The sequence below is a fragment of the Hyla sarda genome, chromosome 3 (assembly GCF_029499605.1).
Source record: "Hyla sarda isolate aHylSar1 chromosome 3, aHylSar1.hap1, whole genome shotgun sequence".
NCBI lineage: Eukaryota > Metazoa > Chordata > Amphibia > Anura > Hylidae > Hyla > Hyla sarda.
Genome location: NC_079191.1, coordinates 114,154,715 through 114,226,803, shown reverse-complemented (window position 1 = coordinate 114,226,803; position 72,089 = coordinate 114,154,715). Strand labels below are relative to the sequence as shown.

General features: G+C 42.7%; 1 long non-coding RNA gene across 1 annotated transcript; it reads left to right on the top strand.

The window, feature by feature from the left end:
* Window positions 1–29,658: 29,658 nt before the first annotated feature.
* Window positions 29,659–61,273, top strand: LOC130361640 (uncharacterized). The gene is made up of 3 exons (XR_008891094.1): window positions 29,659–29,687; window positions 49,320–49,468; window positions 61,171–61,273. It is a non-coding gene; the product is annotated as an uncharacterized LOC130361640 (long non-coding RNA).
* Window positions 61,274–72,089: the final 10,816 nt, after the last annotated feature.

The following is a 72,089-nucleotide window of genomic DNA, read 5'->3' as shown; positions in this document are numbered from 1 at the left end:
CCTTGCTGCCTGCCCCGACCTTCTGCTACGTCCGACCTTGCTTCTGCCTACTCCCTTGTACCGCGCCTATCTTCAGCAGCCAGAGAGGTGAGCCGTTGCTAGTGGATACGACCTGGTCACTACCGCCGCAGCAAGACCATCCCGCTTTGCGGCGGGCTCTGGTGAAAACCAGTAGTGGCTTAGAACCGGTCCACTAGCACGGTCCACGCCAATCCCTCTCTGGCACAGAGGATCCACTACCTGCCAGCCGGCATCGTGACAACATGTGTTGTGCACTTCTGTGTCTATGAGCAGTGATGCTTACTGCACTGCAAGCATCTCAACTTGCTTTACATCTGTAGAGGAGGCCTATGTACTCAGAAGAGGAAATCAACTGCGAAAATCTTATCTTCTCCATCCTTACCTCTGTCTTGTACCCACTTTCTCTTCCTTTCTCCTCCACTTTCCTTTCTAAGATGGCCTACATTAACCGGAATCCGTTTTTCCATGTTATGTAAATCTTGACCCCCTTTCATATACCCCTTTGTTCATATTGACTCTGTTATGTTTTAGGCTATTAATGGGGTACGTGCTAGTCATTGCATACCAGACTCCTGTGGGCCATCATCACCATGTACTCTGGGTATCCTTTTATGCCACCTTTAATTAAAGGAGTTTTCATGCACTTGTTTTCTATCTGATGACCTGTGTTATGTTGGTTATTATTCAAGTGTTTTCTCTGTATTGAAAACCTTAATAAATCTACATTATAAAAAAAAAAAAAAAAAAAAAAAATCTTCCAGTACAATTTTCATAAACAGAAAAACAGCCTACAAAATTGTTATATCTCCAATCTTATATCTTTAATAAAATGTATAGGTTGTGGAGCTCACAATAAAAGACACGAGGTTCACTGCAACTTCTCTCACTCAAAGAGAAAAAAAGTTTAAGACAATATATATATATATATATATATATATATATATATATATATACAATAGGATAGGGAAGCAGCACTCCGTTTGAAGAAATTTGGAAGAAGTGGGTGCACACAGCCAGAGTCCCAGGTCACAGGAATCACAACTTGAATACAGAAGAACAGAAGACTGTAGCACTCCAGAAACGGTGGAAAAAGCAGTGGCGTTTATTCCAGCTCAAACATCAAGGCAACGTTTCGGCTGCATGCAAGCAGCCTTTCTCAAGCTTGCGGCATAATACGATCTTTCACTGCTTCTCACTATGCTTTTATTCATAAGAAGCGGATTGTACGTGATTTTCCCCTTACAAATTACATGAATACTATCTAGTAAAAATAAGTGTATATTCCCATATATATATTTTTTGGTGTTGGATACATGTTATACATTTGTGGCACAAATTGATTTTACATACAATGTTATGTGTCGATTTTAAGAAATGCATACTATATAACAAGCTAGATATAATGACTATGTTTTTTTTTGTTTTTTTTCTTTCTTTCTGGAACCTTTGGGGTTAAATTGTTTCACTTGCAGCCCCACAGGTGTCTACCTAATGAAGGGGGCAGATCTTTATAAGATTTACTATTTATTCGTGTCTTAAGGCTAAAGAGTTCATACCTTGACAAAGGCTAACGAAACGAGTCGGTTTTTATCGTATTTTCCTGCCTTCTATGCATGTTTTTTTTTTTACCTCCACAGAGATTGAATAAATTCTATACTTTTTTATCCACTGTGGAAGTGCTGGAGTTTTTCACTATGGATTTTTTCAAGTGATCTCTTCCTGTATTTTTTGCCTCGTGGAGCGGCCACGTTTCCCGTGCACCCAGACTGGATGAGCAGCAGAGACCGAACACTACGAGGGTGAGCTGTATATATTTTCCAGTTTCTCTTTATCTATTTTTATGATCATCTATCTGCCACACACTCAGCCCTTAGATTTAGTGCATCACTGAGGACTGCTTTTTGTTATATATATTATTTCCTAAAAGAAGACACACTTTAGGATCAGGGGTGCTTTTAAGCAATTTAACATTTAAAAAAAACTGCATAAAAATGTATGTATATGGCAAAAACTCTGATAAAGTAGAACAAGGGACACACACAAAATCTCTTAAAAAATAAAAAAAAAAGATTTAAAGCATTTAAATGGGGCACTTGGGCTGATATCTCAATCCACACGCAGACATAGCATGTGCCAAACTGTGTGTGGCAGCACTATATTACGTTATCGCAGCCATGGCTCTTATACCCACACATGCGTTGTGCACTACTGTGTCTATGAGCAGTGATGCTTATTGTACTGCAAGCATCTCCACTCGCTTTACATCTGTAGAGGAGGCCTGTGTACTCAGAAGAGGAAATCAACTGCGAAAATCTGGATATATACAGCAAATCTGAGCAACTCCTTCGGAGTTGTTCAAATGCAATGGCCACTATACTCAGGAGCTATAAGTAGACCATAGTGTGTGGCAGGAGGGTCCACGTGCTGGTGTATGCTAGTAATTGAGAGTGAAAGTTATGTTAGGTGTAGGAGTTATGTTAGAAGGAGAGAGGTTGTAAATTGTTTACAAATCTTTGAGTTTTTTAGTCATGTTTTCCCGTTGCATCTATTTAATGGATAAGTGCAGAAAAATGCTTATAACCGGAATTGGAGCTGGCTATATGTGGAGCAGGAGAATCATACTCTTGGTATGATCAGGGCCGGATTAAGAGCATCATGGGCCTGGTGTTGAAGTTTGTGATGGGCCTTTTTATCAAAGTATACAGTATATATGTTCCCCTCACATATAATATCCCATGTCCTGCCCCCTCAGGGGGCATTATATGTGAGGGGCACAGGACAGGGGGTATTATATGTGATGGGCACAGGACAGGGGGGCATTATAAGTAAGGGGCAAATGTCAGGGGGGCATTGTAGGTGCATCATATGGTCACATCATGTTCTGAGCCCCTCACAAATAATACCCCCCTGTCCTGTGCCCCTCACAAATAATACCCCCCTGTCCTGTGCCCTTCACATATAATGCCCCATGTCCTGTGCCCCTCATATATAATGCCCCCTGTCCTGTGCCCCTCACATATGATGCCCCCCTGTCCTGTGCCCCTCACATATAATGCCCCCTGTCCTGTGCCCCTCACATATAATGCCCCCCTGTTATGTGCGCCTCACTTATAATTTGCAGTTTTCTGTGCATGCACACTGCCCCCCTCCCCCCAAGTTTCAATAATTCTCCTGTACCATACGACGCCCGAACACCTCTCTCCAGTTGTCACATTTCTCACACGCTGCTCCGCTCTTGCAGTGTGAGAGCTGCGGGGAGGTGATCTTCGCATCAGACTCGGCGGGCCGGTGTGAGGTGAGAGACTGGGGAGGAGCGCGGGGTAAGTGAAGCAGGGTTAAATGCCTGAAGAATTACCTGTCCGGAGCCCGGAACTGCATGTCCCGGGCGGCGGGCAATATAAATTTCACATACCGCAGGCCACCGGGCCTATTTTAACGCAGGGGCCTGGCACTGCCGCTCCATCCGCCCCTACGTTAATCCGTCCCTAGGTATGATTTAGTACTGGAAGGGACAGGTGATGATATTCCTGGCTTGAAGGCAGCCGCAGGGTGCTGGGAAAAACCATGTTGTATTCTTATTGTATGAGCATTGGTTGTTGTAATACATATAACATTTGTCAAGTAAACTGTGTACCATATTTTCAGACAAAAAAATTACTACGGAAATGTTTTCTAGAAGTTGTATTTGGATTCTAAGAATGTTCTGTTACCTCATTATACCACCTATTTTATCTGACCTTTCTTCATAATCCCTCACACAGTCATAATTCAGTTATACTGATAAAAAGCATGCTGCCAGGTATTCAAGAATTAATCTTCCAGTAAATTATCATGCATTGGCCAGACATTATTTTTTTAGAAAATCTTGAGGATTGCTTTTTATTAAACCCAGCTAGAAATGCCCTGTTTTCGCTTAAACCCAGAAAATACAGGTATTGAGGCATAAAAGGCCTAGTAAAATTTCTCAGCACTAGAAATGCAGTTTTTCTTAAAACCAGCTAGAAATTATCTTTTTTTGCTTAAGCAAAAATAAAAAAAAATACGGTAAAATGCAGGTAAGTACACTGGGCATTGCGTGGCTTAAAATGCATGGTGTTGCAGTGTGATAGCTTTCTATAGGCCCCTTTAGTGCAGTCACAGTGCTGGGATTTGTAGGGCATCAGAATCACTGGACCCACAAATGCAGGTCAGCCCAGCCATTAGCTGACTTTTTTTAAGTTAAAGGAGAAATGTGGCTCAAAACTTTTACCTTTCCTTGTGCCTGGGCTGCAAAATCTAAAAAAATAAATAAAATAACTCACCTTCCTACATTCCCCGTTGCGCCGATATCGGCGTCCCAGTCCCTCCGGTGCTGCTCGGCTCCCTGCTTCTTATGCTCGGAACGTCACACTGCAGTCAGCGTATCACCAGCCGCAGTGATGTCCCGCCTCTACCCACCTGTACGAATCTCGGGCCCTGCCTTCTTCCTGCTGCCCGGGCTTCAGGGAGAAGGCCCCAGGCTTCCCTAGCAAACCATCCTCACCTTGTGATTACATCACCAAAAAATGCCTACTTAAAATATGTAAACTAGCAGATGGGAATATACTGTATATTTAATTCATGTGGTTTGACTATAATTCTTAAAAAAATTTAATTTTTTGGAAAAATGCTGATTTTTTTCAAATTTTTTCACAAAAGATGATGAATATGTCAACCAAAATTTACCAATAATAATATAAAGTAAATGTGTCATAAAAAACTGTATCAAATCGAACACTTATTCAGACCTTAGGTGTGCACATATAGGGTGGCTTGCCAATGTCTTCACCCCCTCAGAATCAGCGTCCATGCGGCCAGGAACATACCATCCTACAGACAGCAAGCTCCGGATGGATAGTTCTGAAGACACCATATGGAAGGATCTCTGAGCAGTTTACATGCACTGCGTGAATATGTTCTGAATTCTCACTGCATTTTTTGTAATGAATGAAAATTGAGATAAGAGGAACTTTTAAGTGCAATTCCTGGTTAAAGACTCATAAAATACTGTGCCAGAATCACTTGGATAAGTTAAACCATTCCAAAGTCAAACCACATTAAGAGACATGTCAGAATTGATGTAACGCTAGCCGTTGGTAGCCACCTGCATGTACTGCATTCCGTTGCCTACCTCAGCCGAACTGCATACATGGCTCCTCCTCCTCACTGCAGGCTACCTCAACCGAACTGTATACATGGCTCCTCCTCCTCACTGCAGGCTCCTGACTGTCCCCTCTGCACTGTCCTAGGCGGTGACAGTGTCTGGTGCATCCAGTAGGGGTAGCACAAGGTCTGTCTCTAAGGGTTTGTGGGCACCTCTGATTCTGCTCCCCCTCCAATCTCTGACTGGCATCACCTATTTGAGGGGGCTCCTAGCTCCTTTTCTTGCTTGAGCAATATTGTAATTTCCTCTAGTTAAACCCTTGAGGACTCAGCGTTTTTCAGTTTTTGCATTTTCGTTTTTTCCTCCTTACCTTTTAAAAATCAGAACCTTTCAATTTTCCACCCAAAAATCCACATTATGGTAATTTTTTTGCGCCACCAATTCTACTTTGCAGTGACATTAGTTATTTTACCCAAAAATCCATGTCAAAACATAAAAAAAAATCATTGTGCGACAAAACTGAAGAAAAAAACGCCATTTTATAAATTTTGGGGGCTTTCGTTTCAACGCAGTGTATTATTCAGTAAAAATGACACCTTATCATTATTCTGTAGGTCCATACGGTTAAAGTGATAAACACTATTTTGGACTTTGGAATTTTTTTACGTGTATGCCATTGACTGTATGGGTTAATTAACTATATATTTTTATAGTTTGGACATTTATGCATGCGGCGATACCACATATGTTTATATTAATTTTTATTTACATCATTATTTTTAGTAATGGGAAAAGGGGGGTGATTCTGACTTTTATTAGGGAAGGGGTTAAATCATATTTATTAACACTTTTTTTTTCTCTTTTATTTTGCATTGTTATAGCCCCCATAGGGGGCTATAACATTGCACACACTGATCTCTTACACTGTTCACTGCCATGCAATAGCATTGCATTGATCAGTGTGATCGGCACTTGACTGCTCCTTCCTGAATCTCAGGCACGGAGCAGTCATTCAGCAATCGGACACGCAGGAGGCAAGTAAGGACCCTCCTGGTGTCCTGCAAGCTTTTCGGGATGCTGCGATTTCACTGTGGCAGTCCTGAACAGCCCGACTGAGCTGCCGGGATGCTTTCAGTTTCACTTTACACGCGGCAGTCAACTTTGATCGCCACGTCTAAAGGGTTAATACCGGACATTACCGTGATCAGTGATGTCCGGTATTAGCTGCGGACCCCGGACGTTGATGGCCGCCGAGACTGACCCGATATGACTGCGGGAGCTGGCTCAGGACGTGTGTTTAAGGTGTTATCTGCTGTGTTCCCACATTCTAGTTTCCTGACCTCTGCCTGTTCCTGCCTTTGTCCTTGCCTGAACCCTCTGCACCAGTTTAGCCTCTCCAGTGTATTATCTTGGACTGTTTGACTATGCCTCTGCCAGCAAGCTTGTTCCATCTAGCTGCACCTGATTTATTCAGCTCTATTGTTTTAACAACACCAGCTCTGCAAAATCATCTGGCCTGCCCGGCTGCAACTGACTCTGTCTGCTGTGTTCTTACCTCACCAGGGTCAGCTCGCACTCACCTACCTGGGGTGCTTGGCTCTGTGGTGTTCTGGCATGCTCGGCAGCTGTCACTTACTGGGACCACTTTTGTGGCAGCGACCTGGTGTTCCCCTGCAGCTAAGACCAGCTTCCGCATCCTGGAGCTGTATGAAGGGTGAACACGAGGGGAACACTTGTACTCTGCTCCCAAGTTTGACGCTACGCCAAACCAGTAAGTGGCACATCGGGTCCACACCCATTGGGGTATAACAATTGAAAAATGGAGCTTGGTCATTGAGGCCAAAATTATCTGCAAAGTTAATTTCCAGAAGTGCAGGATAGGAATAAAATGTGGACTTGTAGGATTATTGATATGAAAACATGATCATGTGATGTTGCCTATTTTTGAATTTGCAAGGTACTAGTGATAGGCGGTATGACCAAAAATGTGTATCGGGGTATTTTTGTAAGTTAGGGCGGTTTGACAGTATTTAACGGTATTTTTAACCCCCCCAATCATGTGACAATGGGTGCTGCTTCCCCCCTTGATTTATCAGCCCAGTGCTGCGCTGTCCCCCATATCGGGGAACTAATCATATGTGACCCGTGAGCGCTGCTTCTCTCCCCCCCCCCAAATAATTATCAGGCACTGTGCTGTACTGCACTATTCTTGTGCCTGGGCTGCAAAAATAAACAAAATAAACTTTCACTCCCTTTCCTACGCTCCCCCGTTGCTCCGGTACCGGCCTCACGGTCCTCTTGCTGCTTCCTGGGGATGGGAATGTCACATCAGCGTATCACCGGCAGCAGAAATGTTCTGCCTCGGCCGGTGATATGCTGACCGCTCTGTGACGTTCCCATCCCCAGCGTGAGGCCGTTACCGGAACAAAGGGGGAACGTAGGAAGATGAGATAAAGTTTATTTTGTTTATTTTTGCAGCCCGGGCACAAGGATAGTACAGTACAGCGTATCGGCTGGGGGGAAGAGAAGCAGAACAGCACCCGCGGGTCACTTATGATTAATTCTACTATGTGGGGACAGCGCGCTGCGGCTGATAATTCATTCATTCAAGGGGGGGGGAGTAACCCAACCGGTATTGCGGTATGGGAAAAATTCATATCGTGCAGGGAAAAAAAATCGCTATTCGGTATGAACCGGTATACCGCTCAGCACTACAAGGTACCCTATTACTTCTATGTTGAGAGTAAAAAGATTTCTCCTAGAGTAATCCTTGTGATCTCTGAGCGGAGTTGGTAAATCAGCCTTATTTTATTTTTTTTTATCACAGAGGCCATACTTGTGAGTAGTTAGGGGTGTGAATAGTGTGAATAGTTGTTCATCATGCAGCTGATCATCATAGTGGGTGTCTAACCTGCCCTTGTACCAGTAACCAGTAAGTGTGGCCTCTTTTTCGTGATTTTAAGTGATTTTTGTCCAACATGCAATTTGTGTTCCTTAAAAAATAGGTATTGAACACCATATGATCTGTCTGATCACATTTTTAAAACTTCTATATTGTTGGTGATAACAACATTTCAGAGCAGTAAAGAATGTTCCTGTCTCTGTATCTTCATGAACTTTATGGGAAAACATCTTGCACATTATGGAAACAGGCACAGACAAACAGTTCTGATGTTCATGTTTAATGAGGCTTTATATTGGCTAAGCCTCATTCTGCTATCTTGTTTGACCAGGAGATTAAGTTTTCAGTTTGAATAACTTCTGTGTTTTGTTGTAATGTTTGTGTTTGTTTTAATTTGCTTATTTGTCATATTTTACTATATTGAGGATGAGCTTTATCATATGACTTTTTGTTTTGCATTCAGTTGTAAGGACTTGACAACAAACATTAAAGGGGTATTCCAGGAATTTTTTTTATTTGACTATGCTACAGGGGCTGTAAAGTTAGTGTAGTTAATAATATAGTGTCTGTACCTGTGTGTGATGGTTTTCTCACAATTCCTCTATGATTTTCACCCTACTATTTATTTTTTACCAGCATACAAAATGACTGTTGTCTCGGATTTTTCCCAGCTTGTAATGCGGCCGAGACCTGACTCACTAGTCAGCTGATGACAGGGAGCCTGTCTTCTTCAATGGGTGGAGGGATCAATCTGCAACTAATACAACAGCTGAAGGCACCCTGATTGAAAACCACAGGTCTTTTGTTTCAATGGGTGGGGTGGCTGATATGTGGGAAGGAGGAAAATGGCATTGTGGGATTTGTAGTAAAAAAAAAACATAAGTCAAACAAGAAATATAAGTTCACAAAAAGCTGGCCACAGTGTTATGGTAATCTCATGGCATAGCCATTTAGCCCCAAAACAAGCACAGATCCTTCCTAAGCATGTCCATTACTGTCTGCCAGGTATGTACTAAAATCACCTTATGGTGGATAACCCCCTTTAACCCCTTGAGGGCACAGTTTGTTTAGGAAAATTTCCCATCTACAGAGGGCTTTTTTTTTTTTTTTTTGAACAACAAATTGTATTTTGTAATTACTTCTCTCATTATATTATAAAATGTATGGTGTAATAAAAAATATATTATTTGTGGAGAAAAATTGGAAAAAATACCCAAAATATACTTTTGGAGGCTTTCATTTTAACATAGTGCCCTTTACAGTAAAACTGACAAGTCACTTTATACTGTGGGTCAAAATTAGAGATGAGCGAATTGAATCGGACAAATTCGAATTCCTTATGAATTTCCTGAAAAATTCAATTTGTAACGAATCTGAATATAGCCGCGATTCGATAAAACAAATTGCTTCATTAAAGCGCAACTGTCATGAAGTTTGGGGCATATAAACTAACTATAGTCTGTGTATTGTGTGTAGATTATTAATCCAGCATTACTTTTACTTTCTTTATTACAGTTGTAATTACCACAAAAAACATTTTTCTTTGCAGTCGGATAGGCATGGCCAGGGGTTTGCTATTCCCTCCTGCCGCCACGCCTATCCCCTATACCTCAGCACTGGGACTGCTGTGTGATTGACACAGGTCCCAGCGCATGCACCCCCTTTGATTTTTATGTGTGCACTGACCGACAGGAATTTACACGGCAAGCGCTGGCTGCCCGGCTAGCCCTCGCTCCTGCTGTCTTACATCGCTGCCGGTACAATGCTTGAGGCGAGCGAGTGAGCTCTCTGCCTCTAGTGAATGCAGGACCACACAAAGAAGAGGAGAATGGGCACTGTTATTGCTTCCCCTCCAAGCGCCCGCTCCCGCTGTTTCACATCTCCATGCGCCTGTGCAATGCAAGAGAGCTCACTCGCTTCCTGCCTCTAGCATTAAACAGCAGTGATGTCAGACAGCATGAGTGAGTGCTGGCCGGGGGAGCCAGCGCTTGCTGTGTAAATTCCTGTTGGTCGTCGCACAGATAAAAATCAAAGGGGAGCATGTGCTGGGACCTGGGTCAATCACACAGCAGTCCCAGCGCTGAGGTATAGGGGATAGGCATGGCGGCAGGAGGGATTAGCGAACCCCTGGCCACGCCCATCCGACTGTCAGTGACTGCAAAGAAAAGTGTTTTTTTGTGGTAATTGCAATTGGAATAAAAAAGGTAAAAGTAATGCTGGATTAATAGGCTACACACACAATACACAGACTATGGTTAGTTTATATGCTCCAAACTTCATGGCAGTTGCGCTTTAAACTCCATTTAGTAAAACGACAGCTGTGAGGACATGGGGCAAGAAACTCTGGGAAGGCGGGTAGGCGGGATCACCCTGAATCACATGGAGCATACAGCCTATCAGCAGCCAGCCAGTCCTGTGATGTTACAGTCCTACATATTTGGCAGCCATCGCTGCAGACAGGCTTTGCTGGGATTTTTTCTTGAGCGAGCAGACAGTGTATGTCTGTGTTACTGAGAAAAAAGATCTTCATAGTGGCAAATCAATTTGCCTGAAGCCCACATCACTCCAGGCAGGCAGATATACAGGTACATGAGAGAGAGAGAGAGTACACTTTATGTTGCAACTGTACTGGTATGAGTATTTCTCTAAAGCTAATAGGGGCCAGTTAGTGTGAGCACTAAAAGACCTAGTCACCTGCTTTCAACGCCTAATTCAGGTGTAGCCATACTGGGGCGTATTTTGCTATCCTTAGTGTAATATATACGCACTCAACACTTTTACGTTTTTTCCTGTTAAACTCATGGGGGCCAGTTATTGTTAAAGGCCAGAAATGCCTAGTCACCTGCTTTTAATGCCTAATTCAGGTGTAACCGTACTGGGGCATATTTTCCTATCATAAGTGTAATATATACGCACTCAGAGCTTTTACACTTTTTCCTGTTAAACTCATAGGGGCCAGTTATTGTTAAAGGCCATAAATACCTACACACCTGTTTTTAACGCCTACTTCAGGTGTCACTGTACTGGGGCATATTTTCCTATAATAACTGTAATATATATGCACTCAGCTGATTTACAAGTATGTCAGGGACAAAGGAGTGGCAGAGGCCTAAATTTATCAGGCGCAGGCAGAGGTCACAGCAGAGTAGGGGCACGTGGCATCAGGAGTTGCAGCGAGAGGTCTGAGCTCCCGGTGTCAGATAGCGGTCGTGTCTCGACCAACAACCCAGCAGCTATGATTGATTGGTTCACTCGGTTATCCACTTCATTCCAATTGACATCCAACACTTGAGCAATTGAAATCCTCAGTTGGCATGACCCTCATGCTGCTGCTGTCACCTCCAGGATTTGTCATTGTGCCGCTATATGGTCTTCTCATGTTGATGCGGCCACCTCCAGGCTCTGTCATTGTGCCGTTCTGCGGACTAGATAGGCTGCCGCCACCTCCAGGCTGTGTCATTCTGCTGCCCTGTGATCTCCTTTAATGCTGCTGGCACATTAAACTTGATAATGGTGGAAAACATTTTTCTTTAGGTCTTTTTAAGTGAACTGGTGCCAGAAAGTTAAACAGATTTGTAAATTACTTTGATTAAAAAATCTTCCAGTACTTATCAGCTGCTGTATACTACAGAGGAAATTCTTTTCTTTTTGGGTTTATTTGCTGTCTGTCCACAGTGATCTCTGCTGACACCCCTGTCCATGTCAGGGACTGTCCAGAGCAGGAGAAAATCCCCATAGACAGATGTGTCAGCAGCACTGTTTTAAGACAGAAAAAAAATTCAAAAAGAAAATAATTTCCTTTGTAGTATACAGCTGCTAATAAGTACTGGAAGGATTGAAGGGGTACTTCCCTAGAAAACATTTTCTTTTGAATCAACTGGTGCCAGAAAGTTAAACAGATTTGTAAATGACCTCTATTAAATAATCCCAATCCATCCAGCACTTATCAGCTACTGTATGCTTTATGTAAGTTCTTTTCTTTTTGAATTTCCTTTCTATCTGACTACACGTGCTCTCTGCTGACACCTCCTCTGTCTATGTCAGGAACTATCCAGAGCAAGAGAGGTTTGCTATGGGGATTTTCTCCTAATCTGGACAGTTCCTAAAATTGACAGAGGTGTTAGCAGGAAGCACTTGTGGTCAGGCAGGAAATTCAAAAAGAAAATAACTTCCTGTATATTATACACTGGAGTACTGGAGTACTTCCTGTGTATTATAAGTAATGGAAGGATTGGGATTTTGTTTTTCCAGTGGATTACCCCTTTAAGATTTTTTAATTGAAGTAATTTACAAATCTGGCACCAGTTCATTTAAAAAAAAATATTTCCACCAGAATACCCCTTTAATTTCTTCAAAATCTAAACATTACATCTCAAAAATCTCTTTAATTTCTTCATTTGTGATGCCATATGGTCTCCGCCCTTTGGTCTCGTCATGCTGCTGGCACCTCAAATTAAACGTGTTAATCTATTCAAAATATTCAATTTAAAAAAAAAAATCTTTAACATTTTTGATTGTGAGGCCCTATGGTCTCTGTCATTGTGCCACCATGTGATTTAATTGTTATATTGATCTTGTAGTTTGACAGTATTTTTTCAAAGTAAATATTTTGGGCACCCAGGACACAGTCATGAGCATGGGGAGGGCTAAGAGGCAGGGCCAAGGACAGGCAATAGCTGGGCTCGCGGCGGACTGCCTGTTCAATTTTAAGATACAAGTACAAGCTTTTTACCTGCAGCAACTTATACACTGCAGCAATTATACACTATTGGAGATGGAATTACCGCGGCTGCTGGAACCAGACTTGCCCTCCAATGGGTCCTCAAAAAAGGATTTAAAGTTTGCTCATTCCAATTTCCAGGCTCTGTCATTGTGTCGCCATGTGATCTCCTCATGCTGCTGGTAGCACATTAAACTCGTTAATTTCTTTTAAGCAAATCTGTTACCAAGCAAAGCTAGAAGAGTATGCCTGAAAGCAGCATCAGTTTCAGCCTCATGAGGCTGAAACTGATGCTGCTTTCCAGTGCATTCTGGGAGCTGCGCATGCACTGTGGCGAAAACCGTCCGCGAGAGCAGGGAGGGAGGCCATGCATATTGATGAGCCAGGCGGAGCACCCACTCAGCAGAAGATCACGGAACTCATTTACATAAAAAGAAAGGCGCAACAGCTGAGCCATTCAGGAAATTATGTATCATTTTGATCAGGAGCAACCACACTACAAGCCTGTATGACAGACTAGTGTGGGTGATACTCATGACAGATTTCCTTTAAACTCTTCAATTGACATCTGAAAAATCTCATTAATCTCTTCAATTGTGACACCATATGGTCTCCCGACCCTGCCGCCACATTCAGACTCTGTTATTGTGCTGCTCTGTGTCAGTTATTCTAATAGTGACGCCTGCAATCTGCATGTTATGTTGAATAACTGTATTTGATCACTACCCCAGCACACTCCCTATGCGTGTTACAGAAAGGCAAAGTGTTCTACACTTTGTAGCCCGGAAATAGCCATTTTTTATAAATTTAAATTTTTTTAAAAATTTGGCAAATTGGAGGAATCAATTTTTTTAAAAAATTCACTCATCCCTAGCTCTGTGAGGCCCTATGGTCATCATCATATATTAGCTCTAGAATTACCACAAGAATCAAAGGAAACAGGTTGGAGTGATAAAGAAGAAAACATAACTTAACCCGTACAGGACCCAGGGATACGCCTTCTGTACCTGGGTCGGACCCAGGGCGTACCTGTATGCCCGTGGGAATTTCGGTCCCTGCCGCACGCCGGGCGGGTACAGGACAGGGGTGGTTGCTGATATCGATCAGCAGGCACCCCGCGCAAATGCCCAGGGGGGTCATCAGACCCCCCCCATGTCGGCGATCAGTGCAAATCTCAAGTGAATTCACACTTGCGATTTGCGCCAATTCCGGGTCATACGGGTCTATGGTGACCCGGTATATAAGGGGGATGGCGGTTGTCCATGACAACTACCATCCCCCTGACGGGATAGAAGTGAGGTGGCAAGGGTGCCACCCCTCCTATCCCTGCTATTGGTCGTCAAAAGCTACGACCAATAGCAGATCGGGGCGGTGGGTAAACTTTCGTTTTCCCCGTTCTGCCCACCCACAATAGGCCGGGCAGAATGGGGAACCGAAGGGGACCAGGCGCCTAAGATCCACTTAGCCGTCAGTGGAGGCTGAGGGATGCGATCGGCTGCGGTGATCGGCGAGGGCGGCATGTCGTGCGGCAGAAGAGGACGGCTCCCTGTATCTGACGGAAGTTGGTAAGTGGCCTAGCAATATCTAGAGGGCTATGGTCTGAGACCACTATACAGTGGTCTCTACACTGTAGCCCTCCAGATGTTGCAAAACTACAATCCCAGCATGCCCAGACAGCTGTTTTGGCATGCTGGGATTTGCAGTTTTGCAACAGCTGGAGGTCTACAGTTTAGAGACCATTGCACAGTGATCTCTATACTGCCCTCTAGATCTTGCAAAACTACAACTCCTAGCATGCCCACACAGCAGTTTGCTGTCTGTGCATGCTGGGATTTGTAGTTTTGCAACATCTGGAGGCCCAAAGTTTGGAGATCACTGTGCAGTGGTCTCTAACTGTAGCCCTCCAGATGTTGCAAAACTGTGAATCCCAGCATGCCCAAATATCAGTCTCGGCATGTTGGGAGTTGTAGTTGCGTACCTCCAGCTGCTGCATAACTACATCTCCCAGCATCAGTACATGCTGGGAGTTGTAGTTTTGCAACAGCTATAGGCACACTGGTTGGAAAATACTGAGTTAGGTAACATAACCTAACTGAAGGTTTTCCAACCAGTGTGCCTACAGCTGTTGCAAAACTACAACTCCCAGAATGCATGGTCTGTCAGTACATGCTGGGAGTTGTAGTTTTGAAACAGCTGGAGGTTTCCCCCCCCCCTGTGAATGTACAGGGTACATTCACACGGGCAGGTTTACAGTAAGTTTCCTGCTTAGAGTATGAGCTGCGGCAAATTTTTTGCCACGGCGCAAATTTCTAGTGGGAAGCTCACTGTAAACCTCCACCAATGCGAATGTACCCTAAAAACACTACACGACACTAACACATAATAAAGGGTAAAACACTACATGTACACCCACTTACACTGTACCCCCCCCAATAAAAATGAAAAACGTATTGTACGGCAGTGTTTCCAAAATGGAGCCTCCAGCTGTTGCAAAACAAAAACTCCCAGCATTTCCGGACAGCCACTGACTGTCCAGGCATGCTGGGAGTCTAGCAACAGCTGGAGGCACCCTGTTTGGGAATCACTGGCATAGATGTCCACCCCTATGCAATCCCTAATTTAGTCCTCAAATGTGAATGGCGCTCTCTCACTTCGGAGCCCTGTCGTATTTCAAGGAAACAGTTTAGGGCCACATATGGGGTATTTCCGTACTCGGGAGAAATTGCACTATAAATTTTGGGGGGCTTTTTCTCCTTTTACCCATTATGAAAAGGAAAAGTTGGGGGCTACACCAGCCTGTTAGTGTAAAAAAATAAAAAAAAAATACACTGGCATGCTGGTGTTGCCCCATACTTTTTATTTTCACAAGTGTTAAAAGGAAAAAAAGACCACCAAGATTTGTAACACAATTTCTCCTGAGTACGGAAATACCCCATATGTGGGCGTAAAATGCTATTCGGGCGCACAACAAGGCTCAGGAGTGAGAGCGCACTATGTACATTTGAAGCCTAAATTGGTTATTTGCACAGGGGTGGCTGATTTTACAGCGGTTCTGACATAAACGCAAAAAAATAAATACCCACATGTGACCCCATTTTGGAAACTACACCCCTCACGGAACGTAACAAGGGGTATAGTGTGCCTGAACACCCCACAGGTGTTTAATGAAAATTCTTCAAAGTTGGATGGAAAATTCCCAAAAAAATGTTTCACTAAATTGCTGGTGTTACCCAAAATTTTTCATTTTCACAAGAAAAAATAAGAAAAAAGCCCCCCAAAGTTTGTAACCCAATTTTTTCTGAGTAGGAACATACCCCATTTGTGGATGTAAAGCGCACTACAATGCTCAGAAGAGAAGGAGCACCATTGGGATTTTGAAGAGAAAATTTGTCCGGAATTGAAGGCCATGTGTGTTTACAAAGCCCCCATAGAGCAAGAACGATGGACCCCCCCCCCCCCCCACATGTGACCCCATTTTGGAATCTACACCCATTAAATTCTGTGAGGGGTGTAGTTTCCAAAATGGGGTCACATGTGGGGGGTTCCACTGTTCTGGCACCGCGGGGGGCTTTGTAAATGCACATGGCCCCCGACTTCTATTCCAACCAAATTCTGTCTCCAAAAGCTCAATGGCGCTCCTCCTCTTCTGAGCATTGTAGTGCGCCAGCAGAGCACTTGACATCCACACATATGGTATTTCCATATTCAGACGGAATGGGGTTTCAAATTTTGCGGGTCATATTCTCCCATTACCCCTTGTAAAAATGTAAAATTTGGGGAAAAACAGCATTTTAGTGAAATTAATTTACACATCCGACTTTAACAAAAAGTCGTCAAACACCTGTGAGGTGTTAAGGCTCACTGTACCCCTTGTTGTGTGTCTTGAGGGGTGCAGTTTCCAAAATAGTATGCCATGTGGGCTTTTTTTTGCTGTTCCTGCAGCATTGAGACTTCCTAAATGCGACTTGCCCTCCAAAAACCATTTCAGCAAAATTCGCTTTTCAAAAGCCAAATGTGACTCCTTCTCTTCTGAGCATTGTAGTGCGCCAACAGAGCACTTGACGTCCACACATGGGGTATTTCCATAGTCAGAAGAGATGGGGTTACAAATTTTGGTTGGCATTTTGGCCTATTATCCCTTGTAAAAATAAAAACATTTGGGGGAAACTAGCATTTTAGTGAAAAAAAAAATAATTTCCACATCCAACTTTAACAAAAAGTCGTGAAACACCTGTGGGGTGTTAAGGCTCACTGGACCCCCTGTTACGTGCCTTGAGGGGTATAGTTTACCCCTTGGAAAAATTCAAAAACTGGGTCTACAAGAACATGTCAGTGTAAAAAATTAAGATTTTGAATTTTCTCCTTCAATTTGCTGCTATTCCTGTGAAACACCTAAAAGGTTAACAAACCTTTTGAATGTAATTTTGAATACTTTGAGGGGTGAAGTTTGTATAATGGGGTCATTTGTGGAGTATTTCTAATAAGAAGGCCCTTCAAATCCACTTCAAAACAGAACTGGTCCCTGAAAAATTTCGATTTTTGTGAAAAACTGGAAAATTGCTGCTATACTTTGAAGCCCTCTGATGTCTTCCAAAAGCAAAAACATGTCAACTTTATGATGCGTTGGTGTGCGGGCTCTGGTATGTCCTTCATACAAGGATATACTGGTGAATGTCTCAATTTTAACATCAGTGTTGAAGGATAGCCAATGTCATTGTACACATCTACCACAGTAGTGCACCCATATTCCTGTATTGTAATCATAAAGTAGACATGTTGTATATGTGAATCAATATATAATTTATTTGGAATATTCATTTTCCTTAAAAGCATAGAGCTTCAAAGTAAAAAAAAAAAAAGCTAAATTTACAGTTTTTTCATCAAATTTTGGAATTTTTCTCCAAGAAACGATGTGAGTATCAACAACATTTTACCACTAACATAAAGTAGAATGTGTCACGAAAAAACAATCTCGGAATCAGAATGAAAGGTAAAAGCATCTTAGAGTTATTAATGCTTAAATTGAAAGTGGTCAGATGTTCATAAAATGGCTGGGTCCTACAGTGAAAATTGGCTTGGTCCTTAAGGGGTTAAAAAGGATAAAAAAATCTTTAATAAATAAAAATTAAATAAAAATGTAATAATCTTTATAATTGTTATGCCATATGGTCTCCCGACCCTGCTGCCACATCCAGATGCTCTGCGGCAGTGATTCTAATGGTGATGCCTCAAATCTGCATTTCATACTGAATAACAGTATTATTTAGTACAGGCTTTCTGTAAATTCGTATCGAATTCGGCGAGTCGGACGAATCGAAATTTCAAAAAAATTAGCTCATCTCTAGTCAATATGATTAAAACAATACATATAAATCTTTTATTTTCTACGTATGGAGTTTTATGAGGGCTCATTTTTGTGCTGTTATCTGTAGTTTTTATTGTTACTATTTTGGTTTAGATGGGTCTTTTTGATAACTCTTTCTATAAAATGTTATTCTGATATGATGTGATTGAAATTAGCAATTCAGGCGTTTGGCATTGTTTTACATTCACACCTTTCACCATGCGGGTGAAATTATATTTTAATAGAGTAGAATGTATTGGGAAGGCTTACTTGTACACTTAAATGTGAACCGACCAGGCACCTTCACCTTTGGTGTCGGAAAGATAAATACATTTTTAAATCAATTATCAATTTATCTTTTTCAATTCCCTTTTTATTATATTTTAATAGTTGAAACATTTCCCAACACAACAACATAAAATATGTTAATAAATTTATTGTTTCCACATTTTTCTTTTGTAAAATGGGAAGAGGATGGGCTTTTAAATTTGAGTATGGCGTATGTCCCCTAGAGGTTAAGACCAAGTCTACAATTTCAAACACTACTATTGAAATACTGTATGCTTAAACCATGGAGCCAAGTATGGACAGAAAATATGGATTGTTTAATTAGAATTTAGCCCCTTGTTTTAATCAATTCTGGTTTTCTCAGTGTATTTTTTTTTTTTTGCAGAGTTTCACCCAGACAACTGTTATGAACAGAGATATTTAGCATTTTACTGACCCCATTATTTCCTTTAGTTAAATATTTGTATTATAGGGCCTCAAGAACCTGTTAACTAGAGATGAGTAAACAAACCCAGTAGAAGACGAGTTTGGGCAGAACTTTGCTAACAGTTTGATTCTGGTAGGACACAAACTTTGGGTGGTTTGGTCCTGAAGAATCTGCTAAAATAATGTTAGCCACATACCAAAAAAGGAAAAAAGGTGACAGAGCAAGGATCACATGACCTCAGGGAATCCCAAAATTCCTTTCAAGCAGCTCTCCCAGCCAATCAAGAAGCAGGATAGGGGTGATGTCAAAACCACTATAAAAGCCTATGCACATTCTTAAGCATCCATTTTAGAGATAGCAGGTGTTAGGTGAAGATCTCTGTGAGGGACACTAAGCAGTAAACAACACTTATAGGAGTAGGAAAACACAAATATAATAACTGTAGTAAGGCAGACAGCATTCTGTATATGTTCACTGAGTGTGACCGATTTTTTTAAATTTGCTTTACATTAATTGTGCAAAAGCTGCATAGAGGCTTGTGTGTCATTTTGACCAATCCTGTTGCTATACCCCAAAAATAATAATTTTTCACAGCTTGTAAAAGGCAATAGCTTCTTCACTTTCCAGGCAAGAATCCTGCTGCTACTTCCAAAAATAGATCATTTTTAGACCACTTGTTGATTTTTGATACCTCATTGTACAGAGAAACACCAACATGCATCTGCCTGCAAAAAGGGATAATTTTTGGACAAAAGAATCTGCTAGCGCAGTGTATTTGTATTCAACCTGTTAGTTGCCATACTTTAACTATATTTAAATTCGAAATATTTTGCAAATATATTGACGATTACTCGTCCTATGTTTGCAAAATTCGCATATTTGCTATGTTCATTAACTTTTTTTCCCATGCGAATATCCGCATGGAAAATTCGCATCAAATTTGCATAAAAATTTGCATCTGGGAAAAATGAAAATTAGCAAGAAAAATTTGCATGAAGATTTGCATGTGAAAAAAAATACAAAAAAACGAATATTCTTCATTAAGAATATGTAGCACTCTATTCTAAATATTTGTGAAATCGCGAAGTGCCGATATTTGCGATAAAATTTGCATTACAAATATCCGTGCTCAACACTAGAGATGAGCGAATCAAAGTTGACGAACCCGAATTCGTTACGAATTTCATGAAAACGAATACGAATATCGCCGCGATTCTATCGCGTGAATCGCTTCATTAAACTCCATTTTACAGCGTTCCAGGCTATTGGGGACCTAAGATGGCGGATCCACATGTGAGTACATGGGGCAGGGGATTATGGGAGGGCGGGAAACAGCAGCGGGAATGAAGGTAGGCGGGTTGACCCTGAATCACATGTGAGATGCAGCCTATCAGTAGTGTTGCTCGCGAATATTCGCAATTCGAATATTATTCGCGAATATCACATATTCGCGAATTCGCGAATTTCGCGAATATAGCGCTATATATTTGCAATTACGAATATTCGTTTTTATTTTTTATTTTTTTCTTCACAGTACACATCACAGTGATCACCCCTCTCTGCTTCCAGCTTGTGTGGTGTAAAGAAGGCTGTAATACTACTGTGTGAGACTGGCGTGCGAAAATTTGCATATGCGAACATTAGCATATGCTAATTTTCGCATATGCGAATTTTCGCATATGCTAATTTTGTATATGATAATATTCACATATGTTAAGTTTCGCATACGCGAATATTCGCATATGCGAAAATAAAACGAGAATATAACGAATATGCGAATATTCGCGAATATATGACGAATATTCGTCCATATATTCGCGAATATTTGCGAATTCGAATATGGCCTATGCCGCTCAACACTACCTATCAGTGTTCACTGACCCCTGTGATGTCACAGCCCCTATATAATCGGCGGCCATCTTGCCTCTCTTCATTTAATCTATGCACTCCGATGGAGAGGACGGGACTGTGTGTGTGTGTGTGAATAGCTCATACCACAGCGTTACACTGCAACTGCTAGTCACATCAGCATTAGGGAAAGGCAGGAGTGCAGAGTGCTGTGCTGTTACACTGAGAAGGATCATTGATTGCTAAACCTCCTATTCACGTTATTGAGCATTGCAGCAGAGAGGGGCAGATAGCTGTCAGCTGCCTCATACAGATCTCCAAGCTGCCTGAACTCTCTGAAGCATCTTATCTCCTCATTGTTCAGCCCAATTGAGTTTATTTTTGTTTGCTCCACAAAACTTCTGCTGCTCAGAATTGTGTGACAGAGTGCAATTTAGGGTTTAATCCCTGGATTTTTTTTTTTTTTTTGTGGTGCTACACTGTTGGGTCCTGCTGCTGTTCAGAAATATGTGATTGTTCAGTGGACTGTAGTGCATTTGCACCATTTTGTGCCTGTTAATCTGTCAAGGGGCTGGCTACATACTGTGCAAGTCCTAACAATACTATTCAGCGGCTGTTTTTTTTTTTTAACAGTTTTTTTCTGCGTATAGTTACGCATATATAACTGCCCTCATCAGTGCATAGCGCATAGGTACATGCAAGTATTGTACCATTTAGTACCTATTAAGCTGTTAAGGTGCTCCACACCGTCAAAGTCCAAACAATAGTATCCACCGGCTGGTGTATTACAAAAATACAGAGTTTTGCTTCTGGGCTTGGGCCTTTAATTTGAGGATTTTTGAAATACATACATACATACATGCTTAATTAAAATTTCAACATTTATGGTGCAATGTATGGGGTTATTAACCCCTTAAGGACCGGGGGTTTTTCCGTTTTTGCATTTTCGTTTTTTGCTCCTTGCCTTTAAAAAATCATAACTCTTTCAAATTTGCACCTAAAAATCCATATCATGGCTTATTTTTTGCGCCACCAATTCTACTTTGTAATGACATCAATCATTTTGCCCAAAAATCTACAATGAAGCAGGAAAAAAATCAGTGTGCGACAAAATTGAAAAAAAAAATGCTGTTTTGTAACTCTTGGGGGCTTCCGTTTCTACGTAGTACATTTTTCGGTAAAAATGACACCTGATATGTATTCTGTAGGTCCATACGATTAAAATGATACCCTACTTATATAGGTTTGATTTTGTCGGACTTCTGGAAAAAATCATAACTACATGCAGGAAAATTAATACGTTTAAAATTGTCATCTTCTGACCCCTATAACTTTTTTATTTTTCCGTGTATGGGGCAGTATGAGGGCTAATTTTTTGCGCTGTGATCTGAAGTTTTTAACGGTACCATTTTTTCATTGATAGGACTTATTGATTGCTTTTTATTCATTTTTAAATTATATAAAAAGTGACCAAAAATGCACTATTTTGGACTTTGGAATTTTTTTGCGCACACGCCATTGACCGAGCGGTTTAATTAATGATATATTTGTAAAATTCGGACATTTCCGCATGCGGTGATACCATAAATGTTTATTTTTATTTTATTTACACTATTTTTTTTTTATTATTGGAAAAGGGAGGTGATTCAAACTTTTAATAGGGGAGGAGTTAAATGATCTTTATTCACTTTTTTTTTTCACTTTTTTTTGCAGTGTTATAGGTCCCATAGGGACCTATAACACTGCACACACTGATCTTCTATGTTGATCACTGGTTTCTCATAAGAAACCAGTGATCAACGATTCTGCCGCATGACTGCTCATGCCTGGATCTCAGGCACTGAGCAGTCATTCGGCGATCGGACAGCGAGGAGGCAGGAAGGGACCCTCCCGCTGTCCTGTCAGCTGTTCAGCATTCCGCGATTAGCCGCGGCTATCCCGAACAGCCCCGACTGAGCTAGCCGGGAACTTTCACTTTCACTTTTAGCCGCGCGGCTCACCTCTGAGCACGCGGCTAAAGGGTTAATAGCGCGCGGCGCTGCGCGCTATTAGAGGCGGGTCCCAGCTTCACTATGACGCTGGGCCCGCCGTGATATGACATGGGGTTACTGTGTAACCCCGCGTTATATCAGAAGAGCAGGACCAAGGACGTACCGGTACGTTCTTGGTCCTTAAGGGGTTAAACACTCTTGGGTAGTGTTTTTTTCACATTTTCTGATAATTATCACAGTAATAAACTTGAATTTTCCACAATAATAACCATTACACCATTGAACGATTGTTGCGTGTGACTTTTTTAAGTAACTTTTTCAAAAAAAATACGCAGAGGGATTTCATAAAAAAATTATTTTATAGAAGAATGTCTTTTGGTGGTCCACCATCCTGCATTATAGAGTCTCCTGGACTCTTGGATATGCGCTTATTCTTAAACAAAGGTACAAAAACCAAAAAAGGCCGGTCAGGGCTATGGAGACGTTGCGCCTACATCTTACAGCCACATGAGCCCTGTCGGTGCTTGTGAGATTAGGTCCTTTGTACCCACACGGCTGGGTCCGGGACACAAATTTTGATTTAAATTTAAAATAAAAAATCACACATTTCAATGGTCTCCTCATGCTGCAGCCAACTCCAGGCTGCGTCCTTCTGGTAATATATAGAGAGCACTTGCTGTCCTAAATTTTCGCCAAAATTTTTTCGGCAAAAATGTTTGTCTTTTTATTAGATATTGTGAAGCTTTGGTGCGTACTCATGCATCAGCCAACTCCAGCCTGTGTCATTCAGGCAATATATGGTTTACTGATGGCTCTGCTGGGCCTGGGTCTGGGAATTTCAAATTTTCACCCGCTATCCATAAGTCTTCTTCATAAATTTCTACAATTGTTGTTTTTTTTTTTTTTGAGGGATTGTGAAGCCCTAGTGTGTACTCATGCATCAGCCAACTCCAGGGCGTGTCATTCATGCAACATATAGGTAGCACCCGCTATCTTAAATATTCTTAAAATTATTTTAAAAATGGTTGTTTTTACTTTGGAATTCTAAAGCATTGGTGTGTACTCAATACTGCTTCCTGCTACACTCTGTCAGCCCGTTGGTCCTGCGACAGTGTGCTACTCCGCCTCCACATCCCCCTCTGTGTCTTAAGCCTCCACTGCCCGGACAAGTGTAAGTGGCCCTTCCATGTGTGCAGGTCACGGCGGTGTCACGCTGTTCTTCACATGGTTTGCCTTGGTGAGAAGTCTTGGAAACAATGGCCGGTCAGGGCAATGGAGACGTTTTGCCTAAATCTCACGGCCACATGAGCCCTGTGGGGGCTTGTTGGATTTGGTCCTTCGTACCCACACGCTGGGGTCCGGGACACGCAAAGGTTGTTTTAAATTTAAAATAAAAAAATGATGGCGCTGCTGGGCCTGGGTCTGTTCATTTCAAATTTTCTAATTGGTAGCATCCGCTATCCAAAATCTTTTTCAAAAATTTCTAAAATTGTGGTGTTTTTTTTTTTTTTGGGGGGGGGGGGGGTATTGTGAAGCCCTGGTGTGAACTTGTGCATCAGTCAACTCCAGGCTGTGTCATTCAGGCAATATATGGGTTACTAATGCCGCTGTGGGGCCTGGGTCTGTAAATTTTAAATTTCCTCATAGGTAGCACCCACTGTCCACAAAATCTTTTTCAAAAATTTCTAAAATTGTGGTGTTTTTTTGGAGGGATTGTGAAGCCCTGGTGTGTACTCGTGCATCAGCCAACTCCAGGCTGTGTCATTCAGGCAATATATGGGTTGATGATGCCGCTGTGGGGCCTGGGTTTGGTAATTTTAAATCTTCTCATAGGTAGCATCCACTATCCAAAATCTTTTTCAAACATTTCTAAAATTGTGGTGTTTTTTTTTTTTTGGGGGGGGGGGGGGGGGGATTGTGAAGCCCTGGTGTGAACTTGTGCATCAGTCAACTCCAAGCTGTGTCATTCAGGCAATATATGGGTTGACGATGCCGCTGTGGGGCCTGGGTCTGGTAATTTTAAATTTTCTCATAGGTAGCACCCGCTATCCAAAATCTTTGGTTTAAATTTCTTAATTCATCTTTTGATCTTAGGCATTGTGAAGGCCTCGTGCCTACTCATGCTGCTGGCAACTCCGGGCTCTGCCATTCATCCACTATATGGTCTCCTCATGCTGCCAACACCTCCATGCTGTGTCATTCAACCACTATATGGTGTCCTCATGCTTTAGCCTCATCCAAGCTGTGTCATTCAGCCACTATATGGTGTCCTCATGCTGACAACATGTCCATGCTGTGTCATTCAGCCACTATATGGTCTCCTTATGCTGACAACACCTCCATGCTGTGTCATTCTGCCACTATATGGTGTCCTCATGCTGCCAACACCTCCATGCTGTGTCATTCAGCCACTATTTTGTGTCCTCATGCTTCAGCTTCATCCAAGCTGTGTCATTCAGCCACTATATGGTATCCTCATGCTGCCAACATGTCCATGCTGTGTCATTCAGCCACTCTATGGCGTCCTCATGCTGCCAACATGTCCATGCTGTGTTATTAAGCCACTATATGGTCTCCTCATGCTGACAACACCTCCATGCTGTGTCATTATGCCACTATATGGTGTCCTCATGCTTCAGCTTAATCCAAGCTGTGTCATTCAGCCACTATATGGTGTCCTCATGCTGCCAACACCTCCACACTGTGCCATTCAGCCACTATATGGTGTCGTCATGCTGCCAACACCTCCATGCTGTGTCATTCAGCCACTATATGGTGTCCTCATGCTTCAGCCTCATCCAAGCTGTGTCATTCAGCCACTATATGGTGTCCTCATGCTGCTAACACCTCCACACTGTGCCATTCAGCCACTATATGGTGTCCTCATGCTGCGAACACCTCCATTCTGTGTCATTGAGCCACTATATGGTATCCTCATGCTTCAGCCTCATCCAAGCTGTGTCATTCAGCCACTATATGGTGTCCTCATGCTGCCAACACCTCCATTCTGTGTCATTGAGCCACTATATGGTATCCTCATGTTTCAGCCTCATCCAAGCTGTGTCATTCAGCCACTATATGGTGTCCTCATGCTGCCAACACCTCAACGCTGTCATTGAGTCACTATATGGTCTCCTGACACTGATGCCACCACCAGGCTCTGTCATTGTGATGCTGTGCGGCAGTGATTCTAAAAGCGATGCCGGTAATCTGCATGTTATTCTGAATAACAGTATTATTTCACTAACCCAGCACACTCCATATGCGTTTTAGAACACAGCAAAGTGTTCTATACCCCTATAGAGGCTGTATTTAGGCTAGAAATAGCCTTTTTTAATATAGATTTGCCGCGAAAAAATTCGGATCGAAACAAACTTTTCCGGAAAATTCGGCGAATCGGCCGAATCAAATTTTTGAAAAGTTCGCTCATCTCTACTCAACACCATTTACCAACTGTTTACCTCTAAGCTTTTTGCCTTAAAACAGCTCAGAAGTACATATATACACTTCTAGGCAACCTAGCAGTGTTAAACAAGGCTTTAAAGGCTTTTGAACAATGTTATTCACAAGTTGCTGGCTCTTGATAAAGTATGGAGTTGAACAGAACTAGTTCAGTTAAAACCAGTACTTTTTGCGAGAGTTTGGAAAACTGGCAAAACCAAACTTTTGAAAAGTTTGCTCATCTCTTCTGGTGACATTTGCAGCTGACAGCAGCCATCAGTGGTCAGGATCAGAAAAAACTCTGGTTTCAGCTGTGGCAGTCAGTGGAAGTCAGGAATTAGCTAGTCTCTTCCAGGCTCCAATCAACTCTATATGATCTCCATGTTGTCGGAAGAAAGGGTCAGATCGATCCTGAAATCCATTACATGAATTACATGCAATAAATCTCTACATTTTTGTTTATTACTGTATTCTTATTTTGTGGCAGAGCTACGCTTCAACCCCTGCCTACAGTATCTTTGATACTTACCTCTTTGTTTCAATATTTTCTGCCTGTTCAGTGCGGTAGTAAGGGGGAGCTGCAGCCCAGTTTGCTTTTTCTCTTTTTTCCTGCTGAATGAAGAGTACTACTACCACCACCATGGTTGGAGTTGAGCTGTAGAGGACATATCTTAGCTTTCACTATATTGAGAGTTGTGCCTCGCACCTGCACAACAGAATCTGGTGAGTTGCTTCCTATCAGCAGGGTGTTGTTATCACCTGAACTAGTTGGATCCTTCATTGGAGCGCATCGGGGTGTGTTGTTTTGTTGTTTCATCTTAGTAATAGTGACCACAATATCACTGTGATGACTGGTACTGCCAGAACCCATAGGGTTAATGATGTCTAGCCCTGTTGTTTGTTTTGGTTTCTGGAACAACGCCTCTGTGCTCCTGGGTGTGGTTAAGCTTGCTGAGCAAATTAGAGTCCTCCTGGTTGCAGCTCAGGCATGCATAAGGAGGATTCAATCAAGAAGAAAGAAGCGGAGCACACAACTGTGTGACTTGCTGTGTGGATTTATTATCATCAAAAACCAATAGGCTTCAACATCCCGACACCCCTAGACCAAGCAGAGCTGGAGCGGTAGGAGCTTAACACCTGGACAACAATGCTGTTTCACGCTCAGAGGCATTTCCTCAGGTCCTATATATAAGGAGGCCCTTTCCAGTTATTCTCTGCTTGTGATCGTTCTTAGTAACTTACCTAGCTATCTCAGTACTCATTCTGTTTATTCTGGTTTGGTGACTTTTGGCTTGGCTTTTGACTTCCCTTTGATACTCTGTTACTGTACTTCGTGCTCTCCAGGTTTAGACTCGGCCTTCTGACTACATATTTTTGTGTGTGCGTGTTAAGGTTTGTTTTCTGTTAGTCGTGTACCTCCAGCCTTTCCCGACATTTTGTCAGTTTTGTAGTTTATTGTTTTGACTTTTTGACTGTCCCTCACTTATTTAGAAAGTGACTGTCACCGTGCTTTGTGACCTGTCGTCTAGGGCAGGTACGTAAGTAGGCAGGGACAGGAGAGTGGGCGAGAATAGTGTGCACTTCTTCCCTGCCCAGACCTGACAATCACTGACAGTATGAGATGCATAATAGTGGGGAGAAATCATAAACCAAAAGCTATCACTATAAATGAAACCTTTGCCCTCCTAAAACAGTGTTTACAGGCGACACCCCAAAATTAACAGTCCTGCATATAAAACAAAGAAATCTGAGGCTTTTCTTTACTCAATAATTGGGTTAATCAGGGAATGAAGGACAAGGTAACAACATAGCAGCAAAATAGATAATCATAGCATGTGCATAAAGGGAAAAGATAACAAAATGACAAAACATTATTTCCTATTGGTCCAAATGGACCATTCACTCAGACTCCTGTTGTAACGATATCCTGTGGAGAGGACCAGATAGGTAATGCCAGATATGCAGAAGTTATTAGCTCTTTCTGTACATCTACTTCCCACCTTTTTCTTGACTACTGAGATCCAAACCTTTGTACCCAAAAATTCCAGTTTCTTATTTAATAAGGGACACCAGAATTGTGCAATTTTTGTGGATAGTTGTCAATTACAGCTTTAATATTGAATGTAATGTAAAATGTCTGAACATGTGTCAACAATTGCTTTGTCATTAAACCAATTCCACATAATATCACAATATTAGAGATAGTGGCAGTGGAACAGACTCCAGGACCCTTTAGAGATAGAATATTGCCAATATTATTGGTAAAGTCTGCCTGCTACAGGCAAAGAATAGTACCAATTCAGTAGTACTCAAGCTGTGGAAAATGGGAGTACCAGTCTGACTTTACTTTTTAATATGATAAAGGTTCAGATTAAGGCTATTGGAAGGAAGGGCCTCCAAAGGTCTAAACTTGATGCTCCACAATAGGAAGGCCATCTGTTAATAAGTGGTCTGAATGTGTGCCTTGCTTCTGTAAAACAAACTGCAGGGGGCTCAGTACAGTGAAACAGCAGCAGAGGTGTTAATCCAGGCTTCAACTGTTTCCCTTGCTAAGGTGACACCTAGGCCAGACCAAGAAGTCTTATCGTAAAGCAGTCTTGTGTGTACTGTAGATCCATAGATCCCTTTACAGTCAGGGTTGTGGTGCTGCGGGTACAACAAGGAACACTCACTTTAGGCGTAGGAAGCAGAAGATAAATTAGGCTACAGTTGCAATCTGTATCAATCATGAAGTAGAACTTCCACTTGATCCTCATTCATAGGGGACATCAACTGTGAAGGTTTAGAGTTGTCTATGGAACCAGAGGCAGGAGAATATATGTGGAAAAGGTGTAGTGAAGGAGCTACAACACTCCTGCTCTTCATGCAGACGAGGGCACACCCCAATATCACAACATATGTACCACTCAAAAAGATTAATTTGCATAAACATTGACTGGATGTCGAAAACAGAGACAAGCATTATAGCATTGCAAAAAGCTAGTAATTTCCCACCACAATCTTACTTCCACCTTTGATCCAATTTCTCATATAAATTGACAGTTACAAAAGAGTCCATGTACCACAAACTGGGTCTGACTGCCCCTTAATAAAAATGTTACTATTTCAAGTTCATCCTGTGTACATGGCCAATATCTATTAAATGAATACCATCCAGCATTATATAAAGATAATTGTCCCATTCCTACTGTCAATGATGCACCACCACACCACAACTGGCCTAGATCCTACAAAATTAAAGGGTTTTGTTTTACCTGTCTCATATGTGCGCTCAACTGCCTATGCAACCCTGGACCCTTAGGGTACAGAGTTTTGTCATCTTGTCATCATGGTTAATATTCTGTTATTTAAAAATTGGGAAAAGGAGGGGGGTGATTTAAACTTTTTATTAGAAGGGCTTTTTCAAATTTATGAATGCATTTTTTTAATTTTTTTTCACTATTTTTAATTTAGTCCCTATAAAGGACTATTGCAACTGAGAACACTGCTGTACTACAACATAGCACTGATCAGTTTTATCTGCGCTTTTCTTATACAGCTGGACTTAGCCTGCACAAGAAGATGATCACCGAGTGGCATGAAGGTAAGAGAGAGACCTCTGGCAGCTTTTGTAACTTCTCGAACCCCTGGAATTGTGCTGCCCCCAAAATTCCCAGCACCTGTCATTTTGAACTTCAGATGCTGTGATGGGCATTGATGACAGAATCTAAAAAGTAAATGGTGGGCATCAGCGTGATTGACTATTGATGTCTGTCATTGAATGTAAAGTGTCGGCTGTTGATAGCAGCCATCACTCATATTCTATGAGGCGAGAGCAGCTCCTGTGGTCGCTTCATAGACAGTTAATGCTGTATGCCATAAATGTATGTGATATTGATTTAACGTATTCCTGCTTATCATGTAAATATACTTCATAATGCAGGAATGGTTTAACACAATTTTTTCCATCACATTTTACTTTTTGGTGTTTAGGTAAAGTGTACCATGGTAAGGTTCCTCATTACTTGTGCAGAAACGTAAAGAGTTAGCCCTGAAAATGTATTTCATAATAGGAGATACAATTTGCAAATGTTATATTAGACTGGGAAATCATTCAGAGGTGATAGGCTCACATCCGGCTAGATGTATGGAACTGTGTGAATGAAGCTTTGCTCCTCTGATGCTGCCGTCAATTGCAGGATTATAAATAGCCATTCTGTTTGTCCTTCAGTTCTGCATTAAACCAGAGTCTTCATGGAAAACATCTATCTGAAATGCCTGCCTAATGAAGCGTAATGTGTATTAATGGCTTCTATTACAGCTTTACTTCATGTTTGTTGGGGAAATCCTTAGTATGCAGTAAATTGCAATATGGGGTGTTGTGAGTAAACAGTACAAACCTAGCATAAAATGTTCTACCCTTTTTTCTTCTTTAATGTATTTTGACATAAACCTTCGATGGTAATTAACAGTTGCCTGAGGAAACTGAAGATTGTTCCATTTATTTCCAATGATTTAAAGGTTACTTTTAAAAGCTCATTAGAATAATAAGAAAAAACTATTATTATTCTGAAATAAACATTTAATTTTTATTATTATGACTAAATACATGTCTATTCGACTGAACATTTTTTATTTAGCTCACTTACTAACACTAATCCAAAAAGCTACATTCAGCCAAGTTTCCGAATAGAGATGAGCAAACTGGATCTATAGAAATTGAGTTCTGTTCCGCCAGAACTCGAACATTGGGCAGTTCGAGTTTGGCAACATCTGCTAAAGATCACATGGCAGAAAGGAGAAAGAATCGCAGGGATTTCCATAATGCCATTCAAACAGCTCTCCCTTCCAATCAGGAAGCAGTATAGGGGTGAAGTCAAAGCCAAGATAAAAGCTTAGGCACATAACTTCAGCAGCCATTTTAGAGATAGCAGGTATTAGGTGAAGATCTTGGTGAGGGACACTAAGCAGTGAACAACATAGATAGAAGTAGGACAACACATATATAATATTTATAGTTGAGCAGTAGAAAGCATTCTGCATCTGTTCTGTTAGTGCAAAATATGCTCAAATTGGAAGTTAAAGGGGTACTCCGGCGCTAAGACATCTGATCGCTGGGGTCCTGCCGCGAACATGCTCCGAGGGCTGATGGTAATGGGGGTAACGGGACCCCTGCGATCAGGCATCTTATCCCCTATCCTTTGGATAGGGGATAAGATGTCTTAGCACCCGAGTACCCCTTTAAAGCGTACCCGTCAGATCAATCAAAAAAACATAACTGTTATATGTTGCTTAGTATCTCTTCCTGATCATGTACATGTATTTTTTTGTGTCTATCACCTACATTTCTCTCAGAATTAGCTTTATTTCTGAAATACCTTAATTTTGCCCACCAGAAGCAGGGGGCGGGTACTCACTGTGATAACCACTCCCCCTCCTCCCCCTCCCTCACCTTAGTCCAGTGATTTCCAACCAATGTGCCTCCAGCTGTTGAGAAACTACAGCTCCCAGCATGCCCACACATCAATTGGCTGTGCAGGCATGCTGGGAGTTTTAGTTTTGCAACAATTGGAGGCATATGATTATAGTCCCCCTTTATTACACACACACACACTGGCTTCATATATTCTTACACATACACATTAGATAGACACACTGATATACACACATACACATATATCCACACATACATGCAGGGACACTTACTTTTTTCGTCTGCAATGCAATGTGTTTCTGCCTTTCTCACACAGCAGACATCAGTGAGAGCCCGGCAGCAGTCTCCCCTTCTCTTCACACGAGTCTGCAGTGTGTACGGCCCCTCCACCCTCCAACGTCCAGGACGAAGCAGTGTACACAGATGGACTGAATGCATTCAAGAAGGCAGGGGGGGCAGTTCTTTGACTGTTTTTTCAGTATGAAATACTGAAAATGTTCTAATGAAAGCAATTGCAAAACCTATTGGTTTTGCATGCTTTACAACATATCAAAAGTTTTTATATCTGTTAGTGCCTATTTAAGTGTGACAGTTTTTTTGTTTTACACTTATTGTGAAAAATCTGTGCATGGAGGGTTTTGTGTTACTTGTGTGCCCTTACTGCACCCCAAACAGGGGAAAACATTTTCACTGATTGTAATTAGCCATTGCTTCTTCATTTTCCAGGCCCAAAACCTGTTGCTACTCCCAAAAGGGAGACAATTTTGACATTCATTTTTAAATAGCATAAAACAATCTCCAATGATTGTTTTATTCAACCTATAAGTTACCACTGGTTACCATTTTTTACCCATTGCCATGTTGTAACTTTGAAAGTAACTTTACCTTCAAAAACCTTGAAATACATAGATATGCTTCTATGACTCAACAGTGTTATACCAGGCTTTTAGGGCTCTTAGACAGTGATCTATACATGGTTTTGGGCTACTGATGATGTACAGGTACAGACAAAACTAGCAAGTCAGAACAAGAGTTTGGTGAACTGGCAAAAGAAAACTTGCAAACTTAAAACATAGGATAATTTTTCTGTCCAGGGTGTCTCAATTAGAGATGAGCAAATTTTTGAAAAAAATTGATTCGGCCTTCTTGATTAATTGTCTAGATACTGGGCTAGATACTGTGAAAGTCCAGGCAAAAGTAATCACCGGCTGGTGTTTTACTAAAATAAGTTTTTTTTTAAGCGTACTGTACCGCATTGTTCTGCCCTTATAAGTGCACAACTGCATATCACATACGCACATCTAAGTAGTGTACTATGTTGTACCCATTAATCTATCAAGGGCCTAGATACTGTGAACGTCCAGGCAAAAATAATCACCAGCTGGTATTTTACTAAAATAAGTTTTCTTAAGCGTACAGTAGCAAATTTTTCTTCCCTCATAAGTGCATACCACATACCTACATCTAAGTAGTGTACTATTTTGTACCTGTTAATCTGTCAAGGGCCTAGATACTGTGAAATTCCAGGCAAAAGTAATCACTGGCTGGTGTTTTACTAAAATAAGTTTTCTTAAGCGACCTGTTAATCTGTCCAGGGCCTACATACTGTGAAAGGATAGCCAAAAGTAATCACCGGCTGGTGTTTTCCTCCAATATGCTTATTAAGCAAACTGTAGCGCATTTTTTCTGCCCTCATCAGTGCATACAACATACCTAAACCTAAGTGGTGTACTATTTTGTGTCTGTTAATCTGTCAAGAGCCTAGATACTGTGAAAGGACAGCCAAAAGTAATCAACGGCTGGTGTTTTACTAAACTGTACGGCATTTTTCTGCCCTCATAAGTGCCTACCATATACGTACATCTAAGTATTGTACTTTTTTTTTTTTTTTACACCTGTTAATCTGTCAAGGGCCTAGATACTGTGAAAGTCCAGGCAAAAGTAATCACCGGCTGGTATTGTACTCAGATATTTTTTTAAGTGTACTGTAGCGCATCTTTCTGCCCTAATAAGTGCTTACCACATACCTATATCTAAGTAGTGTACTATTTTGTACCTGTTAATCTGTCAAGGGCCTAGATACTGTGAAAGTCCAAGCAAAAGTAATCACTGGCTGGTGCTTTTACAAAAATAATTTTTTGTAAGCGTACTGTACCGCATTTTCTGCCCTCATAACTGCATACCACATACCTATATCTAAGTATAGTACTTTTTTTTACACCTGTTAATCTGTCAAGGGCCTAGATAACGTGAAAGTCCAGGCAAAAGTAATCACCGGCTGGCGTTTAACTAAAATACATTTTTAAGCATACTGTACGGCATGTTTCTGACCTCATAAGTTCATACCACATACATACATCTAAGTAGTGTACTATTTTGTACCTGTTAATCTGGCAAGGGTCTAGATACTGTGAAAGTCCAAGCAACAGTAATCACTGGCTGTTTTTTTACAAAAATAAATTTTTGTAAGCGTACTGTACTGCATTTTCTGCCCTCATAACTGCATACCACATACCTACATCTAAGTAGTGTACTATTTTGTACCTGTTAATCTGTCCAGGGCCTAAATAATGTGAAAGTCCAGGCAAAAGTAATCACCGGCTGGTGTTTAACTAAAATGCATTTTTTAAGCGTACTGTACCGCATTTTTCTGCCCTCATAAGTTCATACCACATACATACATCTAATTAGTGTACTATTGTGTACCTGTTCATTTTGTCAAGGGCCTAGATACTGGGAAAGGACAGTCAAAAGTACACACCTGCTGCTGTTCTAGACAAATAATGTTTTAAGCGTAGTGAAGCATATTGTACTCCCCACATATATGCACTAAGTATGTCAGGCAGAGAAGAGCCAGGACATGCACAGAGGAGTGGCAGAGGCCTAAATTTGTCAGGCAAGGTCGCACCTGACTAGGGTGAGTGGCAGCAGTAGTCGCAGTGAGAGGCCTGCGCTCCCGGTATCAGCTAGCAGTCGTGTCTCGACCAGCAACCCATCTGCCGTCATCGATTGGTTAACACGGTCATCCACTTCATCACCTGGGAGAACAATGGCTCCGATGTAGTGTTCCAGCCTGCTGCATCACACAGTGGCACGCAGCTCCCTCTTTCAGCCAGCCAAGGCTCCACCACCTCAGCCTCAGGGATCTGTGTGTCACACCCTCTTTCCATCGCTCCAGATGATCACGCTCCTCCAACTGTTAGTCAACTATTCCGCCAATAATCCATCGGCGAAGCCATGTCCAAGAGACAACAGTATGCGCCCACTCAACCAATAGTGCAGAAGCTGAATGTGCTCCTGTCCAAGTTGCTGGTGCTGCAGTCCATTCTTTTTCAAGTGGTGGACTCTGCACCTTTCAGAGAACTGATGGCTTGTGCTGAGCCATAGTGGAGAGTGCCAAGTCGTCATTTCTTTGCGAAGAAGGCAGTGCCAGCCATGCACAATTTTGTGGAAGAGAAGGTAGGCCAGTCCTTGATCTTGCCTGTGTGTTCCAAAGTGCACGGCAGAGCTGACTTCTGGAGCTGTCACTATGGTCAGGGACAATACATGTCCTTTACGGCTCACTGGGTGAATGTGGTTCCTGCACATCCAAAACACCAACTTGGACAGGCCACGCCGCTTCCTCCTCTACGCTCTAAGTCCTGGTCCTGTGAAAGTTTGCGACTCTGCCTCCACATTAGCCCTGTGGGGGCAGAACTGGAGGAGGAGGGGGAGGGGAACAGTGAAGCATAGTTTAGGTTTTGCCAAATGGGCGGTTTTTCTAGTTAAAGGAAACAGGAGCAGCAAGAGGAGCTAAAAAGTTATGAGGAAGAAGAGACAGAGGACCCAGACAAATCGTGGCAGTATGCAGCGGACAGGGAGTCCCTCCGAGTCACTTACACAAATGGTACGATGCATGCTCACTTGCTTGCGTAGTGACAGCCGAATTGTCACCATTCGGCAGTGGGATGACTTCTGGATCTCCACCTTATTGGACCCTCACTACCGCCACAAAATTGGGGCCTTTTTTACACCCACTGAGAGGGAGGACAAAGTTACCTACTACACAGGCATCCTATGTAGTCAGTTGGCCGATGCCTATCTGCGCCATCGCCCATCTTCTAGCAGGTCTGAATCGGGGGCTCCCTGTCCTCACTTTCCACTGCCATGGCTGCTGGGGTGGGGTGGCAGGAGCAGTACCAGCTCTATCAGCAGCAGCCTGAGTCTACAGTCGCTGATGAGTAGCTTTCTTCACCCGCATAGTGAAGCAACTCATCAGCAGCAGGTACACCTGGAGCAGGACCTGAACCAGCAGGTGGTGGCATATTTTGACATGCCCATGCCAACACACCTTGAAGATCCGTTGGACTTCTGGGCAGCCACACTTGATTTGTGGCAGCAACTAGCAGAGTTTTCCCTGGCAAAGCTGTCCTCCCCAGCCAGTAGTGTGCCATCAGAGCAGGTGTTTAGTGTGGGGGGGGGGCCATAGTCACCCCAAGGAGATCTTGTCTGTCCTCAAAAAATGTGGATAGACTGACCTTTGTGAAGATGAATCAGGCATGGATCAGCCAGGATTTCCACCCACCAATGCCTGATGCATGAGAGTAGATTGACCATGGTGCCACACCAACACTTCACAAATATGGATAGTGCCAAACAAATTTAAAGCGTACCTGTTATAGTGCAAAAAAAGAAAAAGAAAAAAGTAATATGTTACTCAGGACCCAATCCTGATCATGTGCGTATAATTTTTATGTGTCTTGGACCTATATATCCAGAGATATAAGCAGTTATCTGCTGGTGAGTTACTTTTTCATTGTGCAAGCTGGAGGGGGCATGCCAGTCTGTCTCCCTCACAGGAACAAGCCTGTGCAGTCAGCCAATCAGTACTCTCTACTCTGTAACCCTTTCCTCTCTGGTTTTATGCTGTGTCATGTGTCAGAGGAAGATACTTGGAGCTTGCCTGCAGTAATCAGAAGATATTATGGTGAATTCATAACAGGATAAAATGTATAAATATAAGAATAGAACTTTATAAAATTAGTGCAAGGATTTTTTAGATAAAAGTACAGCATTTTAATGAATACATGTTCTATTTGTTTTATTTTCTCCTAGTAAAGCTGGATGCTAATCAGCATAGCTTTCACTATGTGTCATTCATCTTTCACAGACTCCCGAATGTCTGATCAACGTCTTTGTCATTCAGGAGTCCAAGAAAGCTTTGACTATTTCAGAATGCTGGGAGTTGTAGTTTAGTAACAACTGAATCTGCAATGTTTGTAAATAACTGTGTTAGAGCAGTGTTGCCTCCAGGTGTTTTAAAACTACAACTTCCAGCATGTCCACACATCTTTTATCTGTAGTTTTGCATACACAATAGAAATCTCCTATACTGGATACCGGTATGCTTTACGGTCGGTATCCAGAATGCTGTAAAATCTAGACTAGACTGGCTAAAAGACAGACGACCCCTAGTGGTGGCTATTTTGAGCTTGAATTTCAGGTGAAAATTAAATATTTTTTTTAACAGGTGTATATTGTGAAATGTCATATTATAATGAGTCCTGCAATATATGAAACGTTTTTAACAGTGACATTGCCTCTTTAAGGCGCTGCTCCCCAGTTACAAGCATTCCTCCGCATGAGACCTTTTTTCACCCACCTTTGTCACGGGTACTGGTATTGCCACCCACCACACTACCTGTCACCGGGTCATTTTCAGGACTCCTGATGCTGCTGCTTCCACCTCCAGGCTGTGTCATTTAGCCACTATATGGTCTCCTCAGGCTTCAGCCACCTCCAGGCTGTGTCATTCAGCCAATATATGGTTTACTGATGCTGCTGGGCCTTGGCCTGTGCCTAAAGATTTTTCTGGTAGCACTAGCTACCATAAATCTTCAATTTAAATTTAAAAATTCATCTTTTAATTTTAGGCATTGTAAAGCCCTAGCATCTACTCATGCTGCTGGTACCCCTGACATTTTTGTAGAAAATGAAGTATTTCTTAGAGAAAAGGATTGCAGTAACACATGTTTTGTTCATTCCCTTTGTGTGTATTAGAACTAAACCAAAAAAGGGAGGAAAAAAAGCAAATTGGACATAATGTCACACCAAACTCCAAAAATGGGCTAGACAAAATTATTGGCCCCCTTAACTTAATATTTGGTTGTACACCCTTTGGAAAAAATAACTGAAATCAGTCGCTTCCCATAACCATCAATAAGCTTCTTACACCTCTCAGCCGGATTGTTGGACCACTCTAATTGGTAGGGCGCCTTTTTCCAACAGCAGTTTAAAGATCTCTCCACAGGTGTTCAGTGGGATTTAGATCTGTACTTATTGCTGGCCACTTCAGAACCCACCAGCACTTTGTTGCCATCCATTTCTGGGTGCTTTTTGACATATGTTTGGGGTCATTGTCCTGCTGGAAGACCCAAGATCTCAGATGCAAACACAGCTTTCTGACACTGGGCTGTTTAGTGCGAACCAAAATCCTTGGTTCTCCACAGATTTCATGATGCCTTGCAAACATTTAAGGTACAAAAAAAAAAAAAAACATAATTGAACCTCCACCATATTTCACTGTAAGTACTGTGTTCTTTTCCTTGTAGACCTCATTCCATTTTTGGTAAACAGTAGAATGATGTGCTTTACCAAAAAGCTCTATCTTGGTCTCATCTGTCCACAAGACATTTTCCCAGAAGGATTTTGGCTTACTCAAGTTCATTTTGGCAAAATGTAGTTTTGCTTTTTAATGTTTCTGTGTCAGCAGTGGGGTCCTCCTGTGTCTCCTGCCATAGTGTTTCATTTCATTTAAATGTTGACGGATAGTTCGCGCTGACACTGATGCTCCCTGAGCCTGCAGGACAGCTTGAATGTCTTTGGAACTTGTTTGGGGCTGCTTATCCAACATCCGGACTATCCTGCTTTGATACCTTTCATACATTTTTCTCTTCTGTCCACGCCCAGGGAGATTAGCTACAGTGCCATGGGTGGCAAGCTTCTTGATAATGTTGCACACTGTGGACAAAGGCAAATCTAGATCTCTGGAGATGGACTTGTAACCATGAGATTGTTAATATTTTTCCACAATTTTGGTTCTCAAGTCCTCAGACAGTTCTCTTCTCCTTTTTCTGTTGTCCATGCATAGTGTGACACACACACACACACACACACACACACACAATGCAAAGACTAAGTGAACTTCCCTCATTTTTATCTGCTTTCAGGTGTGATTTCTATATTGCCCACACCTGTAACTTGAGGTGAGTTTAAAGGAGCATCACATGCTTGAAACAATCTTATTTTTCCACAATTTTGAAAGGGTGCCAATCATTTTGTCCAGCCCATTTTTGGAATTTGGTGTGACATTATGTCCAATTTGCTATTTTTTCTCCCTTTGTTGGTTTAGTTCCAATACAAAGAAGGGAAATAAACATGTTTATAGCAAAACATGTGTTTCTGCAATCCTTTTCTGTTAGAAATACTTAATTTTCTAGAAAAATTTCAGGGGTGCCAAAATTTACGGCCATGACGGTACATGGTTTAGTGATGCTGCTGGGCCTAGGACATTACCTATATATGTTTATTGTAGCACTAGGTACCATACATCTTCAATGGAAATTTCAAAATTCATCTTTTATTCTTAGAGATTGTGATGCCCTATTGTCTCCTCATCTGCCCCCAATTCCAGGCTGTGCAATTCAGACACTATACATAGTTACATAGTTACATAGTTACATAGTTAGTACGGTCGAAAAAAGACATATGTCCATCAAGTTCAACCAGGGAATTAAGGGGTAGGGGTGTGGCGCGATATTGGGGAAGGGATGAGATTTTATATTTCTTCATAAGCATTAATGTTATTTTGTTCCAGGAATGTATCTAATCCTGTTTTAAAGCTGTTAATTGTTCCTGCTGTGACCAGTTCCTGAGGTAGACCGTTCCATAAATTCACAGTCCTCACGGTAAAGAAGGCGTGTCGCCCCTTGAGACTAAACTTTTTCTTCTCCAGACGGAGGGAGTGCCCCCTCGTCCTTTGGGGGGGTTTAACCTGGAACAGTTTTTCTCCATATTTTTTGTATGGGCCATTAATATACTTATATACGTTTATCATATCCCCCCTTAAACGTCTCTTCTCAAGACTAAACAATTGTAACTCCTTTAATCGCTCCTCATAGCTAAGATGCTCCATGCCCCATATTAGTTTAGTCGCGCGTCTTCACCCTTTCCAACTCCGCAGTGTCCCTTTTATGGACAGGTGCCCAAAACTGAACAGCATATTCCAGGTAAGGCCATACCAATGATTTATAAAGGGGGAGTATTATGTCCCTGTCCCTTGAGTCCATGCCTCTTTTGATACATGACAATATCCTGCCGGCTTTGGAAGCAGCAGCCTGACATTGCATGCTATTCTGTAGTCTGTGATCTACAAGTACACCCAGATCCTTCTCTACCAGTGACTCTGCCAGTTTAATCCCCCCCTAAGACATACGATGCATGCAGGTTATTAGTACCCAGATGCATAACTTTACATTTATCCACATTGAACCTCATTTGCCAAGTGGATGCCCAGACACTTAGTCTATCCAAGTCATCTTGTAACTTATGCACATCCTCTATAGACTGTACTGTGCTGCAAAGCTTGGTGTCATCTGCAAAGATAGAAACAGAGCTGTTAATACCATCCTCTATATCATTGATAAATAAATTAAACAACAGCGGTCCCAGTACTGAACCTTGGGGTACACCACTAATAACCGGGGACCAATCAGAGTACGAATCATTGACCACCACTCTCTGGGTACGATCCATGAGCCAGTGTTCAATCCAGTTACAAACTAAAATTTCCATCATGCTGCCACAAAATTTCTCATCATGCTGCCACAAACTCCAGGCTGTCCCATTCAGACACTATATGGTCTCCTCATGCTTCAGCCACCTCCAGGCTGTGCCATTTAAACACTATATGGTCTCCTCATGCTTCAGCTACCTCCAGGCTTTGCCATTCAGACACTATATGGTCTCCTCATGCTTCAGCCACCTCCAGTCTGTGTCATTCAGCCACTATATGGTTTACTGATGCTGCTCGGCCTGGGCCTAAAATTATTTTATGGTAGCACTATCTACCATAAATCACCAATTTCAATTTCAAAATTAATCTTTTAATCTTAGGGATTGGGAAGCCCTAGTGTCTACTCATGCTGCTGCCGGCTCCAGGCTGTGTCATTCAGCAACTATATGGTCTCCTCATGCTGCCAACACCTCCACGCTGTGTCATTCAGACACTATATGGTCTCCTCATGCTTCACCCACATCCAAGCTTTGTCATTCAGCCACTATATGGTCTCCTCATGCTGCCAACACCTCCACGCTTTGTCATTTAGCCACTATATGGGCTCCTCCTGCTTCCAACACCTCCATGCTGTGTAACTCAGCCACTATATGGTCTCTTCATACTGATGATACCTCCAGGCTCTGTCATTGTGCCGCTCTGCAACAGTGATTCTAAAAGCGATGCCTGTAATCTACATGTCATACTGAACAACAGTATTATTTCACTACCCCAGCACACTCCATATGTGTGTTAGAACAAAGCAAAGGGTTTCTGCACCCCTATTAAGGCTCTCTGCAGTCCAGAAATAACCATTTTTACTGTAGATTTGCCGCAAATAAATTCGGATGGAATACATTTTTTCAAAAGTTCGCTCATCTCTAGTCTAAACCCTCGGCAGACTCGTTGGTCTCTGTTCTGCTCCTGGTTTGACTTCTTTTTTCATTTCTGTCCAGCGGAGAAGTTACAAGCTGATGCTCTATCTAGGTCCTTTTCAAGATCGGGAATCCCACCCTCAACATATTATTACTCCTGAACGTCTCATCTCTGCAGCACCAGCAAGTCTTCAGCACCTGCCACTGGGAAGACTTACGTATCTCCCCGTTTAAGACACCGAGTTTTGAAGTGGGGTCATTCTTCTTTTCTGGCAGGTCATTCCCGGAATTTGTAAGTCCTTGCCGCTCATCTCCAGACAATATTGGTGGCCTAGTTTAAAACAGGATGTTGTAGATTTTGTCTGTTCCTGTTTGATCCTTGCCCTGGACAAGACCCCCCGTTCCAAATCTGCAGGTCTTCTACAGCCTTTGCCCGATCCAGAGCTTCCCTTGACCAATATTGCTATGAACTTTATTACAGCCCTTCCCTCTTACATGGATTGTCATTTCATATTGTATCCAATCGTGGAGTCCAGTTCGTCTCTAAGCAGGCCCTTTGATTTTGTCTCCAAGTTAAGTTGAATTTTTCATTAGCTGATCACCCACAATCCAATGTACAGGTCAAAAGGGTGAACCAGGTCTTGGGAGACTATCTTTGCCATTTATTTTCTGCTCGTCAAGACGACTGGGCTTATTTACTTCCCTGGGCAGTGTTTTTGTACAATCTTTGGGATTCTGAATCCACTGGGACTTTACCTTTCTTTGTGGTCTTCATCCTCGTCCTCCTCTTCCCTTGTCTTCTTCCTCTGGAGTTCCCATGGTAGATGAACAAGTGCAGAATGTCTCCTCCATCTGGCAGAAGACTCGTCACTCTATGTTATATGCCACGTCTTGTATGAAGTCTTAAGAAGACAAGAAAAGGCGTTTTCCTCCCGATTTCTATCCTGGAGAGTCGGGTTGTCATCCAAACATATCCACTTTAAGGTTCCCAGTTATAAACTGGGCCCTTGCTATTTGGGTCCTTATAAGATCAAGAAACATTTAAATCCTGTGGCCTATTCTCTCCATCTGCCATCTCCTCTCCGGATCCCGAATCCCGATACCGAATGTCTCTCTCTTGAAACCTGTCATCCACAACCGCTTTTCTAAAAAAGACATCTCACCTGCTCCCATCTCTGGTAACTCTGATGTTTATGTTGTTAAAGAAATTTTGGACCCCAAGTTTATCAGAGGAAAATGCTTTTTTCTTGTGAATTGGGAAGGATTCGGTCACGAGGAGAGATCTTGGGAGCCAGAGGTAATTATCCTGGACAGCAACCTTTTCAGTAAATTTCTGAACCGCAAAAGGAGGGGGAGACCAAAGGGGGGGGGGGTACCGAGACACATTGTGCTCCGGCCGCATGCGCTTGCCGTGAGCGCATTATTTCCCCTGCTGCCAGCGGGACTGGGATTCGCATCGGGGGACACACCAGTATGTGAATATCAGATTGTCACTTACCACGGTCCTTTGCTGCCCTCTCCACTGCCTCTCATCTCCGGCACACGTGTCCCCATCTCCTAGGGTGAGCGCGTGCCGGAGCTCTGAAATTTAAAGGGCCAGAACGCCCATAATTATGTGCAACACCAGACACTACTCCATAAGTCCCTGCACCCCCCACTGTTCCCTGACAGATCCTCAGTGCCCCTAACGTGAGATTAAGCATTCCCTGTTTGCCTTGCTTGTGTATTTTGACCCTTCGCCTATGTTATTTGACTACGTACCTTTGCCGCCTGCCTTGACCTTCTGTTAAGTCCGACTACGCCTCTGTCTCATCCTTTTGTACCTTGTCTTGCCCAGTTATCTGTGTGGTCGAGTCATATCGGGGGTATTGACCTGGGTGTTGCTTGCCACAGCAAGCCTATCTGGCCTTGCGGTGGGCTCTAGTGAAGACCAGCAGCACCTTAGACTCCTCTCCCCGATACGGCCTGTGTCATCTGCCACACAAGTTAGAGGATCCACATCCAGCAGCGTTAAAATGTCACTGATGTCCTCCACCGGTTTCTCAACAGTGTCGGCTTCAGGACTCTGAATGCTGGCAACACTGCCTCCCGCGTCACTCTCCTCATCACTACTTGCCTGCCTAACGGAGGAAGCAGTGGATGTCTCTTCCACTTCTTGGTTGAGCAGTAGCCGCTGACTGTCTTCTATTAGATTGTCCTCACTGAATAGTAGAGCTGAACCCACAGCATAAGATACTTCTTTTAGGGGAGGAAACAGCATAGGACAGAGGCAATGAGAGTACAGGGACTGTTCCCAGGCCATGCCAACTAAGGGTAGTGTCTGAGGAACCCACCGACTGTTGACTGGGGGTATCAGATGTCACTTGTGATGAAGTGTATGAAGGTGTTAACCAATCGATGACAGCAGATGGGTTGCTGGTCAAGACACGACCGCTAGCTGATAGTGGGAGATCAGGCCTCTCGCTGTGACTCCTGCTGCCACTCGCCCCTAGTCTGCTGCGACTTCTGCCTTCGCCTAATTAATTTAGGCCTCTGCCACTCCTCTGTGCACGTCCTGGCACTTCTCTGCCTGACATACTTAATTGGTTTATGAGTGGAGTACAATACGCTTCACTACACTTAAAACAGTATTTGTCTAGAACAGCAGCAGGTGTGTACTTTTGGCTGTCCTTTCACAGTATCTAGGCCCTTGACCGTTTAACAGGTACAAAATAGAACACTGCTTAGATGTAGGTATGTGTTATGCACTTATGAGGGCAGAAAAATGTGCCACAGTATGCTTAAAGAAGTAGTGGAGTAAAACACCAGCCGGTGAGTACTTTTTCCTGTACTTTCACAGTATCTAGGCCCTTGACAGATTAACAGGTACAAAATAATACACTACTTAGATGTAGGTATGTGGTATGCACTTATGAGGGCAGAAAAATGTGCTACAGTACGCTTAAAGAAGTACTGGAGTAAAACAGAAAAATGCACTACAGTATGCTTAAGAAACGTATTGGAGTAAAACACCATCCAGTGATTACTTTTGCCTGGCCATTTACAGTATTTAGGCCCTTGACAGATTAACAGGTACAAAATAGTAGACTAATTAGATCTACATATGTAGTATGCACTTATGAGGGCAGAAAAACTGTGCTACAGTATGCTTAAAGAAGTAGTGGAGTAAAACACCAGATGGTGATTACTTTTGCCTGGACTTTCACAGTATCTAGGCCCTTGACAGACTAAGAAGTACAAAATAGTATACTACTTAAATATAGGTATGTGGTATGCACTTATGAGCGCAGAAAAATGCGCTACAGTACGCTTAAAGAATGTATTGGAGTAAAACACCAGCCGGTGATTACTTTTATATGCCCTTTCTCAGTATCTAGGCCCTTGACAGATTAACAGGTACAAAATAGTACAATAATTAGATGTATATATGTGGTATGCATTTATGAAGGCACAAAAATGCTCTACAGTACGCTTTAAAAACATATTTTTGCACAACAGCAGCAGTACACAACAGTTCTGCAGCACACAGTCACTGTGTACTAAAATTGCACTCTTTCCCAGACTACTAGGAATGGACTGCTGGGTTTTTAATATACCGTCTACAGACTAGTATAACCAGCACACCATTTGTTGTGGAACAAAGAGGGCAGTAAAATGCACTACAGTACCCTCAAAAAACTTATTTTTGCACAACACCAGTAGTACACAACAGTGCTGCAGCACACAGTCGCTGTGTACTTAACCCAAAATTGCATTATGCAGTCTACAGACTAGTATAACCAGCAGACCAATCTTTGTGGAACAAAGACAGAGTTGCACTGAAAAATTATTCCTTTATAGTGTTGAGCGGCATAGGCCATATTCGAATTCGCAATATTTAGCGAATATATGGACAAATATTCGTCATATATTCGCTAAATTCGCATATTCGTAATATTCGCGTTTTATTTTCGCATATTAAAATATTAATCCTTCCAGTACTTGTTAGCTGCTGTATGCCCCACAGGAAGTTCTTTTGTTTTTAAATTTATTTTCTGTCTGACCACAGTGCTCTCTGTTGACACCTCTGACCATGTCAGGAACTGTTTAGAGTAGGAGAGGTTTGATATGGGGATTTCCCCCTACTCTGTACAGTTCCTGACATGGACAGAGATGTCAGCAGAGAGCACTGTGGTCAGACAGAAAATAAATTTAAAAACAAAAGAACTTCCTTTGTAGCATACAGCAGCTGATAAGTACTGGAAGGATTAAGATTTTTAAATGAAAGAAACTTACAAATCTGTTTTAACTTTCTGGCACTAGTTGATTTAATAAAAATGTTTTGTTTTTTTTACTGGAATACCCCTTTAAAGTGAACATATCACATATTTATTTCATTTAAATTTTTTTACTGATAGAGCCAGATACAGAAATATATATATATATTTTCTAATCTATTTCTATTATCTGATTGCTATTTATTTATTTTTTCCTTTTAGTACATTTTGATAGGGCAGCCATCTTGCCTGAACTGTGTTTAACAGCATATAGAGATATGCTTTACAGCAAGCCTCCTCAGCAATATGAGGACCAATAGAAAAAGAAAAAAAAGGGATGGGGGGGACTGAGCATTAGTTGGACAAACATTAAGCTCACAATTAGAGCCAATATTTCACTGTTAGCAGCTGAAATTATTTTAATGCAAATCTACATATGCTTGGCTGTGTTTTCAATATCACGTAAAATGTTGTACCAAAGTGATTGTACATTATCTCATTTCTTGCATTGGCTTCAAAGAGGAACATGACAGTAGAGAGAACCTTTTTTCCTGTAAATAATATAAAAATATAAATGAATGTTCCAAATTGGTGCCTATATCTTGCAAGCAAAAAGAGGACAGAGCACATTCACTCTATTTCCAGTAGACACTTTGAGATAAGTGTGGTTATTCAATGTTCTCTCTGCTTTTTTTGAACTTCCAAAGAGCTATTCTTGATGTTACTGTTCTGCTTTTCAACGTGTTCAGAACAATGGAAAGATATTCTTGTTTGATGTCCAAACATGGGCTTAATGGAAAAAATCCATATTGCTTTTGAAGAAATATATTTTTTTATAAGGATTTCTTTTTTTTTACTGGAACCTTTTATAATATTTCTATGAACAACTAAGCGGAAGCTTATGGCCAGTAGACTTCTATTCAGAGGACTTTGCAAAATATCTTTGTAAATATTACAGACATTTTGCAATATAAAATACTAGAAGTTATCTTACCTTGCCAAGGTCCAGGGGCGGTCCCTTTCTCCTCCTTTTCATGGCACCGATGGTGCCATTCTGTAGCTAGGGTAACCAATCTTGCTGACATTGGGGCTGGTAAGCCAACCAAATAGTTCTTTATTCAGACTATTATTAGCACGTCATTCAGACAGGAGGCAGGATATGCTATTGTACTACTAGCTCTCTGTTCAAACTGGGATCAGCATGTCATTCAGTCCTTAATCTGAGAAGTAAGGTGAATCTGTAGTATGTTAGTATAGTGAGTGTTTTTCGGTTTATGTCTAGTAACAGATATTGAACGCCTAGTGCAATATGATTGTATACATAGGATAGGAAATGAGATTATGAAAATATGAGATTGTTCTTTTAAATATATTTTAATACTTACAATTTTATAAAAAAGGTTTTCATTCTGTCATAAGTGTCTTTAAATGAAAATAATTCAGAATTTACATGATAATTCAGAATTTCACAGAGTTAAACTGTCAATTTTTGGTATGACTAAGGGTGGCTGACACCTGACTTTTTTTTCCTCACTGTTCATGGTTTGATAAAATAAAGGACACAAGCATCTGCACTTTATGTGCACTGGACATATGTTATGTTTGTTGAGAAAAATGCTCTGACCTCTGGATTACTGGACACCACAAGAACTATAAAGGTGCCCTGAGGTATGTGGTTACATAATATTAGCAACATGTCCTTTGCATATCTTATTATCCTGTAATTTGCAAGGATAGAATTTGGGAATTGAAATTTGGGTAATTCAGAGTCCAAGTAAGCACCTTGATTTTAGACTCCAGCCTAAAAGCCATAAATTCTACACCTTGTATATAGTAAGCAAACTAAAAGAAGGGATGAACCCTTAGCTTTACAAGGTGGTCTGGTGGTGACTGCAGGAGGATGGAGCAGTGAAGAAAATGTCCAAACCAATATTGCAAAAACTTAATGAAATGTTTACTTTACTAAAGGCATCATGCTTTTTGCTCTTAGCAGGTAGGGCACCGTTCAGTCCTGTTTCTGAACTCTGTTGCTGTGTAACAAAACGTTTTATTCTCTTTGTTACTCATCAATACCTTTCAAGTTTAGATACCTGTACTATGAAACCTACATCAAGGTACCTGGTTACTTGTTTATCAAACTGTTCCTGGTCTTGCATCTGATTCCTTGTTCTGGCTTTTCCCTTTGAATTATCCAATTGAAACTTGTAGCACTACTTCGGTTTCATCCTGTTCCATTCTCCACTTCTGGCCTTGTCTCTGACTTATCATAACAGCAGCGTCCATCTGCCAACTAGAGTATATGCTAGAGATTCAGACCTAGGAATTGGACTGAAGCAAAGCCCATATATCCTTAAAAATGAATAATGATAAAAACAAGATATTCCATAGATTTACACCCCAGTCTAGCCAGTGAAAACCTGTTAAAGCCTAAGAATCCATTATAAGTGTGACAAATATTTCTGTATTATCCCAGTTACCTAAAGATTATTGCCTTTCACCACTTCTGGAGAACAGTATTTCCTGGTGGTGGCTTTTTTTCAGTAGGATAATTTGGTTGTACAAGGAAGAACTGTACAATCACAGGTAGGTGATTTTAATGTTACGGCAGATCAGTGGATATAGGATTTTCATACTATCTACAAATACCCTGAATATGTATTAGAAGATGATGCCTATTTAAAAATATTTCATTTAATTTACAATTCATCATAACATCATATAAAAAACACAATTTATCTTTATCGTGTTTGAGTATGACCAAATCATGACTAAAACTTATTTGAAAGAAGCTGATTTTAATAGGTATTTAGGCTTTTGCAACAATCATTAGAATTAGTGGAAGTAAAACATTTTGTATGGTCAATTAGAACATAATAGCCATAATTGCAGTAAACAATTTGATTTGGAAACAAACAACACACTTGAATTTGAGATTTAAACAACACATTTACCTAAAACAGATAATCAAGTAGCCATAAGAAGTAACAAAGCCAGTCCTCTAAATTCTTTAATTCCCTTCCCACATTTTGACCTACAATTGCATCAGAAGTCTGGTCGCGGAATATGAAGTGGGCTGAGTGTTGGCTATATTTTACAGCAGATAGCAACCAGCAGGCGTTGGGATACAACATAAGTCCCACCCCAGCAGTGACATCCCAGCAGGTGTCACAGTCAATAGCAACCACAGTATCTGGGTGGGTATTCAACAGGTGCTGGTCTTGTCATATCTCCAATTGGTCTGCATAGAGCAAATGTGGGCTGCTCATTATTTGTCATGGCGGCAAGGGGGAGGGGGGGCCTCTACACTCTGTCATAGATAAAGTTTAATAGCAGATTGTCAGTTTGACAGTACATGTTCAAGTCCTCTAGGAGGAATAAAAAAATAAATACAAAATATGTTCTCATTCCAAAAGATCTCCCATTTGCACAGAATAAATGAACTACTAGCAGATTCGAGAGAACAGATTGACATGTGTCATGCTATCTAGAACCCTTGGACAGATTTCCTGTCCTCCACGACTTATGCAAGCCTCCACCTTAACAATTAATTCTCTGCACACCTGGGGCCCCCACCCCTGGCCACTGACTGCCTCTCATACAGATTCCACATGGGCTGAGGGAGAAATCAGAGCTTACCTGCGATGTTTACTTGTAAGCTTGTATGTCCTAAATCCTCCCCACCTTCTCTCTCTCCTCTTTCTACTTTTTCTCTTCCATCTAACTCTTTATCTTTGATATCATGGTAGCCACACTATTTAATTTGTTTACTGTTTTTCTTATTTCGTCATGATGCATCCCACTAGTACTTGGTAATTGGTTTTCTTTGTTGTGACTTCCTTATCATTCTGTTGATCTACAGTGCCTTTTGATGCACATAGGATGCACCTCCCTTTTGAAGGGAGCTACCATTGTGTTATTCTACACAATCGGCCTGCCGAAGTTCTGCTCCCCTGCATATATGTTTTATATATGAAATAAAGAAGATATTTGACTGAAGCAAAAGACCGGGTGAGTGCTCCATTTCTTCTACTTTTCAAGTGTTGCAGTAATGCTAGATGTATTTAATGTGAGGTCTTGAAGTTACATGTTGCTGTTGGAGCTGAAGTGAATGCCCAGCAAGCTGAAACTTTAATAAACATTTAATATTGAAAATATATTCTCATATTAAAAATTTAAATCCCCTTTTCCTTTTTTTTTCAAAATCTAAACATTGTAAATAAATTAATAAGCAAACAAACAAACATAATTAGTATCACTGGACATTTCAGAACTATTGAAATATGTTTTTGATCCCAGTTAGGCTGGGTTCACATATGTCTGGCATCCAGCATGTTAAGCACGAATATTCAAAATGCAAATTCTTACCAGGAACATCGGCACTTTGCGATTTCGCAAATATTTAGAATATAGTGATATACAGTGGTCCCTCAACATATGATATTAATTGGTTCCAGGAGAACCATCATATGTTGAAACCATCATATGTCGAGTACATATGTCTATGTAAAAATGGTAATTGGTTCTGGGGTCTTGGAACCATTGTATGTTGAATACATATCTCTATGGGAAACTGCTAATTGGTTCTGGGATGACCATTGTATGTGGAGTGTATGGGGAGTGTTTAACAAACCAGGGTGCCTCCAGCTGTTGCACAACTACAACTCCCAGCATGCATGTACAGCCATTGACTGTCTGGGCATGCTGGGAGTTATAGTTTTGCAACAGCTGGAGGCACACTGATAGGGAAACATTGATGTATGGGGTGTATAGTGTGTATATGTATTGTATGTGATGTGTGACATCGCATACAGTACTGTACAGTTCTTTAAATACCTTCAGGGGGGACAGAATGTCCTCCATTACGATCCTGCCGACTACAGCTCTATAGAAAAGGAAGGGGAGGGCAGCCAGCAGCTCATTGGATGCCTGCAGCAAGATGCTGCAGGCTATTGGCTATGGCTGCACTGGGGGGGCGGGGCTTACACGGAGCTCACAGTGGAAGCCTGCGTGAGTTAGCAGGACAGCATGTGAGTAACAGGAGGCAGAACGGGGCACATTAAACAACTATCTGTCAGTTGCTGAAGTTGTCAGCGCTGTCAGATAGCTGTTTGTACGATGGCCCCGACACACAGCATCATCATATGTCGATGCTGCCTTCAACATACGATGGGCTCTGAGAGGCCATCATATGTTGGAATGATCATATGTCGGGGCCATCATAAGTCGGGGGGGTCACTGTATTTGTACATTTTTGATGTGTACTGTGTAAAAAAAATAAAAAAGTGATCATCCCTCGCTGCTTCCAACTTGTGGTTTAAAGAAGGCTCCAATATTATTTACTGTGCAGTCGGTGTGGAGCGCAAATATTTTGTATATGCGAATATGCAAATATTTGCAAATATCGGCACTTCCAGAGGACACTGATCCCTTCCTTCTTTTTGGTGAAAGATATAATTGAGCATGTGCACTATGCAAATTTCATTACGTATATTTGCATGGAAAAAGAATGGAACAAACATAGCGAATATGAGAATTTCGTGAACATAGGACGAATATTCGTCCATATATTCGTGAAATATCACAAATTTGAATATGGCCCCTGCCGCTCACCACTATCCGGCATAGGTGAACTCAGCCTAGATCTTAACGCAACTGATGCCGCAACTGATGACAAGTTGTCATAAGTTGTATGGCATCCGGCGTCCAAGCTGCATTCCCCTGTCCAGTGTTCTCCAGCGTGTCCAAATGGGATTATTGTGAATTGTCCCATTTGGGATCAGTTCTAGCATCAGTTTCCTATCGCTTATCGTCCTTTTGGCTAAGATCAAGTGTAGTATCTGTTCTTATCAGTGGTTTAGGATTTGGCCACTGATGTGGGATGGATGCTGCATGGAGGGAGCAGGTGTACCAGGGTGTTCCGGGGCTGGTCCTGACGAAACCTGGTCCTGATGTGACCGCCGTGAGGTAGAGGGTTGTAGATCCGAGGTACTTCTGTGCCTCGGGGAGTGGTGACCCTGAGGTGCCGAAATTCACTGCTTGTTATAACTCACTGAGTTAAAGCACTGCACCATAACTCTTCACCTTTGGCACTCACCCTTGGTATCCTGGCCTTCTGGCTAGGATCGGGGAAATTTTTATAGATCCGGCCGGATGACCGGGCAGAATATCTGCACTTCATTCACTTTTTTTTTTTTTGTATGTCACTGTGCCACGTTTCGTGTTTTTCTTTGTACACAGTATTGGCAGGATGTGGTAGCCCTTCTGAGTATCCCTCCTGGGGGTCTAGGGAAGGTGTGTGTGGCCATTAGGTTCTTCACCTCCCTGCAACCCCTGGGCATTTTGGCTTCGGTCAAGATGCCATCAGTATACGGCTCCTTGGCTGATACCTTGGTTAAAGCCTAGGTTGAAGCCAGGAGCATCTTCGGCCCCTTAGTAGCTTCGGCAAAAAGGGGCATTGAACCTGGATCCTTGCAGGTGCCTTTTGTCCTGGAGGTGAAGGGTAGGTTTGTTGGGGGGCCTCTCTCCTGTTGGAGAAGGGCTTAGCGATAGACCGCATCCTTTGTGCACTTTTTTTAGTGTGACACGTTTGCACTTTTTCATGCACTTTTGGTGAAAGAGAGCACTTGCCTCTGCTCTTAAAAAATAAAAAATAAATCAGTTTCCCTCTGGTGCATACTGGAGGGAAATTATGCCGGACGCCTGATATATGTAAACCCAGCCTTAGTAAACACCATAAATAAATAAAAGTACAAGTGACAGGATTGCCAACTTCTGGTTAACTTGCATCCTAAAAAAAATGGAATAAAAAGGTGATGAAGAATAAGAACTTGGACAGGTCACGTCGCTTCCAACTCCATGCTCTCAAGCCGTTAGTCCTGCAACAGCGTGCAACTCTGGCTCCTCATCCTCCACCGTGTCCCATAGTCACCCCAAGGAGAACTCATCTGTCCACAAAAATTTGGAGGCACTGATCTTTGTGAAGATTAATCAGGCATGGATCAGCAAGGATTTCCACCCGCCAATGCCTGATGCATCAGAGTAGATTGACCATGGTTCCACACCAAGACTGCACAAATATGGATAGTGCCAAACAGATTTAAGGCGCTGCTCCCCAGTTATAAACATTCCTCTGCATCAGACCTTTTTTTTACCCACCTTCGTCACCAGGTACTGGTATTGCCATCCACCGCACCTCTCTGTCACCGGGTTACTTTCAGGACTCCTGATGCTGCTACGGTCACGCCGAGCGCTCCGGGTCCCGCTGCCTCCCCGGAGTGCTCGCGGCGTGCCCCTGCATGCAGCGCTCCGGTCAGCACCGCTGACCGCGAGTGCTGCTCCCGTGTCTCCGGAGGGGACGCGATCCGAGGCACGTGACTTGCCCGCTCTTGGATCGCGCCCCATGTCCCTCACCTGCCCTATCCTCCTTCTGTCCCTTCCCGGTGCGCGCTGCCCCGGCAAATTTAAAGGGCCAGTGCACCACTAATTGGTGCCTGGCCCCATCAGTGCAATCACCTCCCTACACTATATTAACCCACTTCCCCTGACCCTGACAGATCTTGTTGCCTTTTGCCAGTGAAAGCGTTCCCGTGTGTCCTTTGCCTGTGTATCCAGACCCTTGCCGTTGCCCTTGACTACAAACCGTTGCTGCCTGCCCTGACCTTCTGCTGCGTCTGACCTTGCCTTTTGCCTAGTCCTTCTGCACCGCGCCTGACTCAGCAGTCAGTGAGGTTGAGTCGCTATTGGGTGGAACGACCTGGGGGTTACCTGCCGCAGCAAGTCCATCCCGCTTTGCTGCAGGCTCTGGTGAAAACCAGTAACCCCTTAGACTCCGTTCCGCTGGTACGGCCCACGCCATCACCTCACTGACATAGAGGATCCCCTACCTGTGTCTATCCTGCATACCACTCCAGATCCTGACAGTAGATCCGGCCATGGATCCCGCTGAGGTCCCGCTGCCCAGTGTCGCTGACCTAACCTCCGTGGTCGTCCAGCAATCACAGCAGATCGCGCTACAAGGACAACAGCTGACTCAGTTGACCGGTATGCTGCAACAGCTTCTGCCTCAACAACAGCAACCATCTCCTCCGCAGCGAGTGGCTGCTCCCAGATTCCGCCTTTCTCTACCAGACAAGTTTGATGGGGACTCTAAACTGTGCCGTGGATTCCTGTCCCAGTGTTCCCTACACCTGGAGATGATGTCAGACCAATTTCCTACAGAACGGTCTAAGGTGGCGTTCGTGGTCAGCCTGCTGTCTGAAAAGGCCTTGTCCTGGGCCACACCACTTTGGGACCGCAACGATCCTGCCACTGCTACTGTCCAGTCCTTCTTCTCAGAAGTACACGGTGTCTTTGAGGAGCCAGCCTGGGCTTCCTCAGCCGAGACAGCCCTATTGAATCTAGTCCAAGGGAGTTCTTCAGTGGGCGAATACGCCATACAGTTCAGGACCCTTGCCTCTGAGCTATCCTGGAATAATGAGGCCCTCTGCGTGACCTTCAAAAAAAGGCTTATCCAGTCACATCAAAGATGTTCTGGCCGCACAAGAAATTCCTGCTACCCTGTCTGAACTCATCCATTTGGCCACCCGCATTGACATGCGTTTCACTGAAAGACGCCAGGAGCTTCGTCAGGAAAAGGATCTTGTTCGCACCAGGCGGTTTCCTCCCCTGGCACCTCTCTTCCAGCGTCCTTTGCAATCTGTTCCTGTGCCTTCCGCCGAGGAGGCTGTGCAAGTGGATTGGTCTCGCCTGACCCAACAAGAGAGGACTCGCCGTAGGAACGAAAACCTGTGCCTGTACTGTGCTAGTACTGAACATTTCCTAAAGGACTGTCCCATTCGTCCTCCGCATCAGGGAAACGCTCGCACCTAGTTAACGTAGGAGAGGCGTTGCTAGGTGTGAATTCTTCCTCTCCACGACTGACTATACCTGTGCGGATTGCCATACCCGCTAATACTAATACTTCCTTCCCCGCTGTGGCCTTCTTGGACTCGGGTTCAGCAGGAAGTTTCATTGAAGCCTCCCTAATCAACAGATTCAATATTCCAGTTACCCGTCTTGTCAAACCTCTTTTTATTTCATCCGTCAATGGAGAGAGACTGGTCTGCACCGTGCGTTACCGCACTCATGAGTGTTGGAGTTCACCATCATGAACATATTGAATTTTTTGTGATACCCAACTGCACTTCTGAAATTCTTCTGGGCTTGCCCTGGCTCCAACGTCATTCGCCTAGCCTCGACTGGGTCACCGGGGACATTAAGAGTTGGGTAACTTCTTGCCACAAGCGATGTCTCCACCCAGCTTCTTCCTGCCAGGTCTCCATGGCTGCCCCATTGCCAGGTCTTCCTAAGGCCTATCAGGACTTTTCGGACGTCTTTTGTAAAAAGCAAGCAGAGGTCTTACCTCCAGATAGGTCCTATGACTGCCCTATCGACCTTCTCCCTGGTACCACCCCTTCTGTGGTAGGATTTACCCACTTTCTGCCCCGGAAACACAAGCTATGTCAGAGTACATACAGGAAAACCTCAAAAGAAATCTTCTTCTCCAGCTGGAGCTGGATTTTTCTTCGTTGCTAAAAAAAGATGGATCTCTACCGCGGTCTTAATAAATTTACTGTAAAAAATCGCTATCCTCTGCCTCTCATCTCCGAACTCTTCGACCGACTGCGTGGAGCTAAGATTTTCACCAAACTTGATCTAAGGGGCGCCTATAACCTCATCCGTATTCGAGCAGGTGATGAATGGAAAACCGCCTTCAATACCAGAGATGGTCACTTTGAATACCTAGTCATGCCCTTTGGTCTATGCAACACCCCAGCAGTCTTCCAGCACTTTGTTAATGAGATTTTTCGGGACATGCTGTACTCCTGTGTGGTAGTCTATCTTGATGACATCCTCATTTTTTCCTCCAACCTTGAGGAACATCGCCTTCATGTCCGTCAAGTGCTCCAGTGACTACGCCAAAATCAACTTTACGCCAAAATTGAGAAATGTCTATTTGAACGCAGCAGTCTTCCCTTCCTGGGATACATTGTGTCCGGTCAAGGTCTTCAAATGGACCCTGATAAACTATCTGCAGTAATGGATTGGCCTCGTCCCACTGGCCTACGAGCTATCCAAAGATTTCTCGGATTTGCTAATTATTATCGTCAATTTATTCCCCACTTCTCCACCATCGTTGCTCCTATTGTAGCACTGACTAAGAAAAATGCTAATCCGAAATCCTGGCCGCCACAGGCGGAGGAAGCCTTTAACCACCTCAAAGCCGCCTTCTCCTCTGCTCCAGTCTTGTCCAGACCAAATCCTCTGAAGCCCTTCTTCCTCAAGGTTGACGCCTCCTCAGTTGGAGCCGGAGCTGTTCTCCTACAAAAATCCGCTAAAGGAAAAAATGTCACTTGCAGATTTTTCTCCAAAACATTTTCTCCTTCAGAAAAAACGATTCCATTGAAGACCGTGAACTATTGGCTATTAAGTTGGCCCTTGAGTAGTGGAGACATCTTCTGGAAGGATCCCTTCATCCCATCACCATCTATACAGATCACAAAAATCTGTCTTATCTTCAATCCGCCCAGCGGCTAAATCCTCGCCAGGCTAGACGGTCAAATTCATTTTCGTCCCGCAGACAAGAATGTCAGGGCTGATGCTCTATCTTGTACCACCGATGCCACTGAAGCCGAGACCCTTCCTCAGCACATCATCCCCCCCTGAGTGTCTGATCTCTTATGCTCCTGCTTCTCTGGTGCCTATCCCTCCAGGAACGACTTATGTTCCTCCCCGTCTTCACCTCCGGATCCTCAAATGGGGCCATTCCTCCCTTCTGGCTGGTCACAGTTGAATCAAAAAGACTTTACAGTTGATTGCCAGACACTATTGGTGGTCCTCCCTGGAAAAGGATGTGACCGATTTTGTACGAGCCTGTACAGTGTGTGCACGTGACAAGACCCCACGCCAGAAGCCTTCAGGTCTTCTCCTTCCGCTGCTGGTGCCTGAACAGCCTTGGTCCCACATAGCCATGGACTTCATCACTGATCTTCCTTTATCCCATGGCAACACTGTCATCTGGGTGGTCGTTTATCGTTTTTTCCAAGATGGCTCACTTTATTCCGCTTCCTGGCCTTCCTTCTGTGCCACGGTTGGCGAAGCAATTTTTTCTGCAGATTTTTTCTGCAGTATTCACGGGCTTCCCAGGCATTTCGTCTTGGATAGAGGCATTCAATTTGTGTCAAAATTTTGGAGAGCTCTCTGTAATCAATTAAAGATCAAATAAAGTTACTCGTCCTCCTATCACCCCCAATCCAATGGACAAGTGGAAAGAGTGAACCAGATTCTTGGTGACTACTTGCAACATTTTGACATCCGCCAAGATGATTGGGTCGACCTTCCGCCCTGGGCTGAATTCTCGCACAATTTCAAAAATTCTGACTCTTCCGCTAAATCTCCATTTTTTGTGGTGTACGGCCGTCACCCGCTGCCCCCCCTCCCCATTCCCACTTCTTTTGGAGTTCCTGCCGTGGATGATGTAACCCGGGACTTCTCCGCTATCTGGAAGGAGACTCAAAATTTGCTCTTACTGGCCTCTTCTTGTATGAAGAGACATGCAGATACAAAAAGAAGAACTCCTCCTGTCTTTGTCCCTGGTGACAAAGTGTGGCTCTCTGCCAAATACATACGGTTTCGTGTCCCTAGCTACAAGTTGGGTCCTCGTTACCTCGGGCCTTTTAAAATCAAGAATCAAATCAATTCTTTCTCTTACAAGCTTCATCTTCCCTCTTCTCTTCGCATTCCTAACTCTTTCCATGTGTCTCTTCTTAAACCTCTTGTACTTAACCTCTTTTCTCCAAAGGTCACTGTTCCTGCTCCTATTTCTGGCTCCTCTGATGTCTTCTCCGTTAAAGAAATCCTAGCCTCCAAGATCGTCCGAGGTAAAAAAAAAAATTTGGGTAGATTGGGAGAATTGTGGCCCTGAGAAGAGATCATGGGAACCCGAGGCCAATATTTTAGACAAAGATCTCATCCACAGATTCCTCGGTTCTAAAAAGAGGGGGAGACCCAAGGGGGGGGGGGTACTGTCACGCCGAGCGCTCCGGGTCCCACTGCCTCCCCAGAGCGCTTGCAGCATGCCTCTGCATGCAGCGCTCGGGTCAGCAACGCCCCGCTCTCTAGGGCGCGAGCCAGTTCTCTGAAATTTAAAGGGCCAGTGCACCACTAATTGGTGCCTGGCCCAATCAGTTCAATCACCTCCCTACACTATATCCTTCTGCACCGCGCCTGACTCAGCAGTCAGTGAGGTTGAGTCGCTATTGGGTGGAACAACCTGGGGGTTACCTGCCGTAGCAAGTCCATCCCGCTTTGCGGCGGGCTCTGGTGAAAACCAGTAACCCCTTAGAATCCGTTCCCCTGGTACGGCCCACGCCATCACCTCACTGACATAGAGGATCCACTACCTGTGTCTATCCTGCATACCACTCCGGATCCTGACAGCTACCACCTTCAGGCTGTCTCATTCAGCCACTATATTGTCTCCTCATGCTTCAGCCAACTCAAGGCTGTGCCATACGGCCACTATATGGTCTCCTCATGCTTTACCACCTCCCGGCTGTGCCATTCAGCCACTATATGGTCTCCTCATGCTTCAGCCAACTCCAGGCTGTGCCATTCAGACACTATATGGTCTCATCATTCTGCCATAAACTTCAGGCTGTGCTATTCAGCCCCTTTATGTTCTACTCATGCTGCCGCCAACTCTGGGCATTGCCATTAAGCCACTTTATTGTCTCCTCATGCTGCCACAAACTCCAGGCGGTCATTCAGCTACTATATGGTCTCCTCATACTGATGCCACCTCCAGGCTCTGTCATTTTGCTGCCATGTGACATGTGACTCCTTGTTAGATATTTTTTTAGATATTAGTTCAAAGTAAACACCGGGAAATTAAACTTGGGAATCTTATATAAATCTTAATTTTAAATTAAAAAAATCGATGTAATCTTTTCAAGACTGAGGCCCTATAGTCGTCGACGTCATATTACCTGTGGAATTATCACAAGAATCCTATGAAACAGCTTGGAGTGATAACAGTGAACAATAATTGATTAAATGATTAAATAATAGCAATGCCTGTAATCTGCATGTCATACTGAATAACAATATTATTTCACTAAGACAGCACACTCCCTATGGGTGTTAGGACAAGGCAAAGTGCTCTACACCCCTACTGAGGCTCTCTGTAGGCAAGAAATAGCCATTTTTAATAATGAATCGCCGCAAATAAATTTGGTCCGAAACACATTTTTTCGGAAAATTCGCCGAATTGGCCAAATCAAATTTTTCAAAAGTTCGCTCATCTCTATTATTAATATATAATTATTGGTCACCTTCTAGTCCACTGTCTTTCTGTTGACTTGCACTATTAAGCCCCCCCCCAGTCAATTTGTATAATGTAAGTTAAATCTATGCTGTAAGTATACTAGAATGTGCACAGACAGGGAGGATTTTGAACTACATAAGATCAGGCTTAGCTAGTTTATTTGATGCATAATATACCAGTTTTTGTGGAGAAACATGGTTCATTTGTCAAATCTACTAAATTTTCTGTGGAAACCTTAGTAAATATGTTGGTTTTTTGTGAAAATGTCATGGACATGCCCCCTTTTGGGTGGACATGCCCACTTAACCCAACGGTAACACCTCTTTTTCAGGTTTTCTCAGTAAAATGGAGAGTTAGTCATTTTTATTTTTTCAATTTTGGCACAAATTCTGGTGCAAAGTCTGGTGCAGACAGAATTTCTGGTGCACAACCCAAAAAATCCTGTCAAGTTTACATTAGTAATTCAGCGCCTATAAGTGACTGATCGCAGGGGCATAACCGCTGGGAACCCCCTGTGATATCTGTAATGGGAGCTCAGCTTTCAGAGTGCTTGCTGCAGATGGCACATGGTCCATTCATTTCTAGAGCACTCAGGCATCTCCTGTGTTCCCATAAAAATAAATGGAGTCTGCAGCACGTGCTGCTCTCTGAGAGCTAGGGTCCTATTTCAGATATTATAGGGGGATCTCCCTGTGGCAGGAACCCATGTGATCTGATCGGATCACCTTCTAAAAATCATAACACTTAGAATAGTTTTCCACCTACAGACCCATATGAGAGCTTGCTTTTTGCACCACCAATTTTACTTTGTAATGACATCAATCTTCTCACCACAAAATCTACTGCGAAACCAGTTTTGTAACTTTTGGGGGCTTACTATTCTACGCAGTGCCATTTTTGTAACAATTACACCTTATCTTTATTCTGTAGGTCCATATGGTTACAAGGATACCTAATGTATATAGGTTTAATTCTATTTTCCTACCCCCAAAAAAATTATAACTACATGTAAAAAATGTTAAAAATATGTTTAAAAATATGTTTAACCTCTTGCCGCAAATGGACGTTCATTAACCTCCATCTGCGGCTCCTGAGGTATGACATGCGCTCAGCAGGTCAATGCACATTATAACCAGTGGAAACCGGGACCCACGGCTAATGCCGAACATCACCGATCAAGCTGATTTCTGGCATTAACCCTTTAGACACGGCGATCCAGTTTGGTTGCCGCGTCTAAAAAGAAAGTAAACATTGCTGGTTAGCTCAGTGGTGCTGTTCTGGACTTTATTAGTCCCCTTAGGGGACTTTTAGGAGGAATCATGAGATTTCTCAAACAGGACAAAAACAGATGGATGTAGACCTTCTAGGTACGAGTATAGCAAAAAAATTTAAATAACAGGCAATATGGCAAGTTATATTCAATTATTTATTCTATATGTATTCATAAAATTAGCTAACTAACATTATAGCAGCGTCCGATGTAGTGGTCAGATGCAATAAAAGTGAGACAACCAGTTTTTGAATAATATACCAACTATAGATTGATTTATAGGGAGACATTTATCAAGGGATTTAAAGCTCTTCTTTTGCTTACAAAAATCATAAAAAAAGTCGCATGAGCGACAAGGCAAATTTTTGTGCGACTTTTGGCTGTTAGCAAAAAGCTACAAAAGAGTTTATGAAAGTGAATTTTATTTTTCACTTTGCAGTGGTCAGGGATTTCTTAAGTTCGAAAGTCGCACAAAAAGTCTCAACCCCTCAAAAACACTGTAAATTTAAGCCAGCCTGGACCTGACTTACAAAGCAGCTTTGGAGAGCAATTTTTTAGATTTCCCGCTGTCAGCCGTGATCACGGCTCCAGCAGAGAATGTGATATAACAACTGTACAAAGGGGCCCAGGCTGGCATCACTCTGAAGCCGCCTGGGCTTACAGTAAGGGCATGCTGGGAGATATAATTGTGCGGTGGGTGACAAAGTTGTCACCTGCCCTCTGCCGAACAACTACAACTCCCAGCATGTATTTACTGTAAGGGCATGCTGGGTGTTGTAGTTGTGCGGTGGTGGGCAGGAGACAAGCTTGTCACTTGCCCGCACTGCGCAACTACAACTCCCAGCATGTCTTTACTGTAAGGACATGCTGGGAGTTGTAGTCGTGCAGCGGGGGGTTGGTGACAAGCTTGTCACTTGCCCGCACATCTCTTGCACCACATGACTACAACTCCCAGCATGTCTTTACTGTAAGGGCATGCTGGGAGTTATAGTCATGCGGCATGGGAGATGTGCGGGCGGGTGACAATAAATTTATTAACCTTTTTTTCTTGTTTTGTTTTTTTTTTCCTCATTTCAGATCCGTGTATCCTGTGGACTACTTTGGACTCGGTGGATTATGTCGATGACCAGCATTTTATTTTTTTTTTTTTTGTTTAATGTTAGTAAAATGGTTGTGGGGGAGTGTTTTTTTTTATTAAATTTTTTTAAACGTGTTGTGTTTTTTAAATTTTTTTATTTACTTGACAGGCTTAGTAGTGGAAGCTGTCTAATAAACAGAGTCCATTACTTAGTTTTAGGATGTCTGCTTGGTTTTTGCTTCAGGACGTGATGTCCTCTTCTTCTCCTTGCAGTCTTGGGCTGGCACAGACTGCGTCCGGCCCGTCAGGAAGTAGTAGCCGTGACTGAGGGACTGGATGTAATGCGGTTCGGAGGTGGATGCCAGACTCCTTGTGTGAATATAGTGTTTTCTGCACGCGAGCGCTCTAGTGGTACCGTATTTGAGGGCTTCCACTTGTTGCAAGCAATGGTAGAGTTTGTAGTTGGTATACTGAGTACAGTTATATTCAGGAGGGTACACAAGTATACTGGCTAAACGCGTTTCAGGTGGGTTCCCCTTCTTTAGTAGTGCTGCTAACCACTACATCAGAAGCAGCTATGATGTTAATTGGCTAATTTTAGGGACTAGTTAAAGGTCTCTATAGACGCCGCTGTCAGCTTTGACAGCTGCGATCTAAAGGGTTATTAGCCACCTCATGTCGGCTATTAATGGCAGCCCCCAAATACAGGAATCAGCTGGGGGCTGGCCGGTATGGCATGGTCTTGAGTCAGGAGCCCGCTCCATACACTGCTTGCCATCTTAGGACGAGCTGGCTGAATCTGCACCTTTTTAACACAATATTATTTATTTATTTTATCTCCAACAATTTCTGTCTATTGATATTTTAGTATATCTTTATGGCAGTGTGAGCTGTTTTGCTATAGAATTAATAGTAGCATTCTTGCTGTTAACTTTTAGACCTTACAGTGTGCTGCTTCTTTATTGTGTTCAATGTATAGTATGGAGTGGCCTCCTATGCTCTTTCTTTTGATAGCTGCGGGCAGAATTTTATTATTTAACTTCATATCTATACAGAGGATTTTGTGCTCTTTTTCACATAAGTATAGCTCTCACCCTCTCTGTTTAACAAAAAAGTAAGCGCCAATACCTATTGATCAATAGATGCTGGCAGGTCTCCAAAGGCAGACCTCTTTTCTAACTGGATTATCCACTGTACTAACACACCATCCTCTACATTAAATCTATATTACGGTAGTTTAAAGGTTTTTTGCAGCCCAGATACAGACACCTAATATCAGATATCTACTAAGTACACTTTTACAAGTAATTAATGTAAAATAAATTTTTCTTCCAAGTCACGTGGTGATGGCTTCCATCGTGTCATTCTATTTATAGGTTCCAGTGTGAATGTATCTATTACAAATATTCTGTTCTTCAGTTCAGTAGGTCCTCCTCCTCTGCACTTTCAATAAGAAGGTCGTGTGATGGTGATTGACAGTTCTAGCTACAAATAAGGAGGAAACTACACATATAATCGTGTGATTAAATATTACACCACATGTAAAAATAAGCAGCATCTTAAGAGCGATGTGAGCTCTCAAAACGTGTACTTAACGATGATTTGTGTGAAGGATTCCTATAAAAAGGACAACATTTGTGTCTCACTACTGCAATTACTATTATGCATAGGTAAGCTATAAAATACATCCATCCAATAAACTTTAAAAGTAACATTAGGAAAATGGTCTATTGAATTTTATTTTTTTCCTTTTCTCAAAAGGATGATAATAATATTTTTCTTTCTGGTGTTGCTATGGAACAGGTAAAAAAAATTCATTTTATGTGTTGGTTAATGTATTTCTTGTCCTACAGAGGATAATAATTTTTTTTTCAACTACACTAGATTTTGCGGTATTTTTTTCCTACCTTTCTATTGCATCAATACTGCTGTTCCATTAGGATACATTTTCTATGGCTACGCAAACTGATTTATGTTCTTGAACACTGCTAATCATTTCATTGGTATAAACATTTCCCTTGAGAACAGTAATTGTCTTCCCTTTGTGTATTTATTGTGTTTTTATGGGAAAAATTGCACTCAGAATGAAATAGAACAGCTCGCCATAAACAATGTATTTATCCCCCATAGATTCTTGTACGAACAATGCTCCGTCTGCCTCTAGTTACTGTAATTATTTATTTTTTCAATGCAGTTTGGTAAAGATTTAAGTTTAATATTTTTTTGTTTAAAAAAGTTGGTTGAAAAAGAAAAATCAACTGTTGTTCATTAACGGAAAGAATAACTCAAAACAATGGGGGAGATTTATCATCCGCAGTGTTTTGGTACACATTCGTATGTAAAAATCCGCCCATTTTTAGTTGCTGGATTTACTAAAAGGCATATACTGCTGTGCAAGGCACACATAAATTCACCACCTATTGAGATGGTGTATTTTTCTGCTACTTTAGGTTTTGCAGGTAGGCCCAAAAGTTGCACAGCATTTGTAAATTAATTTTACAGATGAAAAAATATGCCTGCTTTTGATATACTCTGTGCACAGACAACCAGTTTTCTTTAAAACTCAAATAGAGATAATTTATTTTGCAAATACAGATGTAAATTATCAGCCTGAATACTCACCGGGTAGAAAGTGTGCTCAGCTTTGAGTGTGCTTCATACACTCAGACCATGACCAGGCATATATTTACAACCTGGGATGTCAAGGGTTAAACCTAATATTATCTTTAATAAAATAAGTTATAATCCTAGGTATATCAAACACTTTTGTTTGTGTTTTATTCTGACACTTATATATTGAATTATGTATAATCACCATGCTTAAATGGTGTCTATAGTTAAGCCGTCAATTCACACCAATTTGTTATTGTTTAAGTTCAATTGTTCCTGCACAAAACAAGCCCTCATATGGCCATGTGGGGGGAAAGTTTAAAGATTTATAGCTATTAAAAGGTGAGGAAGAAAAAAAATAAAAAGCCACTTATTTCCATCATACCAATATACTGTAGTTGCCAAATATTGCATGGCCATGAGTTTCTCTATGACCCAGTGACCAGGCAGCCCCACTGCTGCCCGACCAAGCCCCCGACTCTGGGCCACACCACTCCACAGACAAAGCATCACAGTAACAATGGCTGCCACATAGCACCACACCAGTGTGAGCACCTACCAAGTCCTCCCTGCCAGAGGGCTGGGAGAATGCTAGGAGGAAACCCATATGCAGTCTCCTGCTAATTAAAAATGCCTGGGCTGAATGGGTGGATTGGAGTGCTGGCTATGAAAGAGGGGACAGACTACAAATGTAAAACAAAAATAGAAAAACATAAACATAGCCGCTCATCCACAATTTGTATTTTGATCTACTTACTTCTCAGCATAATTTCAAAAACTAATGGATTGTTCTTTCATAGCCAGCACTCCACATATTTGGCCCAGGCATTTATAGTTAGCAGGAGACTGCATAAGGGTTTCCTCCTAGTATAACCCCAGGCTCTGGCAGGAAGCACATGGTAGGTGTTCACACTGGTGTGGTTCTCTGTGGTGGCCATTGTTGCTGTGATGCTTTGACTGTAGGGTGGTGTGGGCCGGAGCCGGGGGGCTTGGTCGGGCAGCAGTGCGGCTGCCCGGCCACTGGGTCATTCCGTTTATGGGCTTGGTGTCGCCGCCCGGTGCTACGCCAGTGTTAGGTTAGGGACCCACTCTGACTAGATGGCCTTGATGTGACGAGTGGGCTTGCACTTTTTGATCAAAATGTATGCTAACAACCTCTTATTTTTTGAAATTATGCTGAGAAGCAAGTAGATCAAAATACAAATGGTAGATATGCTGCTGTGTTTCTGTTTCTCTATTTTTGTTTTATATTCCAAGGATACCCTTGTTTACAGAAAGGAAATCTACATAATCTCCTCCCAAATTCCTAAAATCTTTTATTAAAGCAATAAAAAGACTTTTCCATTCCTTTTAGAGATTTGACATAAAATATAGATTATATAGATTATAGATTATACATAACACCTTTAACATCTCCATTTTATAAATCTATAGTACTTTGTAAAATAGCCAAATAAATAGTTAATAAATCTACAAGCCCTGAAATGGGGGAATATTTTAGAATTCCTGTTACATCTGGCATGCTTTAGGAGTGCTATACACACTTAAATAAAGCAAAATAAAAATAAATCACCTAAGAAGTAATATACATAGAAAAGGTGCATTCATGCAAAGCTTCAATATCATATGAAAACATGTTTTTTTTTCTTTGTGCACAATCTATAGAAGGTATTTTATGACATTAAAACGATTCTCTATCTCATTGGGAATGCCATGGTAACACGGCATGAGCCAATCACTTCTGTAATATTTACATACACATTGTATGACTTGGCTTGAAGTTCATTTACATGTGTTCCTTTAAACTATAATACACATGAAGTATTCATTGTAACAGTGCATTAAAAATGTATATAAATTAATTTTTTTGGCATACATTTCTAGCATCATTATTTAAATGTTAAGAAATGATGAAGTGAGCTCTTGATGTATTTATATGGGATATCATTCAGTCATGCACATATGTGATATCCTTTGGTAAGACTGTTTTAGTTTTTTTTCTTCTCATTAGTGGATCTTTACATTCTGTGTCGAATATGAAGCTGTGAATCTATTGTCTCTTGTCATTATTTCAGCACTTGGGGCATGAGATAAAGTCTTGATTCCTATTGTTTGAATAGTAAAATTATTCCTACACAAAACAGGTGACAATCTATTGATGTAAAAAAAAAAAAAAAACTAGTTTAATGCAGCACTTATATTACATCATAATGTGCAAAAACAGCTAATGTAATAAATGTTTGTACTTTTTTCACCATACTTAGAATGCTGCATTACACTATGTTTTTGTGTATGGAGAGGGACCTACTGGACCTAATTCCTAACTTTGCTTGTACCCCCACTTTGGACATTTCTACTTTGGATTATCCACAATTTTAGGACTGTAGCTGCTTTTCCTTTTTTTTTTTTTTTTGTATCCTTTTTTTGTATTCTTTTCTGTACCTATCTATCTATCTACCTATCTACCTATCTCGATTCCTATAACACTACCATCTTCACACAGAAAGGGCCAGAAATAATTAACAAAGTAAAAATTAGAGTTGGGCAAATCCAATTCCTAGAGCCCAGATTTGGTCACAACTTAAAGGGGTACTCTGCACGAGAACACATTTTTTAAAATCAACTGGGGCAAGAAAGTTAAACAGATTTATGATTTACTTCTGTTTAAAAACCTTAATCTTTCCAGTACTTATCAGCTTCTGTATGCTCATGAGGAAGTTGTATTTTCTTCTGGAGTTCTTTTCAGTCTGACCACAGTGCTCTCTGCTGACACCTCTGTCCATATTACGAACTGTCCAGAGTACAAGCAAATTTCCATAGCAAACCTCTCCTGCAATGGACAGTTCCTGATACGGACATCAGTGTCAGAAGAGAGCACTGTGTTCAGACTGAAAATAACTCCAGAAAGATGTACAACTTCCTCTGGAACATACAGAAGCTGATAAGTACTGGAAGGATTAAGATTTTTAAATAGAAGTAAATGACAACTCTGTTTAACTTTCTGTCACCAGTTAATAAAAATAAAAAATAAATTCTTCCCACTGGAGTACCCCTATAAGAAAATATTTGCTTTGGTGCAAAGGGAACCTGGTAACGTGTTAAATAGGAGAAGGGAGGAAGGACACATGGGGGAAAATTTATCAAAACCTGTACAGAGGATAAGTGACCAGTTGCCCATAGCAACCAAATAGAGCGTTTTAATGTTTAAAAATACCTTTAAAAGGTAAAATAAGTAAAGTATTTATCATCGTATAACACACACTTTTAAAACTTAAATTCAAGGCAAAAACCCTGCCTGCGTGCTATACACCGATAAATCTTCTGGTCACTGATTTAAAGTGGCCACTTTAAATAAGTGACCAGCGGCGGCTCCTGCATGTTCAGACTTCTCCCCGCTCTGCTTTTTATTTTCCTTGCCTCCCTTCTCCCCCTGCTTTTTATTGTTTGTTTTTTTTTAATCTTCCTTCCTTAGCCCTGCTCCGGCAGGCATGTTCAGGTGGCGGGTCTTGTGGCCTGGGCAGTCAGTGAAGCAGGAGAGTGATGTCCTCTGCCGCTCCGTTGCACAGCATCAGGGACGTCACTCATCATTCCCTGCAGCTTGTTTAACTTCAGCAGCCGGTCGCAGCCATCTTAGAATAGTGACCAGCGGCAGCAGCATTGAATGAAAAGTGACGTCCCTGATGTTGTGCAGCGCAGCCAGCAGAGGACGTCACTCTCCTGCTTCACTGACCGCGCAGCCCGCAAGACCCGTCACCTGACCATGCCTGCTGGAGTGTGGCTAGGTAAGGAAGATTAAGAGAAAAAAAAAAGCATTAAAAAGCATGGGGAGAAGGGAGATGCTGATGCAGGGGGGTACGATGAGTGGGGGGCATGATGAGGGGGGGAGGGATGATGAGGCAGTGGGGGGAATCATGAGATGGGGGAATGATAAGACAGTGGGGGAATGATGAGAGGGTGGGGGAATGATGAGAGGGTGAGGGAATGATGTCGGGAATGATGAGAGGGTGGGCGAATGATGAGAGAATGATGGCGGGTAAGGGCTGTAAATGTGGCACAGGGGCTGATAAAAGGGGAGGAATGATGTGGCACTGGGGGGGGGACCAAATTGAGGTGCAGGGGAAATCAAAGTTGGGGATGATATGGCATTTAGTCGAAGTCATTTATCTTACATGTATTTATATTTTCACATAAAATTTCCCTGTTAAAATGGGGGTGCGTGTTAAAAGCCAGTGCGTGTTATACTTTGATAAATACGGTAATCTTATTGGTTGCTATGGGCAACAGGCCAACTATTCCTCTGCACAAGTTTTGATAAATCTCCCCCATGGTGTCTGTGCTATGTGATAATAGCAGAAGGAAGAAAGAACTATATGATATCAGGTTAGCCCAGAATACCTTGCATATACAGTAGCTCAAAGCCAATTGGGAAGTAGCATATGGGTTGGGCAGAGACTATAAAATGCACACTGCTGTAGTGGCCATTTTAGTGAGAGGAGCTGTAAGAAGAAAAGCCCTGTGAGGGATAGTGTGTGTTCATAGCCCAGAGGAGCATTTTACTTTTACAATAGAAAAGTAATATACATAAAGTAGCTGCAGAGTGTGCTCTATTTCTTCTGTCAAGGCCAGGAGAAGATCTTCTTGAGGGATAGTGAATTTTTATAGCCCGGAGGAGCACTCCACTTCTAGAATACCAGAGCAGTATAAAGAAAGCATCTGCATACAATGTACTGCATTTATTCTGTCAGGGCAAAATATGTGTGAAGTGTGTCAGTTTTTTTGTGTTGTACACTCAGGACAAAAGTCTGTGAAAACAAGGGTTTTGTGACGCATTTGTGCAGAGTTGTTCAAGGACAGGGTAGAGGTAAGAACACCGTGCCATGTTCTCTTCTAATAAGCATGTCGGGTTGCCAGCACCCAGAGCAAATATGCACCCCATAACATCTTGGACTGTTTGTGCGCTAACAATCTATGAGTTAGAGGGTGCAATACTTCTTTCACTTGTCTAGTATTGAACTTCGGGAAGTTGTATGGTGCAGTGTGCACATAAACAGAATAAGAGAAAATCCTAAGAATTATGCCAAACATACAGTACAGGAGAAGTGGTACTGTGCAGTGCCCATACATACAGAATAAGAGTAAATATTGAGGATTACACCCAGCATACAGGACATAAGTTGTTCTGTGTATTGTCCAGTCTCAGTGCTGAGACCCTCTCAGATCTCTTGACTTAGCCGGTTGAAGTACGAGGCATAACACTTCACTCCCTGTAATAGACTCCATAGACTATAATAGAGCCCATTTCTGCAAGTGCTGGCAGCACATTATGCCTGACAGCCTTACGTGAGATTAGCCACCTCCATCTAAGAGCTTATTTACCCTGCACAAGACCTCATCAAGACACAAAACGGCACAGTAGAGTGTAAAGTGCAGCGCAGACTGCATTCATAACATTTTCCTTCCTGCACCTAGATACTGCAAACCTGCCAGCATACTTTTCACTGTTTAGCCTCATACTATGATAAAGTAGGAGATGTAGCGCAGCACACAGTCCTCCGCTCCACCAGAGGACACTGTGGTTCTCTTGTACTGCAAGTCATGAGCTCCTCAGTGACAGCTTTGAAATGACTTGGTACTGTGCTCACCATTACCCCCTCCTGACATGTAACATATAGCACACTCTCCAGCCCCCATCCCCTTATCTACTGCCAAATTTGTAGGGTGGGACTACCCTTAAAAATTGGGGACAGTGATAGCAAATTTGGGATTTGTCAGATGTCAACTATCAAACCTACAAAAAAAAAAAAAAAAAAAAAACACAGCCACATGTTAGATTATTGGCTAAAACTTGCCCAGTTTACCATTGGCTTTCTGTTTTGGAAAAATATTCAGAAGATGACGAGAGTTTCACAGGAGAATGCAAACAATAATGTCTAATATACAAAAAAAATCCCCAAGGGTAACTGACCCAACGCTTTAGAGAGCAAAAACAGAAAACATTGCGTTTCTATGGATCATATAGTCTTTATTAATTTACAAAAAAATACATAGACAATACATGCAATATTTTAAGAGCAATTAAAAAACATTTAACTAACAGGAGGTGACAGGGACCAGCTATGAATATAAGTACTACAGGTCAATGCCTGGTCATTGTAATAACACCTGTCACGATTCGGCTTACAGGTAGTGGATCCTCTGTGTCAGCGAGGGATAGGCGTGGACCGTGCTGGTGGACCGGTTCTAAGAGGCTACTGGTGTTCACCAGAGCCCGCCGCAAAGCGGGATGGTCTTGCTGCGGCAGTAGCAACCAGGTCGTATCCACTAGCAACGGCTCAACCTCGCTGACTGCTGAGAAGGCGTGGGACAGAAGGACTAGGCAGAGGCAAGGTCAGACGTAGCAGAAGGTCGGGGCAGGCGGCAAGGTTCGTAGTCAAGGTGGATAGCAGGAGTTCAGGTAACACAGGCTTTGGACAACACTAAACCCTTTCACTGGCACAAGGCAACAAGATCCGGCGAGGGAGTGCAGGGGCAGTGAGCAGATATAGCCAGGGAGCAGGTGGAAGCCAATTAAGCTAATTGGGCCAGGCACCAATCATTGGTGCACTGGCCCTTTAAGTCTCAGAGAGCTGGCGCGCGCGCGCCCTAGAGAGCGGAGCCGCGCGCGCCAGCACATGACAGCAGGGGACCGGGACGGGTAAGTGACTTGGGATGCGATTCGCGAGCGGGCGCGTCCCGCTGTGCGAATCGCATCCCCGACGGCCATGTCAGTGCAGCGCTCCCGGTCAGCGGGACCGAAGGGGGCGCTGCAGGGAGAGAGACGCCGTGAGCGCTCCGGGGAGGAGCAGGGACCCGGAGCGCTCGGCGTAACAGTACCCCCCCCCCTTAGGTCTCCCCCTTTTTTTGTCCGACAACTGCTTTACCTGGGACGAGGACACCGGGAAAGAATGGAGGGTTTCCTCAACGGCAGGCAGTACAGCAGGAGTGGGAATGGGGAGGGAGGGCAGAGGGCGAAGCCTGGCACGGGGCAGTGTGTCACCAGGACGGGGGCCATGAGGAGGCACTGAGGCTTGCCTGACGGGACTGGGAGGGGGGGAGAGGCAATTCCTATGGCAGGCAGAGTCCCAGTTCTTGATCTCCCCGGTGGTCCAGTCAAGGGTGGGAGAATGAAGCCGGAGCCATGGCAGACCGAGGAGGACCTCAGAGGTACAGTTGGGAAGGACGAAGAACTCAATCACTTCGTGATGGGGTCCAATACACATCAGGAGGGGTTCTGTGCGGTAACGCACGGTGCAATCCAATCTGACTCCGTTGACCGCGGAAATGTAGAGCGGCTTGACGAGACGGGTCACCGGGATGCGGAATTTATTCACCAAAGAATCCAGAATAAAATTCCCAGAGGCACCAGAGTCCAAGCAGGCCACGGATGAGAGGGAGGAGTTGGCTGAAGGAGAAATCCGCACGGGCACCGTGAGACGTGGAGAAGCAGACTTTGAACCAAGAGACGCCACACCCACGTGAGCTGGGTGCGTGCGTGCGTTTCCCAGACGTGGAGGACGAATAGGGCAATCCACCAAGACATGCTCGGTACTGGCACAGTACAGACAAAGATTTTCTTCCCTACAGCGATTCCTCTCTTCCTGGGTCAGGCGAGACTGATCCACTTGCATGGCCTCCTCGGCGGGAGGCCCAGGCGTAGATTGCAACGGATACTGTGGGAGAGGTGCCCAGAGATCTAAGTCTTTTTCCTGGCGGAGCTCTTGATGTCTCTCAGAAAAACGCATGTCAATGCGGGTGGCCAAATGGATAAGTTCTTGCAGGTTGGCAGGTATCTCTCGTGCGGCCAGCACATCCTTGATGCGACTGGATAGGCCTTTTTTAAAGGTCGCGCAAAGAGCCTCGTTATTCCATGATAATTCGGAAGCAAGAGTACGAAATTGGATGGCGTACTCGCCCACTGAAGAATTACCCTGGACCAGGTTCAGCAGGGCAGTCTCGGCAGAAGAAGCTCGGGCTGGCTCCTCGAAGACACTACGGACCTCAGCGAAGAAGGACTGGACTGTGGCTGTGGCAGGATCATTGCGGTCCCAGAGCGGTGTGGCCCAAGACAAGGCCTTTCCTGAAAGAAGGCTCACTACGAACGCCACCTTAGACCGTTCTGTAGGAAACAAGTCCGACAACATCTCCATATGCAGGGAACACTGAGACAGAAATCCACGGCAGAGTCTAGAGTCCCCATCAAATTTGTCCGGCAGGGACAAGCGGAGGCTAGGAGCGGCCACTCGCTGCGGAGGAGGTGCAGGAGCTGGCG